Source organism: Setaria italica, chromosome IX (assembly GCF_000263155.2).
Source record: "Setaria italica strain Yugu1 chromosome IX, Setaria_italica_v2.0, whole genome shotgun sequence".
In the NCBI taxonomy this organism is placed as follows: Eukaryota; Viridiplantae; Streptophyta; class Magnoliopsida; order Poales; family Poaceae; genus Setaria; species Setaria italica.
The window spans coordinates 32,069,120-32,141,208 of NC_028458.1; the positions used below are offsets into that span (position 1 = coordinate 32,069,120).

Below are 72,089 nucleotides of genomic sequence, written 5' to 3' on the forward strand. Positions count from 1 at the left end.
TAGCTTTATCAGAATTTGACCTACGGTATGAATCGGCAAAAGCCGTCAAAGGTCAAGTCATGGCCGATTTCGTCGCCCAGCACTGTGGACCGGAGATCGCCCTCGCGGAACTGGCGCCTTGGCAATTATTTTTCGACGGGTCATCATGCGGGGTCGGATCAGGAATCGGCATCATTCTCATATCGCCTCGGGGGGCAAGCTATGATTTTTCGCTACCGATAGAAACCGCCGCTACTAACAATCAAGCGGAGTACAGAGCTGTATTAAAAGGCTTACAGTTATTAAGAGAAGTCAAGGCCGATTCTGTTGAGATCTTCGGAGATTCTATGCTTATTGTGGATCAACTGACCGGAAGGGCTGAGTGCAAAGATGACGTATTAAGAATTTATCACGAAGATTGCTTACAGCTTTTAAAAGAGTTCAGATCGAGCATGTTCCAAGGGACCGCAACGAAGAAGCAAACAAACTCGCCCAGCACGCATCTGGGTATCGGCCGATTCTAGGTGCTATGGCCTTAGAATTTACAGCCGATGACTGGCGTAAAGAAATTGCTGATTACCTGAAGGATCCGTCTAAAAAGGTGGAGCGACGAATACGCTTCCATGCCACCAAGTACGTACTGCTCGAAGATGATCTGTTCTACCGAACGATCGACGGAGTTCTTCTTAAATGCCTTGGAACAGAAGAAGCCAAGACTCTAATGGGAGAAATCCATGAAGGGGTATGCGGAGCACACCAATCGGCACATAAGATGAAGTGGATGATCAGGAACAACGGGTACTATTGGCCTACGATCCTCGAAGACTGTTTCAAATATTATAAGGGTTGTCAGGAATGTCAAAAGTTTGGAAATGTCCAACGTGCACCCGCGTCGGCCATGAATCCCATCATCAAGCCATGGCCGTTCAGGGGGTGGGGAATAGACCTCATCGGCCAAATTTATCCACCATCGAGCAAGGGGCACAAATTTATTCTGGTGGCTACTGATTACTTCACCAAATGGGTGGAGGCAATCCCGTTGAGGGCCGTGACATCGGCTATCATGGCCGACTTCGTAAGAGACCACATCGTCTACCGATTCGGCATCCCTCAAACTATAATAACCGATCAAGGAACAATGTTCACATCGGGGGAATTTGAGGAATTTACGACCGATATGGGCATCAAATTGTTAAATTCTTCTCCGTATTACGCCCAGGCCAATGGTCAAGCAGAATCCTCCAACAAAGGGATAATCAAATTGATCAAAAGGAAAATCGAGGAACATCCGAAGAAGTGGCACCTATGCTTGACTGAGGCCCTATGGGCGTATAGGATGGCTTGTCACGGGGCTACCAAGTTGTCTCCCTATCAGCTGGTGTACGGTCACGATGCAGTACTACCATGGGAATCGAGGGCAGGATCAAGGCGCATTTCACTTCAGGACCAATTGTCAGCCGATGATTACTCGTCTCTGATGAAAGGAGAACTCGATGATTTGGCTAGCCAACGACTGAGGGCTCTGATAAGTATCGAAGAGAATAAAAAGAGAGTGGCCAGGTGGTACGATAAGAAGGTCAAAGTCAAACAATTCTCCCCCGGAGACTTGGTATGGAAGCTAGTACTGCCGATCGGGTCGAAAGATCCTAAATTCGGAAAATGGTCCCCTACCTGGGAAGGGCCGTATAAAATCGGCAGATGCGCTCCAGGAAATGCGTACATCTTGGAAACAATAGAAGGAGAAGAGTTTACTAGAGCTCTAAATGGAAGATACTTAAAAAGATACTACCCTAGCATATGGGTCGGAGCGTAAGGGATTGACCGCAACGCAATCACACGTAGCCGATACAGATCGGTTCAAAACACATAAGTCGACCTCATCGGCCGATTACATTCATTCGGTACGGGCGACGGATTACATGGCCGACAAAACATTAGTCGCCCTTAGAACAAAAAAAAAAATACAAACAAACTAATTGTTCTTCTTCTGGGATGCCTTCCCATTCTGTTCCAACTCAGTCACAACACGGAGGCGCGAGGCCTCTGCCGCCGCAAGGAGAACTGGCCGAGGAAGCAGACGGGCCCTATCGGTGGAAGGCCGCTGGCCGCCGTTCCTCTCCATGAAGTCCAGGATCGTGCGGGCTGCTGAAGTGACGTCATCTCCAGGTGCGTCACGACGTCGACCCCTCATGGTTGGAGGTTGGCGATGGCCTTCACTTACCACGAAATCCAAGACCGCACGAGCCTCTACAGTAATGTGGTCTTGAAGTTCCTCTCGGTGAGCCAGAATCAGCGCCTTGTCCTCCGGGGTCAATGGATCTTCAGAGTGGATGCACTCGATGGCGCGCACGAGCTCCGGACTGAGGCGTTGGGGCTAAAACAAAGAAGGAATAAGGCGAAACACTCGTTGCCTAAGATCTAAGAGGAAAAAGTCAGGGCTTCACCTGATTAACAGAAGAAGAGGACAATGAGGCCATGACGAAACAGTCACGCCGATGAGAAGAAGAAGAAAAGAGAAATGAAAGCCGAGTTGATACTATCGGGAGCAGGCGCCGAGGTCGATACTTATGGAGAAAAATGCGTGGAAAACTGGTGAGGCCACGTCCCATCGGTAATAAGGAAGGCAGTAAATAGAGAGGGCATCGTAAGGGACAGTCAAAGAAGATAGTAAATGATTCGTACAAAACGGTCAGTGTTTTACAGGTTACCCAAAAGGGTATCGATAGCTGTGATGGCCCGGCGCCGGATCTGATCGGCAGAGTCAAGAACCCGTTGGTCTTCTTCCGCCGATCCAGGGACCTCCGATGCGCTACGGTGAAGTCTCAGAGCTTCATGAGCGAAACGTTGCCTCTCCCGTGTCAAATCGGCAATAGCAGAGGGCAACTCTTGAAGTTTGTTCTCTTCGGCACTGATTGCTTTGGTCACTTGCTCCATCTCCTTGGCAAGTTCCGCCCTCCGACGTTTGAGGCGGTCTATTTCACTAATGATCGCCGGGCGTGAATTTTCCAGAGCATGTATACGCCGATGCGCTTCCTGAGCCTGACGCTTGAAAGCGTCTTCATCTTCACGAGTCTTGGCCAGTTTCGCGCGATCGGCCATGTGACGAAGGGCCCTAAAGACTGGGATCCTCATGGACTCAATGAAGGCCGCCGGTGCTAAGGCCTCTTCCGCTTCCTCTGGTACTCGTCCGCTGACGTCACTAAAGAGCTGCCGAATCGGCGAAGCATCTTCTACCAATCGGCCGATGTCCTCTTGTAGGAGGGATCGGATGTTGGTAAGTTTAGCTCGGACGTCATCAGGAACAGAGCTTAGAGCAACTTGGCGGGATGCGACTTCCTCGTCATCAGAAAGGGCAACCGCGAAGGAGAAGAGGCTGTTGTCAGGGGAATCTTGTTCCTAAGAAAATAAGGAAAAAGAATGAATCGGTGGGGAATCAGAGCAAATCGGCTGGTTGAAAGCTGGTTTAGGAACTTACCATTTTGAAGCGAATCTCTTCATGCCACGCTTGTAAAGCCGTCGTATCTTGCTCAGTGGCCTGCGCCATAGGTTCATCTGATGAAGAGGACTCTACGACAATCGGTACGGTGCTCGGACCAATCCCCTGAGAAGAAATCGGTGGTCGAGAAGCGCTCGGTGTGCCGATGGCCTGCGTCAAAGAGTCGATTAAGTACATTACGCAAATGCCCGAAGGAAATCCGTAAGATAAGTATTATACCTCGGTGGATGAAGGCGGGGGCGCGTTGGTGTCCGGCTGAGTTGTCGCCGATTGTGGTATTTCCATAGGGGTGCTCTAAGAAGTACAAAGTTAAGAAGAGTTAATATCAAAATGACAATCGGAGATGGTAAATTCGGGCTTACCTGTATAGCTTCCAACAATAATGATGCGGCAGCCACCCCGGCTTGTGTGATGGCTTGAGTATCGGCACTTTGAGTGACCTGGGAAGGCGGTGCGGTCAAAGTTTCTGCCGATACAAGCACAGGAGGATCCGCCGATTCCGTGCGAGCCCGGACTCGGTGACTGATCTTTTTAGTGGTCCTTTTATGAACTTGCTTTGATCGGCCGGCAATCATGTCAACAGACGGGGCGTCATAGCCGATAAGAGGGTAGGTGGTATATGGATTGCTCTCTATCAACCGTCCGCTGCGGCTGTGCGTTGGAGGGGTCCGATTCCCGGCCTAAAGAAACAATAAAATCATTAGTGCTCAATCATGTTGGGAAGAATAAAAATCGGCGATCAGAAATACCTCGGCGTTTGGATCAATGTTGGCCGGATCTAGAAGGTTGCAGTATGCCGATGCTGAGTTGCAGAATAGAAATTGCTTCCATTCGGCCCACCAAAGTTTGAACGGCTGGACGGCAAATGGAAATAATAGCCAGTCATTCAAATTAATCGTACTGGAGTCCGGAATTTGGTCTCGCAGCCGACAGTAATCGAGGCCAGATGTGAGCACGTCTCTGAACTTGATTCGGCCAGCAAAATACACTTGTATCGGCAATTGACCCATGCCGAATTGTCGAGCGGCAGTAGACGGGTTGTAGAATTCGTATGTAGGGGCATCCTTCCCTGAAAAGAAGTTGGCCGGCAGGAGTCCTGGCTTGATCAGTTCTTCATAAAGATCCTCATCAAACCGGCCAGAAGTCGAGTCAAAGCAGGTAGGAAGCTCAAAGACTGGGTTGTCTCGCTGGTACGGGAACCAAATGGATGCATCTTCATTAAATCCATTATAAAAGCACCGAAAGTACTCGGCTACCTTTGTAGCAGAATACGCGCAACCTGGAAAAGCTGACGCTGCTTCACCAAAGGACATGCATCGGCGACGCTCGCTAGGGTCCTCCGCCGATTCGATATTGGGGAACGTCATATGGTCCACCGGTTGCCGGGTGATTCTGCTCATGTAAAGGTTCAACCATAGATTGACAAACCACCAAGGCCCGCCTGGGTTGCCGATCGGTTCTCCCTTGGAAAGTTTTGTGCCGATTTGATGGAGCATATGGTACACGGCACCCAGAAGATGTTTCCCGAGAGGAATATGGCTTCCTCTGGACAATGCTTCAGCTAAGGATTGGGTGTTGGTTGTTGGGCCGGCGGCTCTTCCACAGAAGAAGTGTTTTTCTAGCCACATCATCAGGAAAGCTGTGTGCTCCCTATTCTCAACGGTGCTGGTCTTCTTGTTACTATTGATGAAGCCTTTCCAGCCGCCGATTCCCCTTGTGTCCAGCCGATGCGACGTTGTGGTCAAAAGGTGGAAGGGTGTGTCAGGGGAAGATATGTCCAGGCCGGTCAAGAGGACCACATCGGCCAGGGTGGGGGTCATAGGACCGTGTCCAAATAAGAACGCATTAAGTGCGTCAGACCAAAAATAGGAAGCCGCCATCACTAACGGCTCATTTTTCTCCATTTGAGACAGGGAGAGGTTGATGCATTGGCCGATTTTGAGCTCTTCCCGTAAGACGCTCTTTGACGCGGCCACCCGTTGGTACCATTCCCTCCAGCCTGGGGTTTCATTCGGCCAAGATCTGAAAGTGCTCACCCATTGATCTAAGTTCATATCGGATCGTTTGAAGGGTATCCGGTCGGTTTCCAGATTTATAAGATCTACCGGATCTGGGTCTCCCATAGGACCAAGGCAAACAAGGCCAGGATTTCTCGTGAGATGAATAGTAATTCTATGCCTTACCGCCTAAAAAAGGAAAATGAGTATGGGAATGTAAGAAGTAGATCTAAGATAAATACGTTGCCGATAGGGGAAGGATTCGGTATTTACCTCCGGGATAAAGTTCTGAGTAATCGGTGTGGTCGCCGATGCGGATGTGGATAACGGGGCCGCGATGGGGATCGCCATTGGGATTTCTGATGAAGTTCTTTCATCTGTGGATGGAGTGACGGTCGTCGCCACCACCGTCGGAGGCGCTATCTCTGGAGCATCGCGTGCGGGGGAGCTGCCGGAAGGAGCCGCCATTGAAAGGAAGGGGGAAGAAGTAACAGGAGCTGGAACTAGAAAACTTCGATGGCAAGGGAGAGTGTTGAAAGAAGAAGGATGCGCGCGCGTTGGGAAAAGAGACATGAGCTTGAAGATGAGCTGCGGTGAAGTGCTATTTATAGGATGCCTGAAGAAAGGGTAAAGATGGAATTTTCACCGCGCCGGCGCTTCGAGTTTTTCGGGGTAGTGGCTGTCGTGGGCGCCCGTTTCAAAAATTGCAATGATCAGCTGGGAGACCGCAAAACGGAAGGATATTTTCACTGCGGCCGTTTCGGAGGGGAGGTTATAAAGAATTTCGAAATAAAAGACTATGTTTTACTCCGAAACTGGGGGGCATGTGTTGACGCCGGATTTCGTCACCAGTAGAATCGGCGCCAAGAAGGAAGGAAATCGGAGGAGCACAGTTGGGAATCGGCTAAATGGTGCGATAGTGCGGAATCGGCTGGCGACTTTTGTCTCGCTTCAGGACGAATGCACCAGAATCCCAATCGGTAATCTTTTGCCGATGAATCGGCCGATTGGGAGGATGGACTAATTGGGCCTGTATGGGCTTGGAAAGGGATGAAAGGATAAGGTGGAGGTTAGCCCACGAAGCGTGGAATAACTAATCTAGCATGAATTGTGCTTGTAGATATTCGTTTTCTGTTTGAATTAGAGATAGAATTCTAGTCGGTTAAGGAGTTATCTGTATGGGGCTATAAATAGCTACCTTTGTAAATCTGTAATCACCAACCAATCAATACAACAAACTACTTTTTCCTCGTACTTACTTTCAAGCAGGCGACTTCGCCATTACTTTCATCTTTTTCATGAGTTCGTGCGGGTTGGCAGGGCTGCATCATCTTGATCTCCGGCCGATTCTGTAAGTTCCGCTTATCGAGTAATATCTGAGCTTTAACTTCGGGCGCATCGCTGTTGTTTCATTTAGATTTATTCACTAGTTATCGATATTTGCTAGATTCGTAGGTTTTACCTGTTTTTCTAGTATTTATCACCAGTTATCCAGCTAGGAATCGGTAGTATCGGCTCTCTTTGTTTTCTGTTGATTTCATTTATTGCCGATTAGATCTATTCCTAGTGTTGTTATCATAAGCTTTGTACCGATTACTCCAATAGTTTTCCGTCTACAAGGCTATAGGGATCGGGCTGTCTTATAGCCAATTTCATTATCACAGTAAATCGGCCGATTCGCCGATAAACTCTCTCGATCGGAAACTTAGCCGATCGTAGTTTCTGAACCTGACACGTGTTCTTCCTTGCCAATCAACAGGTCAGATTGGCTGGCACGCCGCGCGAACCGCACCAGGGCATTCACCCGAACAGGAGCTAAGCAGATTCTCCCGGGTCGTGTGTCGGTCGCTGGGATTCGGTCGACCGATTTCTAGCGCCAACACATACAAATAACACCATATACATTGATCATACCTAATAATCAGGCTGTTTTCAGATATACCTTGTATTTTGAAAGATATGCTGTTTTCATTGGAAATTGGACTAAATTGGAGCATAATTGAATAAGACCCAGGACCAATAAAAACCTAGAGAAAAACGAAGGCCAGAGGCCCAAAAAGGGCCTAGGCCTAGGCCGATCGGTCTAGGTCCCATGCAGACCATTCATGCTCCTCTTCGACGAGCACTCCTCAAAAAGACTTAAGGGCTAAGTTTTAGAAGATATGGCAAGTTGATCTCGGGACCAGCACTTTGGAACGTTATCAAGATTCATCCTTATCATGAGGTTATCGTCGAGCCAGGCCCACATGCAACCAAGAATATGACCCTGAACATCAAAGAAGACTTGGCGAGGAAATTGGAAGGGGGGCAAAAGGAAGGGCCAGACCGATTGGCCTGGGCCTTTCCCTCGCCCGTTTGACTTCCCTTTTGTACCACGGGCTATCCAAGGTATAAATACCCCCATTCTCTATCGACACGGGGAGATCAATTCAGATTCGAAGCAACAGGAGCCGAGGAATTTGGGGGACAACCATCTATGGAGAGCTGAGGGTCGTGCAGTTGTTCGAAGGCTAGCTTAGGCTAGGCTTTTGCCAGTGTGATCACCTTGCGAGGAAGATCTACGCCGGAGTTCTGGAGCTAGGATTCACAAGTTGCGGGTATGGCCTCGGTGGAGATCTTGTGATGAATAATCATTCATGGTAAAGTAATAGATGAGTTCCGATTCAATAGCGATCTATATGCCTCCTTTTATGATTTCTCCTGTTATGAGTTTGCTTATTCCAATCTATTTACATAGTAGATTGCATAGGGTGTTCTTGTAGTCTTGGTGACTAGAATTGCATGCCTCATCTATCATAACAGCTAGACGTGTGCTTTATGTTCATGCCCTTAGACTTCCTGTGCTGATAGGTAGGATCGTGGCAGGATCTAATATCGTGTAAGGCGGTGGTTTTTGGAAGTCAAACCAGAGGTGATGGTTTAAAGATGCTTTGAAGGAGAACCATATGTTTGCTTGCCTTCTAGCTAGAGCTACAACATATGCATAGTCTAGGCTTTGCTTTGGATAACTTACCTCTTGTTCTATCAGCTCTTGCTTCATGTCTATTCATCCCTATTCACATTCATCTTGCAACTCAAACCAGGTTTCTTGATGCTTAGTTAGTCTAGATCTTGTGACCTTGTTTCCACATATTGATAAACCTTGGGGGAATACTCTAAGGGAAAATGTACAACCGATCCGTACACTTGCAGTTCAAACTGGCGCATTAACTGCCGCCAACATGCATTGCCAAGTTCTCTGACGGACAAATCCCCATGAAGGATGAGTCCTAGCCCAAGCCTGACATCAACGCCAACATCCTCGAAGGAGGATGCGAGTATGCAACCTCCATTGCTGCTGCCCATTCCAACGCAGCGGCGCACGAGGTGATGGGGAAGGGGAGGAGAGAGTGTGTGTGGATAAGAGATTGATGGGACTGACACATGGGCTCCACCAGTCAGATCCATGTCATAGCACAATCAATATGCCACACAAGCTGCTTAACACACAAGTTACGAAGAATTAGGATTCATATGCTACAATTAGTAAGTTTGGGGATCTAATTGTGCGTTTTGCAAATTTAGGGAACAAAATGACAGAACGCTAGTTTGAGAACCGGTGGTGTACTTAACTCAAAAAATAATAAAGAGAAAACCTTTGCTCTCATGGTTAGAATCCCTCTATTTATTATTTTGTTTTTGATGATGTTAGGGAAGCAATCCATTTGATTTAAAGCCACCGCCCATAAAATGGATCCACTCTTTTGAAACAACAAGAAGGAAGTATCCTGTCAAACATCAGGTGGCACCCAAATTTGAACTTGGTGTATAGGATTTCCAGTCCCCTGCTTTACCACCTAGCCATATGTGGCCAAAAAATCCGATCTCATCCATGAGTGCACCATATATTAGGTGGGGCAGCTTTTAGTTATTAGTCATATGAATTGAGGTAGACCTTTGTCCTTGCTTGGTCATTGGATCTAGTGGGACTGGGCATGATAGGGTGCTGAGTTACTTCAGTATGGTGACCTAGGCTAGAACAGTTGCACACCCTAACGCGTGGTATTAAATCTCAAGATTCGAAATCCTTGCATCTCATAGTAACATGGTGATGTGGTAGCTTGTGGATATCTCCAAAGGGTTAAATAGGGTTGTGATTAGAGACTTAGACTTGGGGTCTAGGATGATGTAGAAGGTCATGCAGGTTTTGCGTGATGGAAGAGTTGGGACTAATGTGTGATGGGGGAAGATTGTTATGTTTAGTTTCAAATAGGAGGAAGCACAACATATAATATGAGGCAGCCCTCACTACTCGAGACAATGGCTTTGGTCCAACACAAAGATATCGGAGAGAGATAGACCCAGAACAAAGATATCGGAGACAATGGCTTTGGTCTAACGGTGATGTCCCATGGTGGCTGGCCTGGGCCTTTCCCTCGCCCGTTTGACTTCCCTTTTGTACCATTAGTGCTGGGTGACACCAACCAATACTAAAACGCACACATTAGTACGAGTTGGTGTAATCAATTTGTACCAAAGTGCCTCCGGGCTATTTAGCCTTCTTCCTCTGCCAAGCTCGAGTTATGAATAGATGAGCTCCTATTCATGGTGACATGGGGCTAGGGGAGGTTCCACCCAATTATTTCACGATTTTGTGGAGATTTCACTCATCTAAGTGTTCTAAAGGTTAGCAAATTCATCTTCTAATTTTTTCTAGTTAGGATCATGTGTTTATTGCTTTAGATATAGAGAAATTTGAGAGATTGTTTGATTCATATATACATCCATTTGAGCTGTAATTTTTTTGGTAGTTTGCATGTACATAGATGTTGGTTAGTTAAATATCTTGATCAAAATGAGGTTAAAGGACTTAATGGGGCAAAATTAGGATGGTGTATTTATTGCTTTACTGTAAGAGAAATTGTGTATTTTTAATAGGGAGAATGAGAATATATTTATTGACAAACCCATTTGAGCTTTAATTTTTTCTATGAACAAAAATGAAGGAATAGAATGAGAGAATGAAAGAAAACATTTCTAGCAATGGAAAGATATTGTACTTTTTAATGGAAGGAATGAGAGAAGTATTTCTAGCAAAGGAGTTCATTATGGAGCTCATTATGTAGCATATTTGGTTGGCATAATTTTCAGCAATTAACTATTAATAAATTTTTAATTAATACAATGCAGATTAACTAGCAATGGATGCAGAATGTAGACCAATGATCCAAGGAGTTCATTGATGGCCTGCATTATTTTCTCGGAGTGGCTAATGCCTGCATGCCAAAAAAGGGTTTCATATGTTGTCCATGCAAATACTACAAGAACCAGAATGTTTACTTTTACTCAATGACTCTTCACAGCCACTTGTGAGTTGGTGTTTCATGCCTAACTATATTTGTTGGACAAAGTACAGGGATAGAGGGGTTGTATTGCAAGACGGTAAAGAAGAAGAGGAAGAGGATGACGATAGTATTCTGGGTTTCGTGGAATATGGTGCCTTTGCAGACACAATAATAGACGAGACTGAAGATGTGATTGTAATAGATGACCCTACTGATCATCTAGATCAGTTGTTGCATGATGCAAATAAAAACATCGAAAGTTAAAGGGAATCAAAGATGTACATTTCAGCGTAGGTTAGACGACCACAAAACATTATTGTATCCAGACAGAAAATTTGGGTAGAACACTAGAATTGTTGCAATGGAAGGCAACAAATAGTGTGTCCGATAAGGATTTTGAAGAGTTATTGGAACTCATAAAGAAGATACTTCCGAAGAGTAACTAATTGCCTGCCACAAAATATGAAACAAAACATGTTGTTTGCCCTCTAGGATTAGAGGTATAAGAGATACATGCATGTCCTAATGGTTGTACCCTCTATCATGGTACGAAGTATGAGAATTTGAATGGTTATCTATTGTGCAGTAACATTACGGTATATGATCAAGCGAGATGACCCTGGTGATGTTGAGAAGTAGCCTCATAAGAAGAGAATTCCTGCATAGATGATGCGGTATTTCTATCTAATACCATATTTGAAGCGTTTGTTTAGAAATAAAGCGCATGCTAAGTTGATGCGAACATAAAAAAGATGCAATATTGAAACACCCCGCTGATGGGTCTCAGTTGTGAACAATCGACTGAGAATTCCTAGACTTTAAAAAAGGGCGCAATGAACATAAGGTTTGGTTTCCGTATGGATGGTATGAATCCTTTTGGTGAGATGAGTAGTAGTCATCGCACTTGGCTTGTAACTCTATATATCTACAACCTTCTTCCTTGGTTGAGCATGAAACAGAAGTTTATTGTAATACCGGTGCTTATCCAAGGTCCAAAATAATCTAGCAACTACATTGATGTGTACCTAAGAACATTGGTTCAAGAACTTTTACTATTGTGGAACAAAAAAGGTGTGAGTGTGTGAGATGAGGACAAATAGGAGAGTTTTAACGTATGAGCATCACTATTTGTAACCATCAATGATTGGCATGCACTTAGTAACCTATCAGGACATACAAAACAAGCCACTATTTAGATGATACTAACATCATGTATTTGAAAAACTATAGGTGCATGAGCCATCGTCGATTTCTGTTTACCAACCACCCGTTATGAAAGAATGGTGAGTATTTTAAAGGGTAGGTAGACCATCATACTAAGCCTGCGCACTATAATGGAAAGTGTATTTTTGCTATGGTAAAGTTGGTAAGGGTAGCCTTTATAAAGGGACCTAGTCGCCAACCTATTCCGAGCGAAACCGGATATGCACCCATGTGGAAGAAGAAGTCTATATTTCAGGTGCTACCTTATTTTGAAGTCTCAGAGGTTCACAATGCAATTGACGTGATGCACCTTACAAAGAATAGTTGCGTGGATGCTAAGATTCCTTGGTACATATGAAAAGATAAAATATACATTGGAAGCTGAAGGACCGGGAAGGTGACCAGAAGGGGGGTGAATGGGAGCTGATTCAAATTTTCTCCAAGAACTTTGGCTAAAATCCCACAACCCTTTCTTCTAGCAAAATCAAGTCCACTTAGCTATGCATGAGCTAATGGACCTAGGAATGATGCTAGGAACCCAAAATGATAATAGCGGAAGCAAGAAAGAGTTCAAATGAGTCTCGAAAGAAGGACTTTGAAAAATAACACCACAGCGCAGAAAAATCTAGACAAACCTTCGGAAAATTTCGGATTTTTGGAGATTTCTGAAGAAACCTTCGGAAACTTACGGAGGTCTGGAAATTTCCGGAATTACTTCCGGAATATTCCGGAATCCCAGATTTCAGCATTCGTGAGGAGAGAAGAAAAATCTGAACCTCAACCAAATGACCTCCAAAAATCATGAAATTTGAACCATAGCCTCACAACAACATTCCAAAGGTGTTTCCAAAGTTTTAAGTCGAAAAGCTCACAAATTGGTCAGAAGATTCCATGAATTTGGAGAAGGGCACAAGAAGGAGATTTTCGGGAAATCTCAAAATCCAAGGTGCTCGTGCATGGATATGCTAGGGGATCATCCTAGATGTTCTTGCACATGTCCTAGAACCAATTTGCCCAAATAAAAACACCCCAAAACGCTGCCAATCATGAGATCCAAAAATTCACCCAAAAATGCTCCGAAAATAGGGAAAAAGATAAATTTCAAATCTTGAGAAGTAGAAACAATTGAGCACGAAATTGATTCTTGGATTACTCCACCATGTCCGGTTACAAGTCAATCCTAAACACAAACAAAGCTTGGATGGAAAAAAGATCAACACAAAGATCCACTCTTCTCTCTCTCTCCCTCTACCAAAGACTCTCACCAAACAAATGAGTAGCCTACCACCAAAATAACCAAAGGGATGGCTGCACCAAACACCCCTCCTATACATATATAGGCATTTGGCAAATATCCTAAATACCCTTACATTAAGCAAACAACCCAAATACCCCCAAGGGTAAAGTTGTCCAACTTTTTCTTCGTTCATCGGATGGACCCGGCACCTTCACTACTTCGCTTCGCCTCGACTTAAGCTTTGCGATGGTGCCACGTGTCCTTCGACTCAACGCGGTCCGGCCGCACCGAACTAGGCTCCGGTTTTGAGGCCCAAACCGGCAAACCTGACTGCGTGGTGCTTTTGAGGCTCAAACCACCAAACCCTTTGCACACCCACCTAGTGTGACTCACCCCCAGTTTTGAGGTCAGACCGGTCGAACCCTTTGCACACCCTCCTGGCGTGACTCACCCCCGGTTTTGAGGTCAAACTGGTCAAACCCTCTTGCACGCCCCGCAAGGCATGACTCACCGATGTTGACGCGTGTTTGGCCTCCGCCAAGCCTTCGATGCCTCCAAGTCTTTCGCTCCCGACTCCCGGGCCACCTACTCGACTCGCCTCCGTCCCGCTTGACTCGACCGACGCCGTCTCTATCCCATCGGTGTACTCTTGCTCTTCCGTGCACTATGTGGATAGCCCATGACTCCTCCCGGACTCCTCGGGTCCCTCGATCCAAGCCTACTTGTGTCCACCCTTCATAGCCCTAGTACATTGGCATGAACCTTTCACTTGACCTTCACCTCATGCCATCGACCACCATGTCGCATCCTACACATGCACATCACAAGACAAGACACACAACACACAAGATATGTTTTATACAAACCCGCAACACAACTCACACCTCCGGTTAGCCGTTAGCATAATCAAGTGCATATATGGAATATGGACTCAACCGGTGAAACCTCAAATGACCTAGTCAATCACTCATCACAAATAGACCAAGGCACTTCTCAACTTGGTCTCTCAGAAGCACTGTGGGACATGAAATGTATGAAGCAACAAAATGACCTATATCCAGAAGAGAAAAAAATGATGCCATTACTTACATCCTACTATCTACACTCTCAGCATAGAAAAGAATGAAAGCATATTTGAGTGCTTGAACAATATAAAGGTCCTGTCCGGCTAATCGAATATAAAGGGAATAATAAATATGAAAGAGAAGAAATGCACAAACCTAAATTCTAATAACTGTCATGTGCTGATGACACAATTGCTTCTGATTGCACTAAGAGATATTCTATAAAATAATGTCCAACTGACAATTGTAAAATTATGTGCATATTCCTCAACGCAATTTTGCAGAAGGCAATTGATCCAAATGATCTAATAAGGGTACAAAATGACGAGGCTCCGTGTCTTGTTAGTTTTGAGATGGTCTTTCCACAATCCTTTTATATTATGGCACATCCATCTCCTAGTTCATGTTGTCAAAGATATTGGTATATTCTCTTTCCTGTATTCCTACAAGGTATGTTTCCTTTTGAGAAGAACTATATTTGTAATCGTTCTCATGCAGAAGGATGTATCTCCAAGGGCTATGGAATAGAGGAGGTTATTGAGTTTTGTGTTGACTTTATTGCTGAACTTAGTCTAATTGAAGTTCCTATATCACGCATAGGGGAAGACTAAGGGGAAAAGGCACTCTAAGAAAGAAATCAAATATATTTTCAGCACAAACGAGAACTATATGTTCTTTATGCAAAGGAATACATATATCAGTGTAGCGTAAAAAAATAACATTGAATGAAAAAGAATTGAATGTAAACTAAAAACCAAAACCACGTTACTACTGGTTGGTAACATCAACCAATACTAAAGGGGCCACACTAGGAAAGGGGTTTAAGAAGATAGCCTGAGAATTTAGTAGACATCTGAACTAAATCTTAAAATTCCTAGATATGAGTCCCTGACATCTAAACAGACTCTAAGATGGCGTTTTAGTCCAACGTTATTAAATTATTGAGGGAAGGAACACTTTTAAGAGCACATCCAATTTGCAACGGCATTATGGAACCATTTTCTTGGGAAACATTCTTGGAAGCCTGATCGTGTGGTGCTATTTCTCACAAATGCCATGATTTAAGTGGCATATCTTCATAAAATCCCAGTCTCTTTATTGAATTGTTTGCAGATAGTTTATCCGTGTAAACTTCCTGATTCACGTACTCATCACTTCTACCGCTATTACCACTGGTTGCGTGCACACCATGGGAATGTAGATACGTAGTCCATGTGTACCCGTTGTACGTCATTAGCTTCTTTTTTCCAACACAGGTGATGATTCCCTACACATCAGTTTTGAAACACGGCTTCTTTTGGGCCGGGGAGAGCATTCATTAGCAACCAGCAAATTCGGCGCCAAACGTTAGCAGAACTCTCTCATCTGCAACCACTCCACGTACCAGGTCACCGTTCGATATGCACACACCTATATATAGCAAGCATTGGCTCTCCTAGCTCTCCACCCATCCTCAACCACTTCAGACGTAACAGGTAGCAAGGTGGCAAGCTCGACTTGTTCTGCAAGCAGCATGGGATCGACACCACAAAGACTTCTCGGCGTTTGCGCCGTGCTGATGGCGATAGCCGTCGCTAATGCTGCCTCTGGCGAGGTGGCGTCTGTTGTCATCGGCCTGGCCAAATGTGCCGACTGTACGAGGAAGAACATGAAGGCTGAGGCGGCTTTCAAGGGTAGACAGATATAGAATTGGCAAAGTTTTGCAATCATGCTTAATCCTGGTCGTATTTTTATGTCTTTTTGGCACCTTAATCTCAGGCCTTAAGGTGGCGATCAAGTGCAAGGAAGGCAATGGTGAGTACACGAGCAAGGCTGTCGGCGAGCTCCAAAGCTCTGGTGCTTTCAGCGTCCCTGTCTCCGTCGACCTCCACGGCGCCGACTGCCTCGCACAGCTCCACAGTGCCGCGGGCACGCCATGCCCGGGACAGGAGCCATCCAGGATCACGCCGCTGGCAAATGGCAGCTTTGTAGCCATCCCCGCCGGGAATATGCAAGTGCAACAACCGTCAGCGGTGTGCGCATCCGTGACAATCTGCGGCCCGATCGACCCGATCATAAGGCGTTTCTTCGACCACTTCCACAAGAAGCCTGTGCCGCCGAAGCCCCAGCCAGGGCCCAAGCCATCGACGAACAGCAGCTCACCGGCACCCTCGGCCGGCTCCCCAACTCCGGGCATCCACAACTTGTTCGAACACTTCCACAAGAAGACTGTGCCACCACAACCTAAGCTAGTGCCCAAGCCGCAGCCAGCAGGAGGAGCGCCGTCCTCTAACACAACACCGTCTGTGTCACCGACTCCGATCTACCACCCTCCGGCCAAGCATTGAATCCGTTATGTTTGCCCCTGAGCTGCATGCATATGGTAATCTTGCGTGACGTTGCTGCACTACTCATTATTTGCAGCAGAATAATGGTTATATTACAAGTGTGACTTGTGAGACTTTTCTTTTTACCAAGAAACAAGTGTGAGACTGGAGTCATATGCATGGATTCTTTTTTAATTTCATCTACAAAAGGTGTCTTAATTTATTAAGAATTGGGAGACATGGCATATGTAATGTTTTCTGTAATGAGTGGAATCTATACCAATGCAAGAAGTGTGCTTTACAGTTTGATTATCTTTTCTGCTGTTCATGTATGTTTATGGCTTTAAGCTTAGTTGACAGTTCCATTGCAAGCTATTGAATTCGATCATCCTCACAAGAATGTACAGCCGACGCTTTATCGTTGATGATGTTTAGCTAGTTATTGAATTTCTTCAAAGAAAGACAAGCGAATCACATGTATATAACATCATGCCATGTCATATTCGACTAATCATGTGACGTCTCCATCCTGGAGAATAAATGTCCTCGAGAATACCTTGATAAAACTCCTGTGGAATTAATGTGCTTGGAATGGTGTTTGATTATTACCCCTCTGGGTCAAGCAGTTTCAGCGGACATATCTACAGCTTGCCGAAGAACTGTAACTGTGAGCAACAATAAAAGAGGTGATTAGGGAATTGTAGACTAGCAAAAGTCTCTTGACATTAATTTAAGCAGCAAATAGAAGATCATATGGTACAACGTACCTGCTCTTATTAAATGTGCGTTCATTGTTACACTGTACACTGTCCCTTTACACGCCAGCTAACCATGCATAAGCTTTTGACACAGGCAAGTACTACACTTTTTGCTAATGCATAAGTTAGGCTAGGCAACCCATAAGGTAGCCCAACAACAATTTTGAGATTTTTTTACTCTTTTATCTAAATTTAAAAATAACATGTGCTGAGCTAAAACTTTAGACTAATCTTTTCTGTCCTTGTAGCATGTATCGCATACATGCATTGACATGATAACACTACTATAGAAATGATTTGTAGGGGCGCTACATTTTTTTCAAGTGTCATAAACATGATTGTTGCGTAACCATGATTTATGACGCTCGATTGACGAAAACTCTCCCTCATTAATCGAGCATCATAAACCACGACTAGTGACATTCTTTATTTCGGTGCGTCATTGTATCTATGGCGCCTATGAAATCGTCAACAAAAACATCATAAATTGGCTCCTATTGTTTCGTGGCATGACAATTGTGAGAAATTGTTTCGTTATAAAATGAATTTGGCCCATTTGTTGTTGGGTTGAGCCCAAATTTGTTCCTACAAGTCAATGTTATTCCGACAGTCCAAAATTGATTCCAGTAGGTCCATTTTTTGTTGGGTCGAGTCCAAATTTAGTCCTACAGGGCCATGTTGTTCCGATAGCCCAATATTGATTCTGGTAGGTCTATTTTTTGTTGGGTCGAGCTCAAAAGTTGTGCATATTATTTGCGGCCCTTTTAGCCCCGATTTATGAATGAAATACACCTTTGCCAAATTATATGTGGACTAAGCCCACTTAAGGCAAACATAAATTAAACTAATTGGACCTACCAAATAATTGATTTCATTTCAATTCGGCTGCGGTTGACAAATTAATAAGCACAACACACATTTATGTATACAACAAAACAAATTGTTATTCCCTATAGAGACAACCACTACCATATTATTTATCACAGATCATAAATTATTACAAGATAACTGTCTCACAAAGAATAGAGATTAACAAAGCTGCATCAAGGTCATAAGCTCAAGAGACAAAGTAGAGCATTAATCTTAACCTCTAACAGAGGTTAGCAGTTGATGAAGGAGTGCTTAAGTATCTTGTGCTACCTTCTTCAAGTTATCAATCTTGGCTGACTACAATTTGAGAGTTGATTCTTCAAGGTAGCTAACTCTTGCTGGTGAGCAAGAAACCATTGTCAAAGTTGTAACCCCATTTTATTTGTCAGTGTCAACTTGCTACTCATGAACACTACCGCATAAGGATTTGGTAGAGCTTCTTGAGTACTCCATTGCCTCATCAGGTTCTTCTTTTGCAACAAGCAACATTGATTTGAGAACTTCTATCTAGCAACAATGGATCCGAAATAATATTGTGATCTTGTAATTTATTTAAACTAAGAATAGAAGGAACGTCAATAATCATCATGTGTTTAGTTCGTTACCCAGGAGCCGGACTGAACAGGAGCGACTATAGATGTTGACCCTCTAGCTGGCTGAAACAAGATATAGTCAAACTTCAGTTGATGCATTTGTTTAAGTATAAATTAAGAACAGACAAATAAACAAGCATAAGAAAATGTGGCAAAGTTTGAGTCATATGCAAACTGAAACAATTTCATCTATTAAGTTCTACAAACCACATAAATAATTTTACTTGGCATAAAAATAATTATTGGAAAAGGTGAAAGATAAAGGGGATCTGCTGGAGCAGTAAATTTTCACCAACTCTCCCAATAGGGTACAATAGATCCAGATTCCCCAATCTAATTACAATATTGAAAGCAAAAGAGTATGGGGAAGCAATCTAATAATTTCAGCAATTATGTTATACAAATCACATAAATAATTTGACTTGGCACAAAAATAATTATTGGAAAAGGTGAAAGATGAAGGGGATATGCTGGAGCAGTATTTGTTCACCAACTCTCGCAATAGGGTACAACAGATCCACATTCCCCAATCCAACTACAATATTGAAAGCCAATGAGCATAGGAAAGCAATCTAATAATTGAATTTTCCAATATGGGGAGGAGACCGCTAACATGACAAACATGGAGAGAAGGAGGTGCCAAATGCAGCCTCGATGGAGCAGCCCAGGCATGCGCCACTTCCTCGGACTTTTTCGCATGTACTCGAGCATGGCAGCCACCGGTGGTAGCCTCAGGGAAGCAGCCGGAGCAACGACCTCAAACCATCTCACAGCTTCAAGCCCATCATCGAGGAAGCCCGCCTCTTGTTACCAAGGTAGCCCGCCGCAAGTCGCCAAGGTAGCCCGTCGCCAGTCCAGCTTGATGACACTGCCTAGGTCGCACTTGGTGCCGCCGTTGCAGATCTACTACGACTATTCAGCGGGAACAGAAGAGCGCAGAGGTGTACACTTTACCCATACTTTCCAATTAGCTCATACCTTCGTGAAAGGTGGTACTGACCTACGAGATCCATACCCACCCATGCCTATTTCTAGGCAACATTCCCTAGGTCCATCCACGAATATGCTGGGGTCCAAATAGGGGCGACTATCATCTGCTATGTGGATACACGGATATGCTGGGGTCCAAATAGGGGCGACTATCATCTGCTACGTGGATATGAACCTGGGAAAATGTGCACAAAGTAAAAAAGGCCTCTGCCCTCAGGGTCTCCGACCCTCTCAATCAACCCATGCCGACTAGACCTGGGACTATGCGAAGGTCCTACTCCAGCATGTCCGTTGCCCACCGTGGCCCCTTGGGATGGATTTCTAGGTTAGAAACAAGAATAAGTCTAGGGATGGTATAAGAAATTCATAAGCTACATCGCAGAGCAAGCAATACAGTACAACCATCAAGAAGAAGCCAAGATAAACCCAACCTCTCTTTCTAAATCTTGAATCTCGAGGATGAGATTCCCTTAAGTGGGGTAGATCCGTAACATCCCACCTTTTTTAGAGCATTTAAAAATATGAACTTTTTTAAAAAAAATTCTTTAAATTAAGCATATTCTCTCTTTCCCTAAATATTCAAAATCCTTTTCACAAATAAAGCTTGCATTAACCTACATACATATTGCAGTTGCCTGCTCCTTTAGCACCTTCCTTCTGAATCTTAGTAATGGAATTCCAAACCTTTCCTTCTCCAAACCCCAAAAATAATATTCAAAATACATTTGAATATTAATTACATCCAAAACCATATAAATTTCCACCTCAGCTTAGTCAAACATCCCTAAAGTAGGGATCCATCCAAAATCCCATTTTTATGCCCTACCCTAGCCCACCTCTCAAATCCTAGCCAAATTTGAGGACCATTTCAAATTTGACTTACAAAACCCCATGAAACAAACGGAAAACCCTTCAAGCGATGCGTGGGCCAACAACTTCCCTTTGGGCCCATCTCCTCCCGCACGCGCATCCACGCGCGGCCCAATCGTGAAGCCGGCCCAGCCTATCTGCCCAGCCCAGCTCGCCCGCGGCCTGGAACTATGGCCCAACACGAGCTAGCCTAGAATTTCTTTTATTTTTTATTTTTTATTTTAGTATTTTGCAAAAATATATGGTCTAACAAAAAAATTGCAAATCTAGACCTATATCGCCGTTTGAAACGGCGAAAAGTGTACTGTAGCAAGATAACGCCGTTTGAGCCGGCGGTAACTTCCCACCTCTCAGGAGTACACTTTCAAAAAATCATAACTAATTCATATGACTTTGGATGGAGATAAACTTTATATAAAAATTGTAAATATCGATGAGATCTACAACTTTGTAGTTTATTTTTTTTTCATTTTGTATCATCTTGGTGCTCAAATAATGAACACAAGTTTCAAATTTAAAATTCAAATTTTAGATTTGAAACTAGGCAGCACACATTCAAAAAATCATAACTAATTTATATGAACTCGGATGAAGATAAGTTTTATATAAAAATTGAAGCTCTCGACGAGATATACAACTTTGTAGTTCAAACTGTTTCATTTTGTACCATCTTGGTGGTCAAATTATTTGAGTACCAAGATGGCACCAAATAAAAAAGTTTGAACTACATAGTTGTAGGTCTCATCGAGATTTACAATTTTCATATAAAGTTTATCTGCATCCGAGTTCATATAAATTAGTTATGATTTTTTTGGAAGTGTACTCTTGATTTTCTAAAAGTGTATTGCCGAGAGGAGGGAAGTTACCGCCGATTCAACTGGCGGTAGCTTGCTATAGTGCACCTTCCGCCATTTCAAATGGCGGTATAGGTCTAGATTTGTAATTTTTTTGTTAGGCCATATATTTTTGCAATATACTAAAATAAAAAATAAAAAAACACCGCTAGCCCACCTCCCATCTGCTCACGTCGTGCTGACGCCATAGCGCCACCACCGCCGCCACCCTCTCCTAGCACCGCCACCATGCCCTTCGCCACTCGCCAGAGTTACCAAGCTACCGCGATTAATCATGTTGGCACCTTCCTCTTCCCTGGTTCCTCACCCCTAGGCCACCTTTACCCCCAAGCAACATCCCCTCCTTTGCACCGATGCCACCTCACCCTATCTCACTGCCAGCCACCAACAATGCCACCGCTAGCCTCCCTCCCGCCACCGTCGTATGCCACCTCACCCAGCACCGCCTGCAGATGCATTTCCCCCTCTCCCTCTCGCTCGCTTCACACCCATAGAAGCTCCTCCCCTCTTCCTTATCCTCCAATGCCACCTCACCCCGCCGTTGGCATATCCTTGCCACCACCATTAATGGCATGGCAGAGCCTTCTCCCCACGCCAGCCTCATCCACCCACCCTTCCTTCACCGCCAAGGAAAGCTCCGAAGACGTGGCCACACCACTGCTCGCCCCTCCCCCTATAAATAGCAGCCCTCACGTCCTCCCGAGCTCCCCACACCCAAGGTCGGGCTGTGCCGCTATCCCCTAGCAGTCGCGACCACCCAAGCCACTGCCTCCCCTCTCTGCCCTCTAGAATGAGTCCCTCACCTCCTTCTCTTTCACCTGGTACCCTTGGCTTAGCCCCTAGGGAACCGAAGCTCCCCTCCTCCGAGCTCTAGTGCTGCCTCCCCTTTCTCCCATGGCGGTCTAGAGTCTGGACCCGAGGTGGAAGAAGATTGAGGCGCCGTTGCTCTGGTACCGCTCCATCCCAGCCCCCCTCTCTCATTGTGCCAACAGGGCCCACCCAGGGGTGACTGGGTCACCCCCCTTCCGTCACCACAATCCCCAAACCAGCGCCACCTCTCTCCCTGGGCATGCTCTAGTGGACCAAAGGCCCATGCTGCGCTGCTCCACCAGTCCATGACGCCGATCCACCAAACAGTAGCAGCCGCAACCCCACCCCATGCGCCAGCCCCAACCAAAATGCTATGCACACCCGGCCATGTGTACACCAATATCTACTTAGAGCCCTTCCTCTTATCCAAAAATTCCCAATTATTTACCAAACATACTAGAAATTATTCTAAACCTAGCCATGCCTTCCTTTTCCATAGATCATTCCATATGAGCCCTTTTCCAAAATACTCTCCTCTCGCATAAGAAAGCTGTAACAACCTAGATTAACTCAACCGAGTTTAATCTTAAGACAAATCCCCTAATCCGGTTGACTCAACCTTTCGTGAGCTAAGTCTGGTTTTCAGCCCAACCTAGCACCTTAGGGAGGGTTTATCTTTGGAAAGTTGAGTAGAACGCCAAGAAAACTCTTTATAGAAGTTGGAGAATGAAGTCCCTGCTCTAACTTTGTTAATTGGACCTTAATCCAATTCACCTCCGAAGATCCCCAAATCTGCAGCTCAAATCAGCCCCGACCCCTGAAACCTAGCAAACCGTCGTTTTCTCTATGTCCCGAAACCAGTGTTCCTTTGAATTTTGGAGCCTTGGATCCCCAAATCCACTGCATTTTTCGACTCGGTTTGATTACAAGAGTTGGGCCTTGGCCTGAGTACTACAACTCTTGTTATGGGAGTCAAAGTGGTGAAGATTGGAAATTGACCCAGAAAAAGGATCCCGCGGATCTCTTGGACCAAGCGCGCTAGAGCGCGCGTGCGCCTTGTTTCAAAGCGCCGCCGCCGCATGGCATAACCTCACTGGCGAGCGCTGCCTCGCCCAGTCGTTGGCTGCGACAACATGGATCAGCGCGCCTATTTCCCAATCACGCGCAGAAGCGCCCTGCAGACTTTTTCGCCCCGTCTCGTCTCACCCGAGACCTCGCCGGCCGCGCCAGGTGCCCTGCCACCGCTGCGACCAAAGATTGGCCACTGCCGCGCCAGTACTGCCTCACCTCCCGCGCGCATCGCCTCGCCAGGATCCCCGGCCGGGCACCCCAACACCTTCCGGCCTTTCCGTCATACCTCAGTCGCGCTGCCCACGTGCACGCCCCGCAACGATACCATCTTCGCTAACCACCGCACAGGCAGTGACAACTCCCTTTCCCCTGCCTCGCCAGTCGTGTGCCGCGGCAGAGCTGCTAGTCCGCGCATGCTTACGTCGTGTTGCTGGCCCTGTCACCTCACCTGCACTGCCCCTCCCTCCCTCCTGTCCGCCAATACCGAGTCACCGCAACCAATCCGGCGCTTGACGCGACTAGACACGCGCTCGACCTCGCCAATCCTTCTGCCCGGCAAAACCGCGCTTGCCTAGCACTGTCTTCCCTGCCCAATGACCGAAGAATCCTGTCCCCGGAGCTCCGCTTCGCCGGCCAATGGAGATGCCGACCAATCGCCGCCGCGGCAGAGCACTCCATTCTCTCTCGATCTTATCCTCGCGCCGCTCGAACTCATTCACTTCCATGCAGCTATAAAAGGGGTACCGAAGCCTCTTACCGGAGTTCCCTTTGCCACCACCACCCTTGCCGCCCTTGCTTGCTTGTTCTTCTCCAGCGCACTCATCGCCGCACACTCCTCTGCTTCACGCGCCAGTGCTGCCGCCTGAGCTCTCTGTGGAGCTCCCCTTCTGCCCAACACCCCCGGCTGCTTCGCCTTCCTTCGCGCTGTGCTAGAGCTTGCTCGTTGCCTACAAGAAGCGCCGCCGCCACCGGAACACTGCCAGACCTCGCCGCCGCCCGAAACTTAGCGCCTTTCGTCGTTCCGCCTGAGCTTGCTTCTTCTCGACCCCAAGTTTTTGTCAGTAGGACCAAAGGTGAGCTACCGACCCCTTCCAGCTCGCCCGACCCTGTCCGTTTTGCCTGACCCTATCCGTTTCGTCCGACCCTATCTGTTTCACCCGACCCCTGTCTGCCTCGCCCGAGGGCTTGGCTGTATCCTTTTCTTATAACTGAGGGTATCTGTGTAAAATTTTAGGGACTTCTCTGTGTTAAGTCTGAGGACCCTGGTACAGTTATTCCTCAGGTCTAAGGGTCAGATCGTAAGTTTTCCCGGTCTGACTCTTTATCTTGTTCTAAATCAACAAAAGCTTGGGAAATTCATCATAAATCGAGGAAAATCAGAAAAATATGAAATCATTTGGGTTCGAATAATGTTTCTGAGTAGAATCCAATAAAGCAGGTTTCACACTTTTCCTATAGTTTTGCTACAGTTTTTGGGCTAAATCCTTGCAAGTGTTGTTGAAATAACCGTCTAAGTGTTTTAACCCTTGCATTTGCATTCCATGTACAGCTAAACCTCGCTCACGGCACGTATGAGCTGCACCCGGTGCTAGAAGACGAAGTTGTAGCCGAGCTGCCGCCTGCAGGAGCTGAAGCCGAGAGCGCTAAAGACCAGTTCGCTTCCACCCTGCTCGAAGGCAAGCCCCAGAGCATAACCCAATTTTTCTAAACTTGCGCATGTCTTTCTTTGTATGTATGTGCATTTACGTTATAGGAGTTGTTTGAAACCATAGATGCATGACTTAGTTCCCTTGATCTGAACACTAGTATGATAGACCGAGTAGTTGCAGTGCTTAACTGGACTCGGTAAAAGTCGAGTGATTCCCTGTCACTCGCGAGTTATAGGAGTTGCTTGTTCTCCTTTGTCACCACTATAAGGACGATGGACGGGGCAGGGCCTTGTGAACTATTTTGCTGGTCGGTGGATTGCCCCGTCTGTCTACATGAAATTGAGTAAGGTCAGAAAGTGTTGGTGTTCGTGATCAAGTGTTTGAAAGTACTAATCTCATACCTAGTATGGGATGGGGAAGCCTAGTACCTGGTTGAACTAGGGCGTGGCTTATACCCCTGCTATCCTTGGAACGAGGTTCCCATGGTGCATCATGTGGGTGCAAGTGTGCTCACAGTACGGCAAGAGATCGGGACTGTGGAGCATTGCATGCCAAGGGAAGTTTGGACCTGACACGCGCCTGGGAATTGATAGGGACGGCTGACACAGGAAGCGACCCTCTGTGGTGCGTGGATGTCGTGAGATTAGGTTCGCCATGCATGGTTAAGAAATTCGAATCGATTCGTCTGCCTCTCACAGTTTGGGACTGCTTGATCGTTATGCTACACTGAGTAAAGATGGAACAGGATGATGATATTAATCTTGATGCTGGTTCTTTAAATTATTTGGAAACTATGTTTGCTTAGCATAAGTTGGTAATGTAGATTGGTTAATGAACTTAGAATCTGAGCTAAAATATTGAAAGTAAGGATATATTGTAGTCGCTTTTGGCAAAATAAACCCCTCAGCCAAAGAGCCTTGCATGTCTAGAAGGTGGTGGAGTAGTTTTCCCACCAGTCGGTTAAGTCTTGTTGAGCGTAGTCGCTTAGCCTTGCTTGTGGCACATCTTTCAGGTGTTGTCGAAGTTCCTGAGTTTGCTGTTGTTGGCACTTGGCCTCCCCAGCTCTCGCCTGGGTGGACGGTCGAGTGGGATCCCTCCTCGGACGGTGAGGATAGGGATCAGTGATGTCATGATCAGCCTCATCAGTGACATCCGACCCCGGCGCTAGCCTTCGTGGTTTATCTTTTCCGCTGCTTATGAACTCTGTAAAACTTTGATTTTCGAACCAGTGTTGTAACAAATTGATGTACTTGTTTAAGTTGGATGATCTGTTGTATTCTCTGGAACCACTCACCTTCATGTGAGCTTTGCTATTTCGGTCCTGTGTAGTGGTTTTATCGGATGAAATCCGACGGACTGCCGAGTTAACTTGATTAAAGCATATGATCACGTGTCAGGAAACTTAATTGTGCTTTAGCTAAGTTAATCCGGATGGTTCCACCACAAAAACCCTTTACAGTGTACACCAAATGTCACCTTTCTATATTAAGGTCTTAAGAGCCCCAACCTCTTAGGAAAAATGTCGTACCGCCTCCACCCACAACCATGCCCTAACCCATAGGTGCCGAACTAGATCGAAGTCAAGTGCACCATGCGGCCTTTAGCCACTATTACCCGTGACTATAGCAGCACCCAGCTGGCTATTCCTCGCTATCCTATAATCATCGCTAACCCCTATCACTGCCACGCGTATGCCTGTTCTTGTACCAGCCCGTCTATTGCCATGTGTGCTATCCTCTAGCACCGGGACAAAGTGGTGTCCATCATACAAGCTCTCTGGCTTTTGTTTCACATGAGCTTGCTTGACTGAGTCTGTCGCCATATGTACTATGCCCTAGTGCCGGGACAGACCAACAGTCGCACAAGCTCTCAAGTGTCATTCCACAAATCCCTAGTGACCCCTTAAGGATCTACTCCAAGCCTCTGGTCCATCCCGCCACGCAGTCGTTGTGGTGCCCAAGTTAAAACCCCAAATATCATCCTAACCTAGTCGTTATAATACCCAACCAAAACCCTAATCTTAAACCCCATCTAGCTATAGTGCTGGCCATCCAAATCTCAAATTATCATCCAAACCCAGCAGTTATACTGCCTTTCCAAAACCCTAGGAAAATGCGCTCATAATTTCTTAGAATTCTTTTAGAAATCTAACCATTCTATCCATTAATTATTTAGAAACTTATTTCTAAATAATTAATAAACCATTTATCCTTTTTTCTGGGAATTCACCATTAAAAGTCAGGTAATTCCCAGAACATCCATCCTCCTCCTTTCATCCCATTTCTTAGATATTTGATTGATGTATTTTTAGAATTGATTGTTATTTTATATGCCTATAACGCCGATTGATGACCAGGCTCCACCCTGAAGCCGAGGATCTAGAAGGATGAGAAGTCAAGACCCTGGTCGACCTAAGAAATGTTAAGGAAGCGTCAATGAAAGAAAGTCCTAGCACCAACCTCCTTGATCATATTTCATCTTATGTTTTTAGAAATAATAAAAATCTACCAAGATAATAATTTGACCTGCATGTTCTATAAAGTTATAGGAACAACCCACCTCTATTCACTCTCTCACCTTAACTTGAAGCCATTTCTAGCCCAAAATCCCATTAATGACCCCGATCACGACTAGATCGATGACCGAGCATCATTTAGAAATATAATTCTTTAGGAATATCATAATCATTATGTTTTAGTAATTTAGATGAGAGTTTAAGTAAACAATCAACCAATTAAAGAGTTAGACCCCTTTAAGGACATGATAAGGAAGTAAGGGGACAGCTTCGGTAGAGGATGCTATCCCAAAAGCTTACTTCGGTCGCATAAGGACCGGCTCAGGGAAAGTCTCTCTAGTGAAATGTGTGACCATACATGCTAAAAAGGTACAGCCTACGGGAGTGCCTTTTTATGTGAGGCTTTGATTCACACCCCGCTAGCTGAACATCGAAATCTATCCCAAGGGGGCCATGGTGGGCAACAGAGATGCTGGAGCAGGACCTTCGCATAGTCCCAGGTCTGGTCGACACGGGTTAACTGATAGGGTCCGAGACCCTGAGGGCAGAGGCCTTGCTTACTTTGTGCACATTTTTCCGGGTTCATATCCGCATAGCGGATGATAGTCACCCCTATTTAGACCCCAGCATATCCGTGGATGGACTTAGGGAATGCTGCCTAGAAATATGCATGGGCAGGTATGGATCTTGTAGGCTAGTACCACCTTTCACGAAGGTATGGGCTGATTGGGGTTTAGGGTAGACCTCTGCGCAGAGTCATAATCTATCTAGATAGCCGAGGCTCACGGTTACGAGCTACACACCTCTGCGCAGAGTCATAATCTATCTAGATAGCCAAGGCTCACGGTTACGATCTCACATAATTAAAGTTCCCGTCAGTTAGCAATCATAACTTAGGGATGGTGAGTAAGGCCCTACAGCGGTTAACTTAAATGTCGAGGTCCTTTTCATCACATCAAGTCATGTATTGGGGGGTATAAAGGAAGCACCATACATGTGCCTGCCTCATCTGGGCATTACGCACGAGCACACGACCCTTGCATGAATGGTCGGACAAAAATTTATCCTTGCGGTGGCACGGAGTTCCTTCTATAGTTTTACTTTTTGGTTACTAGGCCTATTAGTTTGTGATGAGATATGGAAATTTAATTAATTTAAATCGTAATTACGACATGAGACGTGGTAGCTCTCAATACGTATGCCTTATTAGCTACTGTAAAAAAAATACATACAGTTTGAGCTAGGGTTTTGCCTCTCTCCAGAATCCTTTCATCTTTGTGGGGGAGGACTAATAAGGTTTTCAGAAGCACTCCACACTTCTGCTCAAATTCATCACGATGCCTTATCCTTCCCTTTACATGGTCCCCCACACTATTTCATTATCTTCACCACTGGTTGCTGCAACCCGTCTTCAAGAACACCATCAACATCAATGCATCTACACAGCCATGGCTTCGATGTCTTTTAACGTTCAGTATGTGTGTCTTGTTGTGAACCACCCAGTCAATCATATTTTCTAAGACAATGATGATGATCGATGTTGTTGTTGGTTGTTCCCTAGCTAGTCTGTTAAAAACTTGCATGCTAGTTTTTGTGGTAGTCATGTTTTATCTTTGGAATTTAGTTTTGCAATTGCCTAATTATTTAACAATGTAACCACATGTACCACAAGAAGACGATAGAGAGTTTTTTTAGGTCACGGAAAAGATTATATTTACTGCTACAAAACAAATTATTCCAACACCATTTTCCACGCCAGTTGAAAAAACCCAGCGGTGATATATTTTCACTACAGGGTTGAAGGTAGGCGGTCGTATCAGACAACCGAGCTAGTAGTCAAAACTGTGAAGCTGAATCAGCAGTGTCGCTCATTGCGAGCGCTGCTGGCGCGCGATGGGGCCAAGGTGTGAGATGTGCTGCCGTGGGATGGGGCCACGTGCAGGAGCCACGGCGCACATGCACGTCTGCGTGAGCTTTTTTGTCCCTTTTTCTTCTCTATTTTTTCCATTCAATCTTTTTTTATACTATTCATACTCATGTAAAATATTTTTGATGTACAATTCATGTGCATAAAATGTCTAACAACATTCTTGCAGATGTTGTGGCAAACGTTGTACGCCTAAGTTATTCACGTCATGAAAAACTACGCTATAAAATTATCACATAACAAGTTATTAGAATAGACAAGCATATGTATAAATTGTGTGTATAAGTTACCTTGTAAAACTGGAAATTCGAAATTGTCCTTTTTAAAGTTGTATGTAAAAGTTATGCGCATAAATTATGCAGGCTATTAATATTGTGCTAACAAATTTTCCGGTAAGAATTTTTTGAGTAACGTTATGAGTTATAGTTATATGCATAAATTATGACATTTCAAAAATAAAAAGTTGCGTGAATTAAATTTTTTCAAAAAGGGAAAGTTCGGATGGAGTGGAGCAGTTGTCAGAAAATAGTTAGCTGGGTTAGCTGCTAGAGCGCGCCTGTTAGCATGGCTAAGTGAAAACCATTATCATAGCCAGTTTGTGTCTCGAGCCATGCGGATTGTCACCGCCGTCCCGTGCATCGAACTGGTGAGTACCAAACCAAATAAAAGCTAAAGTATATATAAACCCCCCTCCCCTCTTCTTCCCCGCGAGCTCCACCCTTCTTTCACCATTGTTGCAGCCGTTTATCTCCAAATTACTCGTGGAGGATCCTGATTTTTGAAGGATGGACATTTTAGGCTGCAAGGCAGAGGGACAATTGCCGAGAAATCAGTATGTGCTGATGACCTTATTGCTTTCAGGCAAGCACATTTTGTTATCCTTCCACAAACCGGTCGTAGTTTCACCATATCAATATGCACCGGCAGTAACTAGAATCACAAAACAGTGGCAAAGGAAGTAGCATGGCTCGCGAAACAGCACATAGAAAACTTTGACAGCTGGTTACAAGATTAATTGTTTGATGGGTGTTGATACCAGTTCTCGTTAGCTAGATCTATTGGCCATGGGACCACCCGATACAGTGTTGAAGCCATTTACACTAGAAAACGAGACAAAATAGTGTGAACCACTAAAAAATAGTGGATTGGAAATCCAAAGTTCCAACTTTCAAGGACAGGCTGAATCTCTCAAGGATCTCACAAACACCGTGTACCCAATCATGACCAGGTCCTAATTGTAAATTTATTGCAAGCTAATAACTTTGGATTTACTGCACATAATTCTTGTATTTATGTAATAGTTTAATCTTCATCCTCAGGTGATCAACCATCCCAGATGGTGCAAACTCATGTTGTATTGCAAAATCATTTCTAGTCTTCTGGATCCAACTACTGCTGCATTTAATTAGACACTTCAGATACAACATCTCGCCTCGTCCGGTGTGTCGCAAGCATCCAAATTAAAGGAATCACAGTAGCCATATTGTGCAAGCAACAGCTAATCTACTTGAATTGGTGTGCATGAGTGCATCCATGTGAATGGTAAATGAGAAGACGAGTAACTATTGTTCTCAAATATACAAGCACTATTTTCTATTTATTTAACAAAATCAAAGGATATGAAAATCTAGTTACTGTTAAAGAAAGACCTATGTGCACTGTGTAACTTATCTTTAGAAACCACTTGCTCCATCAATTCATACCAATGCTTCGATCTTGGGACCAATTTGTCCAGTCTGTACATTAAACCAGTACAGCTTGAGGTACTACAAGTTAATGTGTGCATACTCGAGGCCCACTTTCTAGATCTGATGCTGGCCGGCAAAAGGTAGGGTATTTTTCTACCGTTATCCGCAGTAGGATCCCGGTAACATCTGTACTTCATTCTTTATGAAGCTCGTCCTTGCAGTACCAAATTCGCCAGTTCACGTGTCTTCAAGATTTGAATTAAACCAACACCTCTTTCTTGCAAGTACAAAGCAAAGATCTACGCGAACATACCATACAAAATTACTAAAGTACAGGCTAGATGATAATAATAATAAATAATTAAAAGAACAAAAAGAATCTAATGAATCAAGTATGGTGAACCATCCATACTGTACTATTTTGTAGAATTCCATTGTTCCAAATTAACAGCATGTTCGCTTCAGCTTATCAGCCGGCTTATCAGCCACCGAACAGTGTTTTTCTTTCACAACAAATCAGCCGTTTCAGCTTTTCAGCCAACTTATAAGTCCAGCCGAACAGGCTCTGATCGGGAGGTTAGGGATCAGTTGCTCCACGCATGCATTTACTGTATACCGGCAGTAGAATTTACTCCGGTCCATCCAAGTGGACCATGTATCCAGCGCATGTCGCTGTGTTATTCCTGCTGCAGAAGCGCATGGCAGTAGTTGCAGCAGCTAAACTGGCACAGGTATGCATCCATCCATCCATGTGCTCGCGCACGTACGAACATATCTACTGAGATGCGTGTATGCGCTGCCACGGAATAAATGTAGATCGCCAAGGCGATCAGAAATTGAATTCAGCTTGATCCGGACGGCGTGGATTCGATTAATGTCACATCTACATTACCGGCGCCGCTGCTGCGTGCCTGCCTTGCATATGCGGTTTGCCCGCGCGCTCTGCCATGGAGCTGCATGCCGAGCTGTGCGTGATCAATGCGGGCGCGCCTATAAAAGCCATGTAGCGCGAGGTTGATCTCTCCACCACACACACAGCTACCATACCAAGTAAGCCTTCGACTAGCTAGCAGCACCATGGCAGGAAGGGTGCTCCTCGGCGTCTGCGCCGCGCTAATGGCGATCGCTGTCGCTAGCGCTGCGGAGGGCCAGGTGGCGTCGGTCGTCGTCGGCCTGGCCAGGTGCGCCGACTGCACCAGGAAGAACATGAAGGCCGAGACGGCTTTCAAAGGTACGCCAGTAATTAACGTGCGGGCATGCGTGCGTAGCTAGTGCAATACAGTTCCATGGTGAAGTTGTTGGGACGGCCAGGGTTTCCTGCACCGGCAAGAAATGGGGAACCTAAATTCACATTGAATTTCAAATGGAAATCTTGAATATATACAAACCATAACGAGCAAAAAAATCGCTAGTATTGCCGTTGACACCGTTAGAATTTGAAACTATATGTCTAAGCAAAACTGGCAGGACCCTTGACTTCTTTCCAGCTTCAGTAAACTGTGTCTCGTTGTCCACAGGTCTTCAGGTGGCGATCAAGTGCAAGGACACCAACGGCGAGTACGAGACCAAGGCCGTCAGCGAGCTCCAGAGCTCCGGAGCCTTCAGCGTCCCCCTCGCCGCCGACCTCCACGGCGCCGACTGCCACGCGCAGCTCCACAGCGCCGCGAACGCGCCCTGCCCCGGCCAGGAGCCCTCCAGGATCGCGCCCATGTCTGGCGGCACCTTCGTCGCCATCCCCGGCAAGACGCACTACCCGTCCGCGGAGTGCGCGTCCGCGTTCCTCTGCGCCCCGATCAAGAAGCACTTCCTCGACCATTTCCACAAGAAGCCAGTGCCGGAGTACCACCCCGTTCCTGAGCACAAGCCAGCGCCGGTGTACCACCCTACACCTGAATACCACCCTCCCACACCAGAGTACCACCCCCCGACGCCGGAATACCACCCTCCTACTACCCCGGTGTACGGGCAGCCAAAGCCAACTCCGATCTACCATCCTCCTGCTGAGCACTGAATAAATCATTCCCGTGAGTCCAGCATATTTTGCCACGGACGGCGCAGCTGGGACGGCATGCATGAGGCTTGCGATTAGTTATTTATATTTGTACTTATGTCTTATTACTAGTGCACGAAGGGAGAATAAATGTTGAGTAGTTGTGAGGTTGTACTTGTGATCGTTGTTTAGCTTTTAATTAAAAGCGGGATGCGTATCTTGTTTCTTCGTCAGTGTAAGCGACTTGTTCGTACGTCCTCGTTATATGTGAAATTAGCAATCGCTTTGTTTTAAATGTCAATGGATTACAATAACCTTTCTGCGGCTAGAACCCTCTTCAAAGAAGATGATGCACGGTGTGCTCCTTTATATGAATGAATAATAATTAAATTGTTCAAGATAAAGTAAGCTATTTGTCTGTCATAATATTGCTTGCTAAAAGAACTATGTTAAATCGACAATATTCCAAGCAACAGAACAAATTGTTCTGATAAGTAAATCAAAATGTTATAATCCTATCCTTCCCCGACCAAAAAAAAAAGAGTAAGTCAATGTTGCAGATAAAGAAACTTGATGTTCTAGAAAAAGCACATGAAAAAAATTCATTTTGCCAACTTGATACAATGAAAATGTGGAAATGATGGCGAGCAATTTAAATACCAAGAGAGTTATTCTCCAATTTGCTTAAACTGGCACACCTATGCTGTCCACCATTCAAATACACCCCCACAGGTGCCTCTTAAGCACAAGCCAGCGGCAGCGTACATCCCCACAACGGAATATAATACCACCCCTCCCACGCCTGAATACCACCCTCCCACGCCGGAATACCACCCTCCCACAGTCCCACTCCGGTGTGCAGGCCACTGAATATATCTCTCCTCCCATGAGTTCAGCATCTTGTACCACAGTCGTCAGAGCTGGAACGGAATGAACAAGGGTCGCGTTAGACCGTTAGTTATTAATTTGGTGTGTGTTAGTACTGTAGTTGTGAGGTTGTACTGGGTAATCGTTGTTTTTCTTTTGATCGGAGCTGATTGTGTATCTTGTTTCTCTCTTCATTAATAGTTTAACCGACCCGTTCCTCCGCCCTCGTTCTATGTGAAATTAGTTTATTCTCTGTTTTTTAATGTCAATATATTCATCTTTTCGTTAGAACCTCTAATAAGAAGGTGATGCATGGTGTGCTGCTTTATTCGAAATCAAATAATGTTTAATATCCTAATTAGCAACACACGTACGGCATCCATGCTTTACGTTTCATCGTCCTCAAATATGTGACTTTCACCACTATTCTTTTTTAATATAGTTTTTTGAATTAATAATTGCCCTGATATTCTAATGTATTTTTCGTGAAGTTAACTACTAGTAAAAATATATCATATGCATTACTAATCAAACATGGGTGCATGATGTGTTAGCCTGCGTGACGTCATGGCAGAGGATCCTGCTGTGTGGTGACCGTTTTTAGAAAGGGTTGGATTTTTATTGATAAATCACTTTTACATCCAAGCCCCTCAACGGGTATCCCTGAAAGAAGATAAAATTAGACATAAGTCCATTATAGGAGCATCCAGTGGCTCCCATCGTCGCCGACCTTCGCTACCGCAACCTGGTTCTCCTCCATCTCCCGCAACAAAGAAGATGACCTAGAATGAAGCTTCTGGCCAATTCCTGGTTCGATGAAGAGTCTTCAAATTTTAAGCCCATCAGCAGCACATCGTGCTTTTCAACTGTTGAACATCCTGGGCAAACCCCACTTTCACTGGAAACATACGCCAGTCACATCACCGGCAAGCTCCGGCCAACAAGCAACAATCCCACAAAGGGGATCCCTTGGAAGTTAAGTCGATTCTTAACCTCCGAGGGAAACCTCCTTGGAGGAACAAAATCCTGGTGAACACGCCACCGGTAAAAGCACCAAGTCTCCTTCGAACAACAACCATATTGTAGGTCACGGATTCGGCATCGCCACTGATGAGAAGGCCACAGACAAACCAAAGTACACAAAAGATTGGAGCATCGACGCGTAAGAAGAAAACGAAGAAAAATTCGCCGATGCCAAACCTCCTACAGATGATGATAGTGTCGCTGTGCTCATCCCGCTCATGGACCACCACCAGAACCCGCCCACCATCGACATAGCCGACGCCAAAGAAGCTCGGGAAAGTCTCCAACCCTAACCCAAACCTACACAAACATAAGCTAAAAAACAAGGGTATATACAACGACCATCGATTCTGCGACTCCTCCCTATCTCTGGCGCCAAGGTGGCCTCCGGAGATGAGAAGGAATCGACGGAATTGGAACTTGCCTGGGAGTCACTCGTGATTTACTGTAGCTTGGGGAAAGAAGTATCGAGACCGCAGTGAACGATTAGAAAATTGATGCTGATCAGAGGATCATGGCAGACGGAGCCACAAATGGGCCTGTTCTTGGACTATGCAAGTTTTGTTCTCTTTTTCATTCTTTTGGGCTTATTTTTCTTAGTTTCTGTCAACCAATCTCCGCTTATCTCAGAATTTCTATTTTTCAACAGATAGAAAAATATTAAAATGGATTCCTTAGATACGGATAGCTACATTTATTGTAAATAAATAAAAATGTTCCATGCAAATAGAAATTGAATGTTCTTGAAAAATCACAAGAAATGTTACGTCATTGCTTCCAATGGAAATTATGAAATAAACATGCTGCTAAAACATGGAAACGATGGTGGAAAAATATAAATACGAGGTGGTACAAATATTTGTACTTCAACTGTGTTCCAAATGAAGAATAAATTGTTCAAAATCAAATATGTTATTTGGCTGTCATAATTTTTTTGCTAAGAGAATTATGTAAAATTGATAATTGTAACCCAGTATTTTACAGTTCGAGCTGGGTCGACAAAAAAACCCGATTTTTTTAAACCTAAAACTAGCACCTAGGCCCGTTGATTAACTGTATCAAGCTAGCAAATTTGGACCCTAAGTCGGGTCTGGCTCAGACCGGACCGCCCACTATTTTTTAGTAGGACAATAATTTATTTTAAAGCTGTTCTAATTTTTTTCCAACAACCTGCAAAAACAACGCAAAGACCTGCCCTAAATATGCTTCGAGCTATGCTTAGCCCGCACATTATCGGCTTGGTTCACGATGAAGGTAGGGGCATCACTCCACTGTGAGCCAGTGACTCCATCTCACGTGGATCATGTCCATGAAACTAGCACTCGGGTGGAAAGGTTAGGTGGTGCTATGGTTCACTGAATGGCACGACGAGGGCAGCTATGGGTTTAGGATGGCGAGATGAACCAGGATGAGGCTCAAGGCTGCGGCTTTCATTGGTGGTCAGGTAGACACGTAGTGGCACCTATGCCCGACATGGCAAAATAATGTTGACACATAAATGGAGACCTAGTTTAGATGAATCAAGAACCCATTGCAGGATGGACATGGCTCAAGCGCTCCTCTGCTGGGCCAGAGGAGGGTCCTTGCCATAGGGCACCTGTGGGTTTGCACGGTGGCGCTTCGATCATGTGAACATGCCGTGCGCAGCGACAAGCATGGGGTAATTTCAATGGCTTGACATGTCCTACGCCGGCATGAAGGCATGGCCATAGGTAGGCACTTGCGAAAGAGGCTGAATAATAGCTCACCTAAGGGCTCCTCAGTGACAAAGTGAGGAAGGTAGGGTTAGGGTCGTGGTGTGGCAACGTGGGCGGTGGGCAGGCTTAGTGTAGGTGAAGTCGTGAAGGTATGGACAAGGCAACTGTCACGAGCGGCTTTATGCCTTAGGTGATGGATGGCTCCTTTGCGGGTTGATGGCTCTTGTTGTTATTGTCGATCCATGTGTGGCAGCCTTGGTATTATTACCTTAAGCTCTACCTCCTCTCCTCCTCAACCTCCCTCTCCTTCTATATGGGTTGGTGGTGGCGGCGGATGTGAAAACCTCAAGGTTAGCTCCGGTTTGGAGGTCCGCGGCCTCAGGGTTTTATAGGCAAAGGTTGGCCTCAGGTTCTCGACGTGTGACAGTGAGCTTCATGGTGCAAAGGGTACAAGGATGTTTTCGATAAGCACCAACATAATGGGTGGCTAGCCATGCACCACGGCGTGGGGTCCTAGTGTGGGTGAGTGTGACAAGGCAAGATGTTTCCCGTGCAATCGTCTTGTGCCGAACAAAAGAAGGTGAGGCGGGGTGCTAACTTGGCGCCAAAGTGGAGAAAATGAGAAAAGGTAGTGTTGGCGTGACAAGGGATTTATGGTCCGACATGGGCTAGCTCGGGCTGGTTTAGGGAGATTTGTTTAGGTAGGTTGTTTAGTTAGCAGGCCGGATATGTTGGGTTCAGGACCAAGTTATTTTAAACTAGATTTGGGGTTTAAACCAATTCTAATTTGAATTAAATTCAAGCTTGAAAGGCACTCAAAAAATGCAAAAAAATTCAATTAAAATCTAATTCAAGCATGCAACCTATGAACACATATTTAATGGGCACTTTAGTTTACTAGGAATTTTATAAAGGAGAACTACTTTTTAAGAGGCAAAAGAGTTCATGAACCATAACAAACACGAAAAATTTTGACGATCCAAATTTTTGCACATATAACATATACCACAAAATCGTGGGATGTTACAATAATGCTCCAAAAAACCAAGCAAATTGTTCTAGTAAGTAAATCAAGAGGTTATAATCCCAGTTTCAAAAAATAGTAAATCACATGAATTTTTACCATTTTTCCCACTTGATACCATAAAAATGCGGAAACGACGTCGGACAATTAAAACACCAAGAGAGAGTTGCCATGCAGTTGGTTTTCAATATGCTTGTGCTGGCCCACGTACGCTGGTATGACATCTTCTTTATCTACAAATAAAAATTGAGATTTGGTCTACTTGCACTAATATTGTATATGTAACAGCAGTGAGACATATAGTAGCTTTTCATATAGTTAAACTTTCCTGCCTATGTAGAAACTTGAAAAGAAATTGAAGCTGGGCCACACAGGACTCGGTCAGTGAGGAAACAGCAAGAAAAGTGAACGGGAGTTTTGAACCTTTAGGATTACTCAACGTTGTACAGGAAATAAATGTGGACACAACCAGGTCAATAATCCAGCTTCAGAGGTTGCATGATTGCACTCAAATATGCCGCACTATCTTAGGACCAATTGGAACCAAGAGGCTCAATCGCTTAACCGAGCAGTCACTACTACCATTGTTTCTTGAAGTCTTTAGACCATTGTGAGCCTAAAAAAGACTCCCAAAGCAGAATCTGACGGTCAACCAAGTTGTTCCTCAATGAAACACTCAACCCCCATAACTGCAATAGATGCAAAAACGCTAAAACAAAAGCTCAATCTTCTTTTTCCTAGAATTTGCCTAGCCTACAAAAATGCTGGTACCAGCAGCCGACACTTAATTATTCAACTGAACTTTGGACCAGCATTATTCCTGTGCTCCAAATATTGATCTAGTTACAAATTTAGCAACGTGCTCCAACAAAAGTTAACAATCATTGTTCCTTAAATGCAGCTATTTGTTGGTGATCCACGCAGGTATCCGTGGATGTGAACAAAGATCGATGGAGTTAGTAGCCTGCAGGTAGATCTGGCAATATGGAGAGCAGACAGAGGATGATCAACTTGGAACGGCACATTAACTCTTCAATCTGCAAAGCCGGTGCCAGAAGTTGGTAGCTCCTTGATCACAAGCTAGCCGCTGCACTTAGGTTCTGCCAAATGCTTCGGTTCAGTTGCTCTCAAAAAAAAAAATGCTTCGGTTCAGCTCCGTCGATCACCCGTAATCCTATATAAACCCGGGACGGCCTCTCCTTGATCTCCATCCATCCACATCTCCACTGCTACCTAGTCAAGTCTTCTGTACTCGGAAGAATCAGCCAAGCTTCCACAATGGGGGCTCTGCCTCGCGGCCTGCTTATCGGCGTCTGCGCCGTCCTGTTAGCGGCCGTGCTCGCCCATGCTGCGGAGCCCGAGGCCGCCTCCATGGTCGTTGGCTTGGCCAAGTGCGCCGACTGCACCAGGAAGAACATGAAAGCTGAGGCAGCGTTCAACGGTATGCTGATTTAAATGCATTTTGCTGGGAAACTTGTTGTTTTTCAGGAACTTGTACGGAAAGATTATTTAGCTGACGAATTTTCCTGTCCTCGTTTCGTTTCTTCAGGCCTTAAAGTGGCTGTCAAGTGCAAGAACGCCGACGGCATGTTCGAGACCAAGGCCCTCGGCGAGGTTGACAAGTCCGGCGCCTTCAGCGTCCCGCTCGCAGCAGACCTCCTCCGCGAGGACGGCGAGCTGAAGCAGGACTGCTTCGCGCAGCTCCACAGCGCCACCAACCAGCCATGCCCCGGACAGGAGCCGTCCTGGATCGTCAGGCCGTCCAGGGATGACGACGAAAAGAAGAAGACCTTCGTCGCGGTGGCCGGCAAGATGCACTACTCATCAAAAGAGTGCGCCTCCGCGTTCCTCTGTGACCATTTCCACAAGAAGCCCATCATGATCCCTCACATCCCCAAGGAGACCATCGTGATCCCCCACTTCCACAACAAGCCGGTGCCCGAGTACAAGCCGCCGACGCCCGTGCCGGTGTATCACGCGCCCGTGCCAGAGTACAAGCCGCCGACGCCCGTGCCGGAGTACAAGCCACCCACTCCAGCGCACTCCCACCCGACGCCGATCTACCATCCTCCTGCCGACCAGAAGACCCAGAACCCCGAGACGGACCCTGAGAAGTTCAAGAAGCTCCTCCCGTTCATCAAGAAGAACCCCTTCTTCTTCCCCAAGTTCCGCAAGTTCCCTCCTGGCAAGGTGGAGATCAAGGCTTAGAGAGATTGGTGGGAGCTGAATTGAAGCATATAGTATTATATAGTTGGTTTGTCGGCATCTACTGTTACGTAATGCTACATGGATCCTTACCACTTTTGGTCTCATCAGGGTGTTTCGTTAGCTCTTACAGGCCTCCAGCTTATAGGAATAAAGCATTTGCTCTGAGGATATGTGCCTGGATGAAACTACCTTAACTTATTAGATAAATATATATAAGTTTGCGTTTTTTTGTGGTCGATGTTTCTCTGTGGTCAAATTGTTCATGCTGGCTGATGATTAATATCCATCTTCTTACTGACAATTTTCATTCTGTACATGGGATTCAGACTGGACTTGTAAAAGCCCCAGCATGCTTTATGTAGTAATGAAGAGACAATTTTGTGAGAGTTGTGGCTTAGTTCAGAATTCAGGCATATCTACCAAACATTATAGAACCAACCTGGGACATTGCTTGCTTTCCAAGATCTAATTACGTTGCATTCATAAGTGGTGATGAAGAATCAGGAAGTCTGGGTAGCAAGGAATGCCTTTTGCGGCTTGCAGAGATTAGAAATGGAAAGCACTGGAAATACTACAGTATTCACCATAATAGTTAACATACAACAAAACTTAACTAGTAGTTTGTTATTTATGGTGGAGTAAAGATGTGTTCAATTTTCGTTTGTTAGATTAAGGTCAAACAAAAATCAGGACGATTTCACTTTCGCCAGATCTCTAGAGGCCATTGTAAAATATAATTTTCTGAATATTCACCAACTCATCATTTCTAAAGCAACAAGAGGGGTCATTAGGCGGCTACATCAGAAAACTAACAGATCATTTCTGGTATGTACTGTAACTTGAAAACAAAGCCAATGGCCGAGCATGCTTTCCATGGCAGCAAGAACACAACAACTTCGATCACTAGAGGTAGTAAAAGAGGCATAAGTGAGGAAATAGTAGCTAAGGATCGTTGAACATACTTGATAGTTGTACATGAGAGTACCTGACGCATGTCTCTCTAGTGATACCACAGCATAAATATCTGGACACTCTTTTGATCTTTTCCATTGCAATTACCTGTACCCATCCCGTCCTCGGGTTAGGAATTGCTACTACCTAATAAAGGCTGCATAGAAGCTTAGGTTAGGTGTAGAACTGAAGCACATTTCATGCGTTACATAGGCCAATCTATATTTAAGAAAAACTTTGATGCATGAATTTTATAAGTTCCAAGAAACAAACACAAAAAAGTTATTTACTTCAGAATATTTGTTAGTAAAACCAGGTCCTGTTAAGCGTAAACTTATGAATATGTTTCCTTAAGCATCAGATAGTCCACAAGCACAATATAATCAAAATGCATAACAGTTGCACGTTGCACATATGTATTCTTTTATTTGCAACTTTTTTAGAATCTAAAACCATCATAAAAGTTTCCCACATAAATAACCATCACCATAGTTTCCCTTTTGTCATATGCCACAGCTTAACTATCCATCCATCACAGCATGGACATAAAAAAAAATCAAATCATGACCTTCGGAAGTGAGAGTACAACAATGCATGAATACTGATTTATTTTACAGGAATACCGCAAAATTTATGGGGCTGGTAACTTTTCTGCATGAATACCTGACAAATGAACTGTATTAAGGACAGTACATCAAAATAATCTTCAAAATCCATGCTAACCAAAATGATAACTCTTTACTGGTACATGTATAATTGGAGTTATGTGTGGAAAGGATTGTTCCCAAGTAATGAGGAAAGTCACTTCAAAAAAATTGAACTACCAGCAACGCGATCTGTGTGGAACAGTTTCACACTCACAAGTCGCAAAGGAATTGCATAGCCATCCTTTGGCTATTGACTACTAATACACAGTAATCAGTAGTTTCTGCCTAATAGCAGCAGCATAAAGTAGGCTGCTGGAGCACGACAGGCCTGTAAATAAAAAATGTTCCGGTCCTCAATTTCAGAACTACTAGGATCAAGAACATTTTTCTCGCAGCTGGCTAAATCAGGATAAAAAAAGAAAAGGGTTGCCTTCCAAGCATCAAGATTCAAGAGTTATGCATTCGGCAGGCTACACCGCTTACCAGTTACAATAACGTCCACCTAGGCACCGACCTCCTTCATATCCTAGTACCTAATTCAAGCACTACTACAGAACATAGTTTTAATAACACCAACTTGTGTTACTATAGCTCAATAAGTGTGTTACTAGGTGACTTAGTAACACATCTTGTTAGTGTTATATTATGCGATGTTACTATAGTCCAATCTATTGGAACAAAAGATAGGTGTTCCATTACATCCTAAAAAATGTTACTACTCTGTAACACAATTATTGATATAATGGAACATTTGTCATGTGTTACAATGATTATTTTAGTAACATATTTTTTAGCTCTAGTAACTCTTCCACATTATGAAAAAGAATATAGTTTGCAACAATGGAACATATAGTTTGTAACATATATTTTACCTATTGTAACACATCAAAATTTTCAAAAAATAAATTTTACCCATTTCATATATGGCAAATAATGTTGACATGATTTCTTTCCCAATTAAACATACACATTGCAAAATTGCACGAAACATAATTTTTAGTAATCACAATAAGATACATTGATTGTACATAAAGAAAATAAACATAGTATATATAGTGATAGTATACACATAAAAGTAAAGTTGTAGAGAGCAAATGTTCATAGTAACTAAGAGTACAATGTCTTTACTACTGGAAAGAAAATTCCAATATAAGAATCTAGAATCCTAATATTCATTGTTTCTTGATCCATTCTCGAAGGTACCCAAACATAAGAATTCAACCATTGATCATTTCAACCTGTATTGAGAAATATGTCTTTAACATGGATCATTTCAAATGCATGGAGAAATTAATTAAGTAGTTGTAAGATTAAATATTCAAAAAAGCAACTATAGCATACACAAATCAAAAAGCAATCGGTACTCTTTTGGCACGATCACCAAGTCATTATAGACCGTAAGTACCAGGATATGCATATTACCTGCAAGGGATGAGTAAATGCATGTTATTCTGATGGTGACAATGACAAGTAACCTCAATTGCAAACATCATCTAGGCAAGATGTCACTTATGTGAGGCTCTAATGTTTTCAGTCAAATATATTTTCAATGAAGATTACAAAGCATACTATCAAAGATAAGCAATAACTTTTGTGTGCAAAGAGAAAAGACAAACAAATCTGATAGCTGGATGATGACATATGATGAGATAATACTGAAATAACAAAAGGTGGCTTTAACATATAAATAAATTTATCTTTTCGGTACCAAGGTACACAAAGTGGGTGCGAAAATATCTTCCCGAAGAAGTTTGATCTGATACAAGACTGAAATTATGGTGTAGCCTACATTATATTATTAAATTGTATTATTACTAGAGCAACGATTAAGTAATTTGGATCGGACCAATGATACAAAATCAGTCCTATAAATTGCACAAGTCAGATGAGGCACTTTCTTATTGCATTGCTAGTTACATGTAAGATTGACATGTACCTAGGGTTGAAAGCGGTCGAACTCGGTCGGGATAACCCCAATACCGTTTTCACTTTTACATTTCAATACGAAAACGAAATCGAATTCGGGAAGGTCGGAAACGAACACGAAAACAAACTAACGAGATATCGAAAACGAACTAATTCGATCGGGAACATGTCGAACACGGTCGGAATATGAAAAGCAAAATGGAAACACCGACTCGTAGAACCTAGTTGAGCATGACAAGTTGACAACATGCCAACAGTCCGGTACCGACACAACCACATATGGTCATGCACAATTCACTTGTACACATACATTGATACACAAATCACCAATTCACCATGACAATTGATAAATAGGCAACAGGTCTAAATAGCATAAGGGCGTAACATATTGTCAGAGTCACACAGACTCACAGAACACCACCATAGTCCATAGTCCATAGCTCCAATCCAGGCTCCCAGCCGAAGAGCATAGCACAAAAGCAGCAAAGCACAAGTTTTGACTACAACTAAAATATAATTATTTAGAGCCATTTGGGCTAGCCAATAGGTTATATTTCAGTAGCACTTTCCATGGCATCTGGATCACTTCCCATGTCTTCTAGTTCCTCAGTGTCCCATTCATTCCCCTCATTGATTTCTTCGTGCTGCAAGTTGGCAAGTTGCCATTGTGAAGAAAAGCAGTATAACAGTTAGTAAGGATCAAGGAAAGGACTAACAAGTAATAACCAGTCAACCAATAAAGTAATGCATAATCTAAAATGACCAAATGAAAATATACCTCAAACTTAAGCTTATTAACCATTGCAGAAGACAATGCCTCCACTTCAAGGTCACTCACAATTGATCCAACATTTTTGGAATCTGAATACAAAATGAAAGATATGAAATCAGTCCATTTTCAAGTGCAAATATAAGTTTGTAACTGAAAAGTATGTACAGAACTACAGATCATCACCTTTTCTTGCTGCAGCTACCCAATATTTGGTGCAAATCAATGCCTCTACAATCTCAGGGTCAAGGCGATCACGGTAGGGATCAACAACACAACCAACAGCACTAAAAGCAGACTCGAATGCAACAATCGATACTTGTATGGCCGTCACATCACAAACAATCTGTGTAAGGATAGGATAGTCTTCCCTCTTATTCTTCCACCAAGCTAAGATGTCAAACTCACCAGCAATTTTCTGAAGAGGTTCGGCCATATACTTCTCCAACTCATTTGACTCAACCATACCAGGTTCACTTGCAGAATATAAGAAGTTTTCAAGGTCTTGATCTACATCACCCATTAATATATCTGTTGCATTACTAGGTCCAGTTCTGCTACTTTTCTTCTTTGACGTTGCATTAGCCGAACTAGCAATAAAACTGATACAACTTCTTTATCACACTAACAAACTCATCAAGTTTAACTTGATACTCATCACCATAGAACTTCCTCATGTAGTATTCAATAAGCTTTTTCTTATATCTAGGATCAAGAAAACAAGCTACAGCAAGAGCAATGTTGGACTGCTACCAATATTTCTCAAACTTTTCATTCATTGCAATTGCCATTGCACTAATTGTGGCATCATCACTAAAGCACCATTCATCAAGTATGAGTTTTATATCACAGAAACCTTTGTAAAACAAGTTTGTAGTAGGATATGAAGTACCGGACAGAATTTCAATGAGGTCATAAAATTTATTCAAGCATTGATAAAGTGTAAATGCCTTGCCCCATTCAGCAGGTGGGGGAGATATTTTGGCATACCTACGATGATTTGCAGACTTCAGCCTCACAAAAGCATCCTTGTAGTACAAAGCATCTCTCAGCATGAGATAGGTAGAATTCCACCTAGTCGACACATCCATTGAGATACCCCTTTTTGTGTCCAATCCAGATTTAGTGGCACACTTCAAAAGCATTTCCCATTGTAATGGAGATCCTTTCACAGCTAACACAAGTGATTTGATTTTGGTAATTGTTGCTTCAACCCATCTCTAGCAACCAAATTGAGGATATGACAGGCACATCTAACATGAAAAAAGATCCCATCACAAACTAGAGAGCCATTACCATTATCTTTCAGATCTGAAATTATATCATGAACAACCACTTCATTGGAACTAGAATTATCTAAAGTCAAGGCAAACAATCTCTTCTCAATGTACCAATTAACCATAACTTTAGTAAATGTTTCTGACAGCTTTACACCGTTATGCCTTCCTTTCACTTTGAAAAAACCAATAATTCTCTTCTGCATATGCCACTCATCATCTACCCAGTGAATTGTGACACGCATGTACCCTTTGTTTTGGCATGAGGTCCACATATCCATGGTTGCACTAAAGCGGCACTGCATAGTTCTCAAGTACGCATACAAAACTTCCTTCTCTTTGAAATATTTATCCATTATTTCTTTCCTAATAGTGATACGTGACTTAATTGGAAAATTAGCATGGAGAGACTTTATGAAATCAACAAGATACTCATGCTCAACTATGTTGAAAGGATATTCATGCATGGTTATTGCCAAATTTAATTTATGCAAACTAACTTCTTGGTCATATTTGTAGGGCTGAACATGAGTAATTTCAGTACTAGGATCCTTACCAACTTTGAGTTGTTGCTGTCCTCTTACAATATTGTGTTGCGACTTCAAATGGTTCTTAAAACCAGTTGTCCCATGGTTTCCTTCAGCTCTGTACCTTTGCTTGCACTTTGGGAAGTTACAATACCCCCTCAATTGCTCATACTTCTGTCCATTCACCTCTACAACATCAAGTTTCTTTATAAAGTACTTCCAGACTGTTGATGTGCATCTCTTCCTCCTCTTCCCAGTCAGTTGAGCTTGCTCTTGGTCTTCGTCATCCTCTTCATCTTCCTCTAGGTCATCTGGAATTGTAATTGGAGTTGCAGCTTCATCACCCTGTATTTGGACATCTGGATTTGTAATTGGAGTTGCAGCTTCATCACCCTGTATCTGGACATTTGGATTTGTAATTGGAGTGGTAGCTTCACTTGGTGTTGAAGAACCCCTTGCAGATGGTGGTGTTGGAGTTCGACTAGAACTAGGACTAGCACTAGGTTTTTGAGATGCAAGCCTTTTACTTCTAGATCCTGATAAGAAAAAAAAAGGAAAACATTGCTAAATCATCAACCTGCATGGCTGCATCTTGTTGACGCCGGTCGGCGTCAAGAAGAGAGGAAACTGGCCGACGCAGTCAAACAGAAGGTTGTGGCTAGGGAAATCAGCTGACAAAGCTACAGTGTTTCGGCCAATTAGCCGATGAAGTTGATGGAGACTGGCCGATTGGAAGCCAGACCAGCTCGGCCGATATGGGCCTAAATGGGCCAAGGCAGTAACAAGATGAAGACAGAGTTGACCCATAGAGGATTGATTGGTGTTCGACTCCGATGCAAGTTGTATCCGAATGTAAATATTTATTATTTTAAATAAGAGATAAAATCATAGTCGGTTAGGAAATCAGTTGTAACAGGGTATAAATAGGTGCCTCGTGAGGCTTGTAAAACAACCCAATAATCATCAATACAAATCTACTTTTTCGCAACTTCACTTTCAAGTCGGCGACTTCGCCAAACCTTTTTCTTTTCACGAGTTCGTACGAGTTGGCAGGGCTGCATCAACACAACCTCTGGCAAATTTGTAAGTTCCGCGTATCGAGTAATATCTAAGCTTTAACTTCGGGAGCATCGCTATTATTTCGTTTAGATTTATTCACTAGTTATCGATATTTACTAGAATTGTAGGTTTTACCTGTTATTTTCGTTTTTGTCATTAGTTATCCAGCTTGAGGCACGAACTGTCGGCTATATCAGTATTTTGTTTATTATCATACAACCGATTAGGTCTGTTCCAAGTATTGTCTCTGTAGCATTGTTTAGGTTACTCTAGTACTTTCTTTTACAGTTGCCACGTGATTATCGGCTGCTTCATAGCCGGTCATCTTTACACTAAATCAGCCAATCCGCTGATACATCTTTTGGAATAGATCGGAACTTCAGCCGATCAAATCTCTGGAATTTGATATCTTTTCTTCCTTGTCAATCAATAGGTCGGATTGACTGGCACGCCGTGCGAACCGCACCAGGGCAATAACCCGAACAGGAGCTAAGCAGATTCTCTTGGGTCGTGTGTCCGACGCAAGAGTCGGGGCCACTGTCCGATTTTTTTTCCATCAACACACTTTTGGCACGCTCGATGGGACGAAAGGAAGATCCAACATGTCAAAGGTTGCTGAAATCTAGGAAGACAATGTCATTGAGGTCACCGAGGCAGATCTCAAGGACGACTAGAGGGATGAGATGGCAAAGGCTATAGAAGAATTCAAGAAGGCATGCCTGCAGTCCTACAGTGGCACCAGGAGCGGGGAACCCTTCAAGAAAACCGCTCTCCTGACTCCTCGCCAAATCACCATCGCCGAAGACTCAAGGAAGATGTCCGAGATGATCCAGCAGTCTTTTTATCAGGCCATGATTGATCAGTCCAAGGTGATGACTCACACAGAGTACAATGCTGTCATCAGCTCTATGGCCAATGGTGTGGCACAGGGGTATCAGGGACCAGCTTACGCCCCTCCTATCAGCGCACCGGTCAGAAGCTTCTCGGCGGCACCCACTATGTTCCAATCGGCTCCATAGCCGATGCAGATGCATAATGGAGGCTACAACACTACATTGCCCCTAGGTTATAGCGGTGCACCGCCTTCTCAATCACAAATATTGTTTCATCCTACACCAATTCCTCCTGTGCAACCGCCGTTGATGACATCAGCGCAGTGGGGAATAGCAGGGATACCTGTCGATTTGGATCCATCCACTAGTTACGAAGTGCCTCCAGGAGTTTACGTTTCAAGATCTCCGGTACAGACGTCATTTCCATCAGCTCCTCGGCCGACAGTCCCGCAATATCAACAGACTGCTCCGGAAATCGGCAGGGGGGCAGGCGTTCCGGATCCCCTCAAAACTGCGGCGCCAATGGTATTGTACGACGAGGTAGCAGATGCGCTACGACATGTCGATACTACTCGCCTGTAGCCATCAGCTCCTCAGCCAACAGTCCAGCCGCAAGATCTACAGCACGCTCCAATATTCCACCCAATCACGGTGCCGGAAGTTCAACAGCATACGCCAATGGCTCAGGTGATTGCATATCAGCAGCAGTAGCAGGTGGATTGGACCACAAGAATAATTGATATAATACAAGACCAGTTCGGATTGAAGCCAAAGGTACAAACCTACACATACAAGATGCCATACCCACCCGCCTATGATCTATTACCATTCCCTCATTAGTACAAGGTGCCCGACTTCACTAAATTCTTGGGTCAAGATGACACGTCCACGGTGGAGCACGTCAACAGATTCATCATCCAGTGCGGAGAAGCTGCTACACAGGACGCTTTGAGGGTACAGTTGTTCTCATCATCCCTGTCTGGGTCAGCCTTTCAGTGGTTTACGATGCTACCGCCTAACTCCATCGTCACTTGGGCTGATTTGGAGAAACAATTCCATAAGTACTTCTTTGCGGGGGGTCCACGAGATGAAGCTGTCAGATCTAACTAGCCTCAAGCAAAGAAGCGACGAGTCGATGGCCAGCTATATATAGAGATTCAGAGAGATCAGGAACAAATGCTACAGTCTTGTTTTGACTGATGGCCAGCTGGCCGATACCGCTTTTCAAGGGCTCCGACCTCACATCAAAGAAAAATATGCTTCCCAGGAGTTCGGGAGTCTAAGCCAGATAGTACACCGGCTATCCGGTCAGGAGGTGCGCCCCTTTGACCAATGGAGAAACTTCCAGAAAAAGGTAGCCTACGTGGGAGGGTCCGATTCAAAAGAGGGTAGAAATCACCTTGGCAGAATGGGTTAGAGGCAAAAAGCTAACTTCATGCCCATTTGGAAAAAAGGAACCAGAAACATTCGGTTTCGATACATTTAAGGCCGATAAGATCTTCGACTTGCTGCTACAGGAAGGACAGATCAAGCTCTCACCCTACCATCCAATCCCGTCGGCCGAACAGCTTAAGAAGATGAAGTACTGCAAGTGGCACAATGCCACATCTCACGATACCAATGAGTGCAAATTCTTCCGTCAGCAAATACAGTCAGCCTTCGAGCAAGGGAGGCTTAAGTTTGAAGTCCCCACAAAACCAGCAAAATCAATGAAAATCGACCAGCATCCCTTCCCAGCCAACACGGTCGATGTTGGCGGAAAGAACGCAATCCAGACTAAGGTGCTAACATCAGAATCGGCCAGGAGGAGCGGGGCTGTGGAACCCAGGAATCAGGTTTTGGCCGGTGATGTTAAAGGTAAAGGCCGAGCAGAAACAAAGGACAAGAACCTAGAGAAGCCCCGTCGGCCTATCACATCTCGGGACCTACTCAACAAGTACTAAAGGCAACAGGAAGACACGAGACGCCAGGAAGAGATGATGCACCAGCACGAGAACCACTGGAGGTGTCCGTTCTGAGTGCAACAACTGACAACTACCCTGAGTGCAACGGTCAGTACTGCAGCAGCCGTCCGTTCAAGAGGTCACGCTCCGCAGATCAAGGACAGGAGCCGATCAGCAGAAATAGGCTCGAACAAGAAGACATGCGCGTTTCAGTGCGTGATCAGATGGGGGGCAGAGTAAATAACTATAATTGGCTGGGGGGCAGAGCTAGCGCACATAATCAGCTAGGAGAGATGGCTGATGCAAGAATCTCTGACAAAAATCCGTTGGGCCAAGAACCGGGTTAGGAACGTACGAAGCCGCCGGGTAAACCAATGAACCCCAGATGGTGTCCAGATGGTTTGACCAAATCCCAGAAGAGAAGGGTCTAGCGCTTATGCCAATAGGAACAACAAGAGGAAGAATAGAGGCAAGCGTTGGACAAAAAGGAGTCAAATCTCAAGTTTGGTGCCCCAGAAGAAAAGCTAATGAAGAAAAATTCGGCTGCCCACGTTAACATGGTGTTCATCTTACCAATGGAGTTCATGGCTCCCGTTGACCGCGATAACGCAATAGATATAGAAGAGTGAATGGCACAATTGGCTCTGGAACCAATGGATGCCATTTTTGAAAAACTCGAAGATGAAAAACGCCAGTATCTCAAGGCTCTATTCCTCAAGGGGCAAGTCGACGGACGACCAGTCACCAAGTTGTTGGTAGATGGAGGCGCGGCGGAAGACTTGATCAAGACGGGCATGATGCTCAAGGACTTCGAAGGCAGCATATCTCCAGCCTGGGGGGCACTCTGCATTGACCTCACCATCGGTAGTAAGACCCTACCTACCACTTTCTTCATCATTAATGGTAAAGGGTCCTATAATAGGCGTCTTGGATGAGACTGGATCCACACGAATTGCTGCGTCCCGTCTACAATGCACCAGTGCCTCGTCCAGTGGATCGGCGACATGATTGAAGTGGTCACCGCCGACTCCTCTTACAGCATTGCCGCAGCTGACGCGCAACAATGGAGATACGAACACGTCAGATGCATATCTGGTAGGACCTGGGACACTGACTTCTTGAAGGTGTCTGATTTTGGTCTACAGCCAATCCAAGCAGTCGGCTTGGAAGAATCGTCTTGATGGATGAGTTCGTCTGAAAATATGGGAAGCTTGGGCATGGGTTCACGTCGGCCGATTCATTAGAGATGGTAGACCTTAGAGATGGTAGCAAGATGAGGCCGACGTATATTAGTGCTAAATTAGATTCTGAGTATAAACGCGAGTTAGTGAATTTATTAAGGGAGTTTAAAGATTGCTTTGCCTGGGAGTATCATGAAATGCCTGGTCTAGACCGGTCAATTGTCGAACATCGGTTGCCCATAAAACCAGGGTATCGGCCATCAGCAACCTACGTGATGTTGTAATCCGAACATTCTACCTGATATAAAGGCCGAAATCACAAGATTGATTGAAGCAAGGTTCATTCGGCAATGTCGATATGCCAATTGGATTTCTAATATTGTTCCTGTGTACAAGAAAAAACGGAAAACTATGTGTTTGCATTGATTTCAGGAATCTTAACCAAGCCACGCCGATGGATGGATACCCGATGCCGACGGCCGATGTATTGATAGATGCTGCTGCGAGACACAAGGTTATCAGCTTCATGGATGGTAACGCCAGATAAAATCAAGTATTAATGGCTGAAGAAGATATCTCCAAAACGGCCTTCAGGTGTCCTGGTCATCTCGGTTTGTTCGAATGGATAGTCATGACTTTCAGTTTGAAAAACGCTGGAGCTACATATCAAAGGGCCATGAATTATATATTCCACAAACTTATCGGTGTTTTGGTAGAAAATTTACATTGATGATGTCGTTGTCAAGTCAAAGGATATCGACAGTATTTGGCCGATTTACGCAAGGTGCACTGGAGTGCACCAGGAAGCATGGGTTGAAAATGAACCTGAACAAGTGCGCTTTTGGCGTTTCGGCTGGTCAGTTTCTAGGTTTCATGGTCCACAAGCGCGACATCAAGATCAACCAGAAGATCATAACCGCCATCAACAAAGTTGTGGCCCACAAGACAAGACTGAATTGCAGTTCTTAATCGGCAAGATCAACTTCATCCGGAGATTCATATCAAACCCATCTAGACACATTCAAGCTTTCAGCTCGTTGTTGAAGTTGAAGCCCGACCAAGAATTTGTTTGGGGTGAAGAACAACAGAAAGTGTTAGATGACATCAAACAATATCTAGTGTCCCCTCCCGTGTTGGTTCCTCCTCAAGTCGATAGGCCTTTCAGATTGTATCTATCGGCTGATGAACGAGCTATCGGTTTGGCACTGATCCAGGAGTTTGAAGGAAAAGAAAAGGTAATTTATTACGTCAGCAGAAGACTTGGACGCTGAAACCAGATATTCTCTTGTGGAGAGGTTGTGCCTTTGCCTATATTTCTCTTGCACTAAACTCAGGCACTACCTATTGTCGGCGGAATGTGTAGTCGTGTGCAAAGATGATGTTGTCAAGTACATGTTATCACTGCCGATTTTGAGGGGTAGGATTGGAAAATGGATTCTGGCCCTCTCAGAATTCGATTTGAGGTACGAATCGGCCAAGGTCGTCAAAGGTCAAGTAATGCCTGACTTCGTAGCCCAACACTGTGGGGTCGGACATTACTGTCGTCAAGCTGGTTCCATGGACTTTATATTTTGATGGATCCTCGTGTGGGGCTGGATCAGGAATCGGCATAATCCTCATATCGCCTCGGGGGGCAAGTTATGATTTCTCTCTGCCGATTGAAGTTTCTACCACTAAAAATCAAGTAGAGTATCGGGCCATCATAAAAGGGATCCAACTATTGAGGGAGGTCAAGGCTCATGCGGTGGAAATATCTGGGGATTTCATGCTTATCGTATATCAGTTGACTGGAAAATGTGAGTGCAAGGATGATATTCTGAGGATTTATTATGAGGAATGCCTCCAATTACTAAAAGAGTTCAAGACCGTAGTTATTGAACATATCCCCAGAGATTACAACAAAGAAGCCAATAGACTTGCCCAGCACGCTTCTGGTTACCGGCCGATTCATGGCGCTCTGGTTCTACAATTGGCAGCCGATGACTGGAGGAAAGAGATCACCGACTATCTAAAGGATCCATCCAGGAAAGTTGATCGGCGAATACGCTTCCAAGCTACAAAGTACGTATTACTTAAAGATGATTTGTTTTATCGGACGATTGATGGGGTGTTACTCAAATGTCTCGGTGTGGAGGAAGCAAAAACTTTGATGGGTGAAATTCATGAAGGTGTATGTGGGACCCATCAATCGGCCTTCAAGATGAAATGGATGATTAGAAACAATGGGTATTACTAGCCGACAATACTCGAGGATTGTTTTAAATATTATAAAGGCTGTCAGGATTGTCAGAAGTTTGGCTATGTACAACGAGCTCCGGCTTTGGCTATGAACCCAATAATAAAATCGTGGCCATTTAGAGGCTGAGGAATTGATCTTATCGGCCAGATTTATCCACCATCAAGCAAAGGGCATAAGTTCATATTGGTGGTGACTGACTACTTCACCAAGTGGGTTGAGGCAATTCCTTTGAAAGTTGTGATGTCGGCCAACATGATTGAATTTGTGAAGGAGCATATTATTTATCGGTTTGGTATTCCTCAGACTATCACGACTGATTAGGGGTCAATGTTTACCTCAGGAGAGTTTGAGGAGTTCACTGCCAGTATGGGGGTTAAGTTGTTGAATTCTTCTTCGTATTACGCTCAGGCCAATGGTCAGGCCGAGTCGTCCAACAAAGGGGTTATTAAGCTGATTAAGAGGAAGATCGAAGAACAACCAAGACAGTGGCATACGACGCTGAATGAGTCCTTGTGGGCTTATCGGATGGCTTGTCATGGTGCCACCAAGGTGTCCCCTTATCTGTTGGTATATGGACATGAAGTAGTATTACCTTGGGAATTGAAGACTGGGTCTACACGTGTGCTGCTTCAGGATCAGTTGTCAGCCGATAACTATTCCACCCTCATGAGAGGAGAATTGAAAGATTTGGCGAATCAGCAGTTAAGAGCTTTGATCACCATTGAGGAAAATAAGAAAAGAGTCGCCAGATGGTATGACAAGAAGGTTAAGGTCAAAAAGTTTTCCCAAGGGAATTTAGTCTGAAAGTTGGTTTTGTCGATAGGATCAAAAGATCCCAAGTATGGAAAATGGTCGCCCACGTGGGAAGGGTCATATCAGATTAGCCAATGTGCTCCAAGCAACGCATACATACTGGAAACTTTTGAGGGAGAAGAGTTTACAAGGGCTCTGAATGGAAGATAATTGAAAAGATACTACCCCAGTATATGGGTAGGTGCTTAGCCGATGATGTTGCATATCGAGCTTTCACGGTCGACGCATACTGATTCGCGTTCATATAGCCGATGCAGGCGGCGTCGCCTTAAGTTTGAAGGAGACGAAAAAGGATTTATATAAATAAACCGATCGGTATTCGGTACATCAATTGGATACATGGCCGACATGGTACAAGTCGCCCTTAGATAAAAGTACCAAAAAACTCATAAGTTACAAAGATTCAACAGCGTTTCAGTCGAGCTTTATTCATGTCAATCTCTTTCTGAAGTCAATCTAATTCGATCTGAAGACGGGCATTCTTCTCCTCCACTTCTGCCATGTCATCTTCGAGGGTAACTTCATGAGGCAATTGATGACTCCTCTCGACTAGTTGGCGAGTTGGCCTTCTAGAAGCTTTGGCCTCGATGTCGTCTACAATCCTCTTGATGTTCGCGGGAATGTTATCTCTGAGTTCCTCGCGATGAGTTTGGATCAGATTTTTGTCAGCTTGAGTGAGCAGTTCATCGGAGTGCATGATCTCAATGGCTCATTCAAGACCGGGGCCAAGCCAGTTTGGCTGTGAGGATAATAGATTATGAATTGACAGAAAAAATCAATCGAAGGGGGAAAAAGTTAACTTCGTACCTGATTGACAGAAGAGGAGGAAGCCATTTTAGTCGTCTGATCGAAGACTTGGAAGTGTTTGCAGGGAACAAGATTAATGGGCGCTGTGTGAGTTCCTTTGGAGGGGATGCGAAGGATTCGTACTTATAGAACAGGATGGCGACGGAAATCGTTGGTAAAAGGAGGGCCTTTAAAGCAAGTGACCGTTGAGTCAAAAGGCTGCGGGAAAAGCCGTTCAGATTCACATTCAAGATAGAAACGTCAGAAGTATCAATGTTATACAAGATGTTCAAAGGTCGTTTGAGTTCATTACAACTATCCGAGGAGAGTGTTTATGGCCTTGATTCCTCGCAGGCGAACCGGGTCGGCCGCATCCAACACTCGCCGATCGTCATCGGCCGATCCTAGGATTTCTAGCACGTTGCGATGGAGACGGATGGCCTCATGAGCGAGGGATTGCCGTTCTTGTTTCAAATCGGCAATGACAGTTGGAAGATCTTCGAGCTTGTTTTCTTCGGTGGCGATAGCTTTCACGACCTGTTCCATCTCTTTGGCAAGTTCTGCTCTGCGCCGTTTGAGCTGGTCTATTGGACTGACGATGCTCGAATAGGAGGCCTCGAGGATGCTGATCTGCCGGTGTACCTCTTGCGCACGCTGCTTGTAAGACTCTTCTTCTTGGCGCACCTTCTCCAGTTTAGCACAATCGGCCATGTGTCGCAAGGCTCTAAACACTGGAACCCACATGGTTTCAATGTATGCTGCGGGTGTGAGAGCCTCTTCTGCGTCTTCTGGAACTTGGCCGTTGATCTCATTGAATATTTGCCGTATCGGTTCGGCATCCTCCACCAATCGGCTGACGTTTTCCTGGAGAAGGGCTTGCATGTTTTGGAGCTTGGCGCGGCAATCTTCTGGTATTGAGCTCAGGGTTATCTAGCGTGATGCGACTTCCTCATCATCAGAGACCGCAACTGCAAAAGGGAAGAGGTTGTTGTTTGGTGTATCCTGTTCCTGCAGAGATGGGAGAAAAACGTTTTAGCCGATAGAAATGAGAAATCGGCTAGTAAAAACAGAAGGTTCTTACCTCCTTAAAACAGATCTCTTCTGCCTGGGTTGGCAGAACTGCTACTCTCGTCTTAGGAATCGGTGGAGGTAGTTCATCAGAGGGAGAAGATTCGACAATAATCGGCTCTCTGGTAATAGCCGGTAATATGCTTGGACCAGCTTCCTGGAGAAAGGAAAGGGAAGCATTTGTGAGTATAAAAGAATACTAGATCTAAATGTGAGTCTTGATTTTCTCACCTCTTGGAATCGCGTAGCCTTTAGTCACTCAGGGGGGACGACCGATGTGTCTGGAGCATCCTGTGCCAAGAATCAACCGGTTTTTAGTTGAAAAAGTTATGGAGATTAACTGAAGAGCGTGTTCTTTACCTCAATCTAAAGATTTGGTAATGGCACGGTTTCAACTCGGGGATCAGCCGATTGAGGGACAGTCTGCTCCGGGATAAGTTGTGCGGCCTGTTAAGAAGGGACGGATTTAGTATTGGTAATACATGTGAGGAAGCTAGAGCAGAAAGATTACCTGTATAGCCTCCACCAAGAGAGATGCAACTATTGATCCAGCTTCTGATGCTGCTAGGGGATCAATGTCCTGAATTGTCGGCAAGACATCTACTTGGATTGATGCGGCTGAGCACTCGGCCGACGTTGCTGCCGATTGGTGGGCTATCTAAGTTGTCACCGATTCAGTACGAGCTCGTATCCCGCGGCTCATTTTCTTTGTGGTAGGCATTTTGAGCTTGTGCTTCAATCGGCCGGTGGCTATGTCTTCCATTGATAGGGCGTGATAGCCGATAAGAGGGTACGTCGTGTACGGATGGTGTGTCTCTATCAGCCTGCCGCTCCGACTGTGCGTTGGAGGCACTTGGCTATCGACCTGCACGGAGAAGAAGGGTCTGTGATGAAAAAAATTTGTGGCATGAAAGAATGAAAGTAAAGAATCAGCAGAAAAAAGTATTGTTACCTCTGCGTTCGGATCAGCATGAGCGGGGTCCAGTTGATTGCAATAAACCGCAGGGGCCGCACAGAAAAGGTGTTGTTTCCACTCGGCCCACCATAATTTGAATTGCTAGGTAGAGAAGGGTACCACCAGCCAAGTACTCAGATCGATGGTGTTGGAATCCGGTGTCAGATTGCATAATCTGTTGTATTCAAATCCTCTTGAAACCGGTTCTTGAAATTTCACTCGGGCGACGAAGTGGACTTCGATTGGCATTTGTCCCAAGCCAAATTGTCTGGCTGCTACCGATGGGTTGTAGAACTCGTATGTTGGGGAGTCCTTTCCCAGAAAAGAAGTTCGCTAGCAAAATTCCAGGTTTAATCAAGATGTCCATGATTCCCTCATCAAAAGTATTGGTACCCGAGTCAAAGCAGTCAGGATTCTCAAAAGTTGGATCTTCTATTTGATATGTATACCAATTCGTTACTTCTTCTTTGAAGCCATTATAGAAGCATCTAAAGTGCTCGGCTATTCTTGAGGGAGCAAGCTTGCTGCCTGGGAAAGAAGATACAGCTTCTCCGAAAGAGGTGCAGCGGCGTCTTGCTGATGAGTCAGTCTCTGATTCAATATTGGGAAAAGTCTTGGTCTCGATTCGCTCTTTGAAGATTTTGCTCATGTATAAGTTGAGCTAGAGGTTGATAAACCACCAGGGACCACCAGGGTTCCCGATGGGTTCCCCAGATGACAGCTTCACGACGACTTGATGTAACATGTAGTACACTGACCCTAGCAAGTGTTCTCCCAAAGGGACAGCGGCACCTCTTACTAGTGCTCCAGCCAAAGCTCGCGTGTTGGAGGTAGAACTGGTCGATTTGCCACAGAAAAGATGTTTTTCCAGCCACATCATCAAGAAGGTTGTGTGCTCCTTTTCCGTGATGGGTCTGGTCTTCATGTTCTTCTCGATAAAGCCTTTCCATCTGCCGATGGCTTTCGTTTCCAGCTGATGGGTGGGTTTGATCAAAAGATCGAAAGGTGTATCAGTGGAGGAGATATCGAGGCTAGTCAACATCAGAACATTGGCCAAAGTTGGAGTCATTGGTCCGTGGCTGAAAAGGAACTCATTGAGAGCGTCGGACCAGAAATAAGATACCGCGATGAGCAGAGAGTCATTCCTCTCCATATAAGATAGGGACAGATTTATGCAGTGGTTGATTTTCCGCTCATCCCAGAAAACTCTCTTGAAATTCGACATCCTAAAAAACCAATCTCTCCAACTGGGAGTTTGATTCGGCAAGGACTTGAAGGTGTTCGTCCAATTTTCCAAATCCATGGTTGATTGTTTAAATGGAATCCTGTGAGTTTCCAGGCTAATCTGATCGGTTGGGTCAGGGTCTCCCATAGGGCCAAGACCAATGAGTTCGGGGGTGTCAGCCATGGGGATGGTATTTCTCTGCCTGAGTTCCTGAGCAAATGCGAAGAAAAAACTAAGAATAGATCTAGAAATCGTGAAATGGTAAAAAAAAAAAGAGGGGCTCAGAAAATTTACCTCAGGGACGAAGGTCATCGTGGCTGTGGGTGCCGCCATTGAGACTTGGAAGCCGGCAATCGACGAAGAACAGGAGGAAGTCACTAGAGTGCACTGGAATGCACTTGGATGCGGGACAAGCGAGGGCACTGGAGTGTGTTGGGAGACAATTTGCTAGGAAGGAAACCCTTTTCGCCCGGAGGAAGAAGAAGTGGTGGAAGAGATGAGTATCTGGGGGATGGCTCGAGAGAGGGGTAAATGTGAAATTTTTACCACACCATCTGTGCTAATTTTGAAAAGAGCGGTTGCATGTGGGTGCTCTGTTCGAAAAAATGCAATCGTCAAGGAGAAGATTTCGGGAGCAAAGAGGGTTTTGCCGTATTTATTATTGCATCTCTTCCGAAGGAAGGAATCGGGGTTGAGAAAATTTCGGAGCAAAAGATATGTTTCACTCCAAAACTCAGGGGCATGTGTTGACGCTGGTTTTTGGCACGTGTTAGGGTCGACGTCAAGAAGAGAGGAAAGTGGCTGACGCGGTCAAACAGAAGGTTGTGGCTAGGGAAATCGATCGAAAAAGCTACAGTATTTCGGCTGATTAGCCGATGAAGTCGATGGAGACTGGCCGATTGGAAGCCAGAGCAGCTCGGCCGATATGGGCCTAAATGGGCCAAGGCGATAACAACATGAACATAGAGTTAGAGCAACTCCAAGAGTTCCCCAAGAAATTCTTCCCCAAAATAAGGTATTGGGGTTATGCTAAAAAAATTTCCCCCTAAAAACATATCAGGCCACAACAGAACGCTAAAAACTACTCCCAATATTTGCCACATCATCGTAATTGGACCTACCTCCAGAACAGAGCCTCCTATCTCTAGAATAGAGCTCCATCGCTCCTTTGACAGCATAGCACGCCGACGTGCGCCATGAGTTGGGGGTTCCTTGGTCCATGAACTCAGTCTACCTACATTCAGTACAAAGCTTCATTCTTATCCATTGCTTGGTTCATCGTTCTCCACAAACAAGAACCACCGTGGCCTGATCCTCATCTGGGCGATTGATGAAAGCAAGAAGAGGTAGTGGCTGTAGGTGGTGACTGCTGAGGGCTTGATGTCACACGCGCCGCGCAGCAGGACAGCAGCACAGGTTCGATATGCTTGTAGCTTTTCCTCCGCCTCTTTCAATCTTCCTGTCCCTTGGTCTTCCGTTTCGCAGGAGAGCTCCTCCACGACGGCCTGATGTGGACCTCTATCTCCTCCCTCTCCTGCAGCTCCTCCACGATGGCCTAAGCGCTATGCGTGCGTAGCAACGCGCTCTAGGCCAACGGCGTCAACGCCACCGCCGGCACCGGCACCGGCACCTCCGGGGTCGCGCCGCGCGTCCTCCTGGTCCTGTTCGCGCACCGCGTCGCCGTCGTGTTCGTGCGCTTCTTCGGCGGCAGGCAAAAAAACACGCACGAAAGGAAGCACAGGGTCGATTGGGGAAGTGAGGAACTCGCGAAAATATGCGGGGTGTGGGAGTCCCGATTCGGGTCTGCGAAAATATACGGCAGCTTTAGGGGAGCTATTGGAAACGGTTTTTTTTTCTTTTTCTTCCTAATTAAGTTATTAGGGGTAATTTAAGGGATCTCTTGGAGTTGCTATTAGCCCATAGAGGATTGATTGGTGTTCGACTTCGATGCGAGTTGTATCTGTATGTAAATATTTGTTATTTTGAATAAGAGATAAAATCATAGTCGGTTAGGAAATCAGTTGTAACAGGGTATAAATAGGTGTGTCGTGAGGCTTGTAAAACAACCCAAAAATCATCAATACAAATCTACTTTTTCCACGCAACTTTACTTTCAAGTCGGTGACTTCGCCAAACCTTTTTCTTTTCACGAGTTCGTACGAGTTGGCAGGACTGCATCAAACCTCCGGCCAATTTGTAAGTTCCGCGTATCGAGTAATATCTAAGCTTTAACTTTGGGTGCATCGCTGTTGTTTCATTTAGATTTATTCACTAGTTATCAATATTTACTAGAATTGTAGATTTTACCTGTTATTTTAGTTTGTCATCAGTTATCCAGCTTGAGGCACGAACTGTCGGCTGTATCAATATTTTATTTATTATCATACAACCGATTAGATCTGTTCCAAGTGTTGTCTCTGTAGCATTGTTTAAGTTACTCCAGTAGTTTCTTTTACAGTTGCCACGTGATTATTGGCTGTTTCATAGCCGATCATCTTTACACTAAATCGGCCAATCCGCTGATACATCTTTTGGAATAGATCGGAACTTCAGCCGATCGAATCTCTGGAATTTGATATCTTTTCTTCCTTGACAATCAACAGGTCAGATTGACTAGCACACCGTGCGAACCTTACCAGGGCAACAACCCGAACAGGAGCTAAGCAGATTTTCCCGGATCGTGTGTCCAATGCAGGAGTTGGGGCCACTGTCCGATTTTTTTTTTTTTTTTGCGTCAACACATCTAAATGTACAACACTAAGAATCTACAAGCTACTAATTTGCTAGCTACGAATTCCTCAGTACCTGGACAAGGAAGAAGCGGTGGCATGCCTGACGGCGGCTCCATAAGCCTGCGCACACTCTTGGTCTTGGCCTTGCGGCCTCTCGATCCAGAAGGAGTTTCTCCGGTGGGCGCCATTGTTTTCGAGGGAGCTGGCCAACCGAGGGCGGGGTCACGTCTGGTGCCATCGAGGGGGGAGCCGGCCGGCCAGGCTAGGCGGAGGCAACTAGGGCCAGGCCAGGCGGTGGCGACCAGGGGCACGGGCGCCACTAAGAATCTACAAGCTACTAATTTCTTGATGATAGTGATGCAGTAAGATAATTATTTAAGAAGGTAATATAACTAGTGTAGAATTAATGAGTATTCAAACTTATTGTAAATATTAAATATATTTTTGCATATTTGAAATATGTAAAGTTTTAATTTTTACTGCATGAAATCCAGCAAAAACATAAAAAAAATTATTTCCAAAAAAGAAGAGGGAGATGAGAAATGGGAGAGGGACATTTTATCCCGGTTGGTAAGGACCTTTATCTCGGTTTGTAATTAGAACCGGGACAAAAGAGCAAATTTCAGTTCCCGCCTGGAAGTGACCTTTTATCCCGGTTCTACTTACGAACCGCGATAAAGTGTTTCCCTTTTATCCTGGGTGCGTCAAAACTGGGATTAAAGGGCAGGCCATTTATCTCGGTTTCTTACAAACCGAGATAAAAGGGCAGGTCATTTATCTCGGTTTGTAAGAAGAACCAAAATTAAAAGTCCATTTCTACTCCCCCCGTACCCGGTAACTGGCATTTCTGGTAGGGGGATAAAAGTAACTGGCATTTCTACTCCTCCCGTACCCGGTAACTTAGCGAAATTTTTACTCCTCTCTAGCCTCCGCATCGTCTCCGTCGCCGGCTCCGCGAGCGTCACACTGCCGCCTCCGTCCCCGTCGCCACCGGTTGTCTTCATCCCCATTGCCACCTCCTCTCTGTCCACGCCGTCGTCCTCCGCCTCCATCCGTGCCGCCGTTCATCATCGTCCGCGAGCTGTCTCTTCTGTCGACCGGCGCCCCATCCTGCCTCCTCCATCCGATGCCCCGTCCTCCCTCATCCGTCCAGCGCTCGTCCTCCCTCGTCTGTCCGGCGCCCCATCCTCCCTCCTCGATCCGTCGTCCGGCACCCCGTCCTCCCTCCTCCGTCCGCACGCCATCCTCTTTCCATGCCTCGAGCCCCGATCTGCCACGCACACATTGCCGCCGCGGCCACCCTCGCGCCTCGTCGACCCCGCGCCGCACCCACGCGAGTAAAACCCCAGCACCTGACGCTCTAGCTAGCTTAGTATGGTTTCACGTTGTTCTTCTATGAGTTCATGTATGTACATTAACTTGTAATACGTTAAAGACATTTCATGTAATTAAGTTTCATTCAAGCTTTATTGTGTATTTTTTTTTTCATGTAAGTTTTCATGTAATTAAGAAGTTTTCAAGTAAGTTTAATTTCGTGTACGGTTTCATGTTTACGTTTCTATGATTTTATTTATATAGCTTAACGTACATGTAATTATGATTTCATGTGTGTTTGGAGTAGTTCAGATGGCGGATGACGAGAATGCAAGGTTCATGCTGGAGGACATTATTGCTAGCAGAGATCATAACGTAACGTACACCGAAGAAGAGAGTAACCAGGCGGACACGTACCTCAACATATCCGCCGATGTCAATGAAGAGCCCGAGCAAAACCTTGCCGCGACGGAAGATACCGCTGAGGTATATGTCATTAATAACATTGTACCCCATTTAGAATGTCTTCTTCTTTGTTATCATATACTAATTAACAAATCTTGAACCGTTAGCCGTCTGGATCGGCGAACCCTAAGAAGACACGAGGTCAAAGCATGGTGATGGATGGATCGCAAAAGCTAGAGGTCACAGAAGTGTCAGAGATGGCAGGCCGGTTGCTCCCGTCAATGTGGCAAATAAGTACGTGACTCAGCTCGGGGCTATTGTAAGGGACAATGTGCCCATCAGCTTCAAGAAATGGAGAGGAAAAAGCAATGATCCGGATGCGCTGCTGCAAACAGAAAAGGATATGCTGTGGGAACAGGTCAAGGAACATTTCATATTTCCTGCTGGATATATTGAAAAGGATGTGAAAGCGTGGGCACTGAAGAAGATGGCCACACAATTCAAACATTCAAGAAATTTCTAGTTTCAAAGTACATTAAGGAGGACAAAACTCCAGATTTCAACGAATTTCCAAAGTTGAGCGGCCACTGGGAGGCATTTGTCGAGTACAAGAGGAGCCACGACGGTCAGCAAAAAGTCAACACCAACGTTGAAAATGCTAGTCGTAAGAAAGAGCACCATAAGCTAGGGTGAGGTGGTTACAAAACAACAGTGTCCAAATTTTAGAAGATGGAACAAGACCTGCTCGAATGGGGTATCGTACCAGCAACTCATGAATGGAGCCAACGAGCTAAAAATTGGTTTTTCGCTCATGGAGGCAAACTGAACCCAGAGGATGGGACGTTGATCTTAACTGAGGAAATATGTCTCAAGGGCGAACAGCTCACCAAGAACATTGAAGATGTTAAGACTAGGAGGTTGGTAGTGGATCGAGAAATGGATGAGCTCACATTGGCCCTCAGGAATCCTGAGCACCCAGGACGTGTCTGCGGGTTCGGGATCGTTCCGTGGAAGTACGGTTTCAAAGAAGACAGATACTCGTACAGAAGCCGCAAGAGAAGAAAGGATCGGGCCAAGAAGAGCTGGCGGTGCAACCTAGAATCTCAAGTGCAATCTATGCAACAAAGAATGCATGACGAAGTCAATCGTCTAGTGGTCCTTTCACAATCTGAAGCACAGCCCGATCCACAGGACCAGCAACAGTTCGCTGTTGATTTCATCAGGCAACGCACCTCCTGTGAGCTGCATGTACCGATCGGCAACCTGACTGTTAAGGTATACTCTTATACATAATTAATATTTATGCAATAATTTTCTCAATCCATCAATCCACCACGCCTCAGGATTGGAGTTTAATAACATCTTTATTTCTGCTATATGTACAGGTAGCGTACGCAAGTGCCTTACCAAGCTAGGCAACGCAGGCAAGCCATGGCATGGAGATGCCACCTGGCTATGCTAGTGTCTCGGTAGAGCAGCTCGTTGATTGGCAATATGAAGGCTATGAGCTCCAGCTCCTGAGAGGCATTGGGGAGAGGACATTAGGAGATGCGGTTCAAGGAGGCATCATTCTATGGAGCAAACGCTACATCATCATCCCAGGCATGGAGGCAGCAATCCTCCCGGAAGAACCCGAGCCACAACCATCTCCTCAAATGGCAAGACCGACTTCTCCACCACGGTCAATTCCAGGACCATCATCACCAGGACCATCACCACTAGGACCTTCAGCACCAGGATCGTCATCGATGCATGCTCGAGCAAAGTCTCCATCTCCACATCCAGCTAGCAACGACGACGACAACAACACTCCTCCCCGCTCACCGACGACGCCGGGAATAAGAGCAGTCCCGAGCAAGGTACCTGCAACCCCGAGAAAGGAACCTGCTGGAGACCCGATTATGAAGTCGCGACCAACGGCTCCCAAGCCAGCACATAAAAAGAGGAAAACAAATAAGGAGCCTTAATTGACTCCTGAGGAACGTTGGAATGCAATGACTCAAGAGGAACGCTGGCTCAAAATCCAAGCAGAATGCAAGGATTTGTTCAGGAAAAGGGCTGAAAAAAAGCAAGGGAGATGGAGCCACAACCAACAATTGATCCAACTAAATTACAATTTTTTCACAAGATGTCACATTCAAACAAGGAGGCGATGAATATAGGGAAAAAAAGAAAAGGAAAGTCATCTTCAAGTGTTGTTGATCGTCGCCTTCGTCATCTACCAGAAGGAGACGCCAGAAGGATAGCAGCAATGCCCAAATCTCAACAAGATCAAGTATTGCAATTCATGGAAGAATTTGAAGTGGGACTTGATCAATGTATAGAGCTAGGTAGTCACGAGCCAGCAGCTTCACAGCCATTTCAACCGAGATGGATGTTTGAGCTAGGAAAGTCTCTGGTAAGGCCGGAGTTGGTAGGGAGCCTATCACCGAAGATGTACGAATTCCATGAATGGTACATTAAGGCGTCCGCCGACTAGACTTCCATGTTCGCCCTTAAGGTAAAACCGATAGATTTTTACGGCGAAGGCGAGAAATGCCTCTGGGTGGAATTCAAAGATATATACAAAGTGTACCATCAAGATGCTCTAGACGTCTCTCTCATCAGCGCTTGAGCTCTGTAAGTATCCATTTATCTATATGTAAAATTTGGACCATATCATTATTTTGTATGCATGTGTCACCCTACTAACTTTATCTTCTTTTTTATGTAGGCGGCTAATTTAGAAGTGCCGACAAGAAGGATACTTGCATGTTGGCTTCATGGATCCATCCATAGTTAACCAAACCCAACTACGAGATTTTACAGATAAAACGTTGGTGGAATGTTTCAATATGCTAGACCTTCAAGGTGGCAAGAGCTACATACTACTTCCATACAACTTCAACTAAGTGTTTGTACGTACGTATACCATCTATCTTAGTATCCTTTTCCTTATATTATTAATGAATATTTACGTACACAATTACCACTGGATCCTAATAGTAATTGAGCCTGATAGAAGCCGAGTTACCGTTCTCGATTCCTTGAGGAAAGCACTAGCGGAGTACCAAGAGATTCAAGATATTCTACACTTGTAATTAACAATTCCGGACCTTTATCTCAATACAAAAGTGTGTTTCCTAAATTTTCACCTAACACTATATCATTCATTATTTAAATCCGTAGGGCATGGAAATCAAAAAATGATGCCAAGGTGCATTCCAAGAAAAACTTACATGGGACACAGATTTCCCAGTACGTATGAAGTTTGCATATTTTGTACATTCTATATGATGAATATTTTATAACTTATTTTTTTCCCATTGAAGTGCTTAAGATAGGAACAAGGGAATAATCTATGTGGGTACTATGTATGTGAGAACATGCAAAGTTTTCTATCACACAAGGCCAGGTTGACGCCATAGGAAAAATAGGAAGTATGTAATATAAAATAATACTATTAATAGTTAATTATTTTCTAGCTCCTTATATTTAATTATCCGTGTAACATTATTCACTTCCAAATTACATATGCATAATATTCGAGACAAGATCTTGGAGAAAAAAAGAATAGACACAATATGCGAAAGTCTCGTAGGATTCCTGCTGAACGAGGTGATAAATCCACAAGGAGAATTTCATTACGATGGATGAAATTAAGAAGCACCAAGCAACACCTCGATGGGAAGACCTCGACGAAGATCCTAGCGCTATATAGCTAGCTAGCTAGGAATTAATTCTACTATATATATACTAATCAAGAATTATACATATACTAGCTAATTGTATAAGAATTGTATATATAAGTATGTAATAGTTAAATTGATTCGTTTAAATACTGTATATAGTTTGATTGATTTCATTAATTATAAAAAAAACTCTCAACTAACTAAAGGGGTACATGATGCACGAAATTATAGGCGCCATGCGGGCGCTGTATACACGCACTTCAGTCCCGGTTTGTAAAACAAATCGGAACTAAAGAGGAGACATTTAGTCCCGGTTTGTAAAACAAATCGGGACTAAAGAGGAGACATTTAATCTCGGTTTGTAAAACAAACCGGGACTAAAGGGGTCTGTCCAGCGCCTGGCGTGGCAGCCCCGTTAGTCCCGATTAGTTTTACAAACCGGGACTAAAAAAGGGTCTTATATCCTAGTTCAGAGACCCGTGATAAAAGATCGCCCCTTTTATCTCGACGGGTTAATCCCGGATGCATTTTTGGGAGATATGCATCCTACGAATCGGTACCGATACCCAATTCTCTAGTAGTGATTGCTAACGGGGGATTGGCCAGGCAACCTTGAAAGGTTCGGTTACTATCTAGTTAATAACATAATCAAATGCTGAAAGCCTAAAACGTAATCAACAAAGCTAATTACAAGAAGGAAAATTTTGTACTTGCCTGCTTCTGCCGTGGACGGATGGTTATTGTCCCTATACCAAGATCCTGGCCGCTGGTGGCCTGGTGCTCGTTCTGAATCCAAAGCCTCGCCTGGTGGTTGTGCAACGCCTCTCGTCCCACAGCCACGTGCCGAGCGTCGCAGCGGCCACGCTCGCCCCGCGCGCGCCCTGTGCCACCGTACTTGTTTAGTGTTCAAGATTTGCTTTTTTATTTCAAAATGTAGGTTGTTTAAGTTTTGTTTATATAAAAATATATAAACACCGATAATATCAAATAAATAATTTAATGAAAATATTTTATGTAAATCTTGATGTATTTTTCTACAAAATTGATCAAAATTAGATAGATTTGATTTTAAGCAAAACTAAAATGACTTACATTTTGCAACGGTGGGGTAGATCTTGACAGAGGCGGGATGCATCTTTAATTATTATCCTATTCGTTCATTTCTTGACACTGATTTGACGTTCTCGTTCACTTGTTACACCATTAGGCCCCGTTTTCTTCCACTGACTTATTTTTAGCACCCGTCACATCGAATGTTTAGATACTAATTAGGAGTATTAAACGTAGACTATTTACAAAATCCATTACATAAGTCGAGGCTAAACGGCGAGAGGAATATATTAAGCCTAATTAGTCCATGATTGACAATGTGTTGCTACAGTAAACATTTGCTAATGATGGATTAAGTAGGCTTAATTAAAATTTAATAGATTCGTGTTGCCGCTTAGCCTCCACTTATGTAATGAGTTTTGTAAATAGTCTACGTTTAATACTCCTAATTAGTATCTAAATATTCGATGGACACGTGCTAAAAATAAGTCACCGGAAGAAAACGCCCCATTAATCTAGTGCTCGACTATTTACGGTCCGTTTATGTTCCATTTCCAGTTAATGAAAGACATCAACTTATGTTTTCCAATAGAATAACAATTAATCTAGTTTGACAGCTTAGTTCTCCTGCATTGGATGACTGAAATTTTCATAACACCCACATGTGTATTTCTGTGGGACCTAACCCTTTTCGAGTATCTGTGCTAAGTTTATGAATTGAACTGTATGGACAGGTTCTACCCTAAGATCCTAACTTAGTTTACAAACCGAAACTTTTTAACATTAACAAAAAGAAATTGCTTTGATATTCCTACAACAATCGACACCCATTCCATTCCATAACAATCGAAAGATAGTTGACAAAGGGAACAACTATTTTGTTGAACGGGTGTGCTTGTTTAGTCTATATGGCACACTCATTTCTTCAGGTCAAAGCACATGATTTAGTGGCAGGGGAAATCCTCCTTTTGCTTTTGGAATACGTGGCTTCACGCTGCACAATAGCTGGGAGTGTCTCCGTCCAGCATGCTGCAAAGAGCAAAGGCGAATATATACCGCACCACTTAATCACTTCAAAGCTAAAACCTTTTTAATTCATTATTATATATTTATATACGTACGGAGTACTCTTCAGTCTTCACGTGCTGAAGTCTGGCAAATGCACTAAGGTTGTAATACCGTAATTGCCCTATAAAAGAGGGTTTGGGGACAAAGAGACTTGAACCCTCACGACTTAAGTCGACGGATTTTCTTTTTACTAGAAATTCTATTGGAGTTGAAGTGAATAATAGTGAACGGGTCATGCATCGTCTGACAGGGATGACGTTTGTGTTTCATATCAAAGATGCTCGACTAAGCCATAGACAACCACTAGGCCAATCATTACATAATTTTCTAAGGGCTTACACTCTCTCTTTCTGTTGGCAATCTGGAGAGTTCTGTGTTGTGCGCTTCTTGTTATTTTATCATTATATATAAAACAAAAAAACGTGCACATTGCTTCCAGGATTAATGTATATCTTTAATGGATTGGTTGAGATAGGATTTTTTTAGATGATACCATTGTTATGAGAGCACGACGTGGCAGCTGAAAATCAGATCAAACTAAAGGGAACAATTAGATTTGCACATATTTGTTGACCTCATTAACCTCAGTTACAACTATAATCTCGGTAGGATAACACAAATGTAGTTGCTATCATAAGTATCATTTGAATGCTTCACAAAATAAGGAGATGGAACAATTTAGTAGCCATTCCCGAGGGGAACACCAAAAGGCATTGTACGCATAACCCGTTTAGTACCGGATTCGCAAGGGTTGCACCTTTAGCAACGGATCATTAGTACTAAAAACACTTTTTAGTAATAGTTGATAATACCAACCGGTACTAATAGGTTTTGTGTCAAAAAAGTATTTGGAATCCTGGGGAGGCCACCTGACACAGGCATGTTGCAAGTCACAAGTCACGTGAAATATTTGTATACGCAGTGGATGGGATTCAAACCCGAAACTTCTTTGTCTCGTATGTACCTTTTCTTTACCATCTCATATACATAAGGTCCTTTTTTTAATAGTAGTATTTCTCATTGGAGGTGTGTTGAGGTATCTCCTGTTCGGTTGTGCTTCTTTTAAGCCGCTGCAAGCTGTGGCTGTTTTGCAGCTAAAGCCAGCAAGCAGCAGCTCAGTTACTTGGGCTTGCAGCTGCAGCTTCAGCTGCTGCAAAGTAGCACAAACGAACACGCTCATATAAACAACATGCACATTTTCATGGTAATAATAAATGCTACTGTAAAACTGAGTCAACTATACATGAAAACTTTTGCTTTTATATTGGTGCATGCATGTGTATATCAGAGTAACTGAACGTAGCTTCGCTCCTGCCTCTAGCTGCTCTAGAAGAAAACCATGGTCTACTCTATGGAATTAGGTTGTGCTTACTTGTTAATTACTTTAGTTTACATGTTGGTTAAGGGTGTTGGAGATCTTTCATTCTGCGGTGTTAGATAATAAGTGGTGTTAGATAATAAGTAGGTGCCTCGGTACTAATGGTTGTTTTGAAATGTAGGTTGGCATTTGCTTGGTGCACACCTTGTTTCAGTTTTTTTTCTCCTTTCTTTCTTTTTGGCTAGGTGTGCAAAAGCATTTTGTGGTGGTGGGGGAGGCCTGAACAATATTAATTTCATCACGAACCAAGGAAATGCTCTTGGTGTTAGAACTAACCAGAACAAGTGGTCATAGTTTACACGTGTGAAGGAAAATGGTAGGAACCTAGCCTATCTAGATATGACCAGGAAGTTTATTTGACTAAGAATATGTGCTTCAGTTGCAAATTGAATTCCAATAGGAAGAATGTGCCAAAAAAAGAGGAGGAATAAAATGACACTAGGAATTGTGCTTGACGGTGTAGTTTTTTTTTGGCGATTACAAGGTGAGGATCCGAAGATTAATATATTGCTTGAAGGCAAGAAAGGATTCACCTTACTGTGAATCCACCGACGCATTTAATTGTTGGTTCAAAATGACATCTTAACATTGTTTCAAAAATTAGAAATTAAGGGTCCGCTTGGATCCCTCGCCGGCCACTCGCCTCGCCTTGCGGGCAAGGCTATTTCCTTGCCTCGCTACTTTGCTCGGCTAGGCAAGGAAATCCTTACCGACGCAGGAGAGCCAAATGGAGATCAACAACCATCAAATCGAGCTACTCTGCCACTGAATAGACCTCCGTTGCTGCTAAATCGAGGTTCTCCAGCACCAAATCGACCTCCGTTGCCGAAATCAACCTCTGCTATAGTATAATCGAGCTCTCCCGTCATTGAATCGAACTGTTGCATCCAAATCGAGCCCCGTCGTATGCCAAATCAACCGGCGGTTCGAAACAACGCAGAGTAGTGGCAAGGGTAGCAAAGCGCCCCCTTGAGCTTGCCTTGCTTTCCCGAGCAAGGAGAGGCGAGTAGGCGAGGCAAGGCAAGTTGCGGCAAGAGATCCAACCAACCTCTAAATGCATGTAAATTTTTCAGTATCATATGAGAATCAGTATGACCCAATAAATTTTAACCTAAGCTTTCATCAAGAGCTTCCTATTTGATGAAATAAATCTAATCGCCTTAGCTAATTTCTTCAAGTTATCTATAGCATGTAAGAGTACATTTTTTTTTACATGCATGATGCACTAGTGGCGGATCCAAGGAGGCCTGAAGGGGCTGCAGCCAGCTAAGGGAGGAGAAAGGAAAGAATGAGGAGGGAGAGAAGAGGTGGGGGAAGAGAGAAGAACTCAACCCTCCTCTGATTGTTACATGGGTCCGCCACTGCACAATAGGCAGTCTGCTTCCTACTATACAGTCTACTTCCTCTTGTCTAAATTCGTAGTTAGGTGCAAAGCATACAGGGCTCCATGCCCAACGATGCGGCGAACGGACGGTCCGATGCGCGTATCACCCACACGGGTCGTACGCGACATGCCACGGCTCGCACGCCGCTGGCGCTGCCGTGCCGCGCCCTTCTCGGAATCTCCGGAGAAGCCACGCAGAACAGCGCGCGAGTCCACGACCAGGCCACGACGCGGCCCGCTGGCCCCACCTTCCCCTCTCCCGGGCCCACCCGCTGACCGCACGGACGACCCGGCCGCTGCCCAGTCCAGCACTCCTCCAACCGCAACCGCAGCATCTCCTCCCTCCCCCACCCCCTCCCCACCCCCCAAGCCCACTCCTTCCTCTTCCCCATCCAAACCCACCACCAAGAACACAGCGCACCAACCGGTCCCAAAACCCCACGAGGAATCAACCCCAATTCGCCCTGCTCCCCCACAGATCGCACCACCGGAGCGCGATTGCGGCCAATCCCACCCCCAATACCCATTCTCCCAGGCCGAGGCGCCGTTTCCTGGCCAGAAAAATCAGCTCTTTGATTGGGGAGCGGAGATGGGGGAGGGGGTGAAGACGATGCTGGCCCGGCCGATCCAGCTGGCCGACGAGGTCGCCAAGCAGTGCGCCGCCGCCCGGAGCTTCCGCGCCGAGTGCGCCGAACTCAAGGCGCGCGCGGACAAGCTGCTGGCTCAGCTGCGGCAGGCGGCGCGGGCGCCGGACCTGTACGACCGCCCCGCGGCCCGGATAATGGCGGGGGCCACCACCGCGCTGTCCAGGGCCTCCGCCCTCGCGGCCCGGTGCGCGCGAGGTCACCCGCGGCTCCGCAGCCTCTTCACGCTCAGCC

At 44.7% G+C, this 72,089-nt stretch overlaps 4 protein-coding genes across 4 annotated transcripts in view; all 4 read left to right on the forward strand.

The window, feature by feature from the left end:
- Positions 1-15,755: 15,755 nt before the first annotated feature.
- Positions 15,756-16,918, forward strand: LOC101767038 (proline-rich protein 4). The gene is made up of 2 exons (XM_004983327.2): positions 15,756-15,973; positions 16,059-16,918. The coding sequence occupies exons 1-2, from the start codon at positions 15,814-15,816 to the stop codon at positions 16,625-16,627; spliced, it is 729 nt and encodes a 242-aa protein (XP_004983384.1). The 5' UTR covers positions 15,756-15,813; the 3' UTR covers positions 16,628-16,918.
- A 15,294-nt stretch (positions 16,919-32,212) lies between these two features.
- On the forward strand, positions 32,213-33,492 carry LOC101767446 (proline-rich protein 4). The gene is made up of 2 exons (XM_004983328.4): positions 32,213-32,432; positions 32,719-33,492. Exons 1-2 carry the CDS (start codon positions 32,279-32,281, stop codon positions 33,210-33,212), a joined length of 648 nt encoding a protein of 215 aa, XP_004983385.1. The 5' UTR covers positions 32,213-32,278; the 3' UTR covers positions 33,213-33,492.
- A 5,441-nt stretch (positions 33,493-38,933) lies between these two features.
- LOC101767848 (proline-rich protein 4) lies at positions 38,934-40,248 on the forward strand. Its single transcript, XM_004983329.3, has 2 exons — positions 38,934-39,243; positions 39,352-40,248. Exons 1-2 carry the CDS (start codon positions 39,081-39,083, stop codon positions 40,008-40,010), a joined length of 822 nt encoding a protein of 273 aa, XP_004983386.1. The 5' UTR covers positions 38,934-39,080; the 3' UTR covers positions 40,011-40,248.
- A 31,322-nt stretch (positions 40,249-71,570) lies between these two features.
- The window catches only part of LOC101768255, a 2,416-nt gene continuing 1,897 nt past the window's right edge, over positions 71,571-72,089 (forward strand). The window contains exon 1 of the mRNA XM_004983330.3: positions 71,571-72,089. This exon is cut by the window's right edge and continues 1,897 nt beyond it. Within this exon, the coding sequence (XP_004983387.1) occupies positions 71,801-72,089 (289 nt within the window). The 5' untranslated portion in view covers positions 71,571-71,800.

Coding starts and splice junctions, on each gene's coding strand:
- LOC101767446 (XM_004983328.4), top strand. CDS start 32,279: ATGGCAGGAAGGGTGCTCCTCGGCGTCTGCGCCGCGCTAATGGCGATC. Junction 32,433..32,718: donor GGCCGAGACGGCTTTCAAAG/GTACGCCAGTAA, acceptor CGTTGTCCACAG/GTCTTCAGGTGGCGATCAAG.
- LOC101767038 (XM_004983327.2), top strand. CDS start 15,814: ATGGGATCGACACCACAAAGACTTCTCGGCGTTTGCGCCGTGCTGATG. Junction 15,974..16,058: donor GGCTGAGGCGGCTTTCAAGG/GTAGACAGATAT, acceptor CCTTAATCTCAG/GCCTTAAGGTGGCGATCAAG.
- LOC101767848 (XM_004983329.3), top strand. CDS start 39,081: ATGGGGGCTCTGCCTCGCGGCCTGCTTATCGGCGTCTGCGCCGTCCTG. Junction 39,244..39,351: donor AGCTGAGGCAGCGTTCAACG/GTATGCTGATTT, acceptor TCGTTTCTTCAG/GCCTTAAAGTGGCTGTCAAG.